Source organism: Mustela nivalis, assembly GCF_964662115.1.
Source record: "Mustela nivalis genome assembly, chromosome: 6".
Classification (NCBI taxonomy): domain Eukaryota; kingdom Metazoa; phylum Chordata; class Mammalia; order Carnivora; family Mustelidae; genus Mustela; species Mustela nivalis.
This window is the reverse complement of record NC_139025.1, coordinates 141,051,108-141,123,196: the sequence shown is the minus strand read 5'-3', so window position 1 is coordinate 141,123,196 and position 72,089 is coordinate 141,051,108. Positions and strand designations below refer to the sequence as shown.

At 41.1% G+C, this 72,089-nt stretch overlaps 1 protein-coding gene across 1 annotated transcript; it reads left to right on the top strand.

Annotated features, from left to right (window-relative positions):
- Positions 1-26,356: 26,356 nt before the first annotated feature.
- LOC309866674 (uncharacterized protein) lies at positions 26,357-65,965 on the top strand (the record flags this gene model as incomplete). The annotated part of the gene is made up of 2 exons (XM_082734456.1): positions 26,357-26,856; positions 65,236-65,965. The coding sequence occupies 2 exons, from the start codon at positions 26,357-26,359 to the stop codon at positions 65,465-65,467; spliced, it is 732 nt and encodes a 243-aa protein (XP_082590582.1). The 3' UTR covers positions 65,468-65,965.
- Between the last annotated feature and the right edge of the window lie 6,124 nt (positions 65,966-72,089).

The window sequence follows — 72,089 nt, the reverse complement described above, 5'->3', positions numbered from 1 at the left end:
TGGCAGAAATAAACACTAACAAGGTTATTTATGAGAAGTATAAATAGGATAAACTTATCAACTAAAGACAGAGACTAATAAATTGGCTAATAAAAAAAGGTCAAAATATTGTCTACAAGAGAGACACTAGAAGCAAAAAACACATAGGTTCAAAAATACAAGGTCTCAATTAATTCCAAAGAATAGATATCATACATACTATGTCACTGATCTTATTCAGTAAAATTAAAAATAAGCAACAAACCAAAAGATAAAAGATCCTATACATTTAGTAACATAGTCACAATAACAAAATAATTCAAAAAGTTAACTAAGAAATATTTAGAAAAGAGTGTGAATACAAATGCCCAAAGAGCTAAATTACAGAGGGATTTATAGTTATAGATATCAGAAATTCACCTCCATACCTAAATGAGTACTGGAAACACAGAAACCACCTGTTTCTGAAGACTCAATTTAAAAAATCAATCCTCTATAAATTAATTTATCTATTCAAGGCAATCTCAATCATAATTCTCCCAAGGATTATTATTATGTAACTTCAGAAAAATTATTTCAATTTTTACCAATATGCGAATATCTCCTCAACATTTTCAAGTGATGAAAAGGGCTTTCCTCCATCAAGGGCCAAAGAATACTGAAAAGCCCTGGTAATTGAAACAATGTTGGGTAGGTTTCAGAAAAGACAAACCTACTTACCGTTATAACTTGGATTATTACTATTACATAAACTAGACCAGACAGAGAGAAAGTGGTCTTTACAGTTATCTTTTCACCTTTATATTCTCTTATAGCACTTTATATTTCAAAGAAATGTATTTAGATTTCCTTCTAATATTAGAAAAAAGGGGCACATAGGTAGATCCGTCTGTTAAGCATCTCCCTTGGGTTCAGGTCATGATACAGGGGTCCTGGGACTGACCTTGCACTGGGCTCCCTGTTCATCAGGTACCCTGCTTCTTCCTCGCCCTCTGGCACTACCCCAGTTTGTGCTCTCTCTCTCTCTCTCTATCTCTATCTCACTCACTCAAATAAATAAATAAAATCTTAAACAAACAAACAAAAAAAGACAATTGTCCTGTGTTTGACTCCCTGCTCAGTGGGGAGCGTGTTTCTCCATCTCCATCTGTCCATCCCCCCCACTTGTGTGTGCTTTCTCATGCTCTGCTCTTTCACTCAAATAAATATTTAAAATCTTTTTTTTTATTTATTTTTTTTTTACAAAGATCACAAGTAGGCCGAGAGGCAGGCAGAGAGAAGAAGGAGGAAGCGGGCTCCCCGCTGAGCAGAGAGCCCAATGCGGGACTCAATGCCAGGACCCCGAGACCATAACCTGAGCCGAAAGCAGAGGCTTTAACCCACTGAGGCACCCAGGTGCCCGTAAAATCTTTTTTAAAAAATTAAATTAAATCAAATTAAAAAAAAAAAGAATTGTTACCAAAAGCTAATTAAAAACAATAAAAAGAAGATACTAAGAAGAGGCTATTCATATATTACTATAATTCATTCTTTTGAGTTGAACTTCTCCCAATGTGCTTGACAGAAATTTAGGGACTTTTAGTAATTGGAAAGATTGAAAGAATCTCTTATCCCAAAATAAAATAAGCAATAATCCTATTTCCCACCCAAACTTCTTAAGATGGGGGGATTTTAATAGATACCAGCTGACCAGCAGTGGGGAAGAAACATAACACACAGAATGGCTATTTCATCTATGTTGTTTCAGATAAGCAATGGGAATAATTATGAGCAGCATCTTCTTTGCTAAGCTGTCACTTTCAGAGCAGAAGTTAAAGACAGTGGGTTGACAATAATAGCCAATTGTCTTTGGAATCCCCCCCCCCAAAATGGCCCATGATGGACCTAATCGCTGACCATCACTGAAACTTTGTTTAGAAGAATTCTGAACATTACCAGAAGTCAGGAATTTTTGTTTTCAGTATTCATATCATTGTGAAACTGAACAAATTATGGCCCACAAGTTGCATAGTGCATGCAGTTATCTTAGAACTAAATCTTTCTTTGTATAGTCTCCCATTCAGTTATTCTTTGGCTTATCAATATTAATATCTCAAAGCCACCAGTCACCAACCCATCTGTTTAAAACCCAGCTAGACGGTCATTGTAATATAAGTGAACCAGCCACAATGCATGGATATGGAATTTTATGATGTGCAAATATTACTACAATGCATACAATACAATATATACAATCAACTGAAGGTAAATTCCATTGAGCAAAGAAATCCGATGTACCTGCTCGTGACCTGTTTAGGTAAAATAACAAAAATGCTAAAGAAGTCTAGCTCTTAGCACATACCATAAGAAGTGGAAGGAAGCTGGACATATCTAATCTAACTGGATCTAATCCAGTTAGATCCTGACTCAAGTATTTTGTGGGTTCTTCATTAGTACACAGATTTAGTGGTTATTCCTGTCATTGTACAGAAATCATCTGAACTCTCAGTCAGGAGAAATAGAAAACTAGGCTTGATATTTCCTAGGCACGATTCTCTGGAGATTCTCCAAACAAGACTGTGAGACCATACGCAGGACCCTTCCAGAAAATTCTGTTCCATCTATTTATTCATCTGAGTTGATTCTAAAGCCGACATCATTTCTCTTTGTTTGGTCACACTGGTTCCTTCACAGTTAATTAAGATAAGTTACCACGAAAGCCTGGAGAGCAGCAAAAGTGCTCATGGTAGAGACACAAAATAAGATTAGAAAAATGAACGTTCGAAATGGCCATTTAATCTTGAAGTTACACTACAGGGGAAATGTCTTTGATTCCCAAGTGATATTTCACAGATGTCTATGTGGGATAATGGATGGGGTAAAGAAGGCAGAAATGACTAAAATTAATGGAGTTGTTATCACAGAGAGCCAGCTCTTTGACTGCGGATCTGATTTTTCTTTCCCTGTGGCATATGAGGCGAAGGCAACCGCACAGAGGGGAAGGAATGGAATTCGCAGTCAGAAGTTTGAGTTGTTGAGACTCTGAGCAGGACAGTTGTGCACTGGTCCTCTCCTGTGAAGCACAGACAGTGACATGACCTCAAAGGCAGTTGCCTTGGTGGTGCAGTTGGGTAAGTATCTGACTCTTGGTTTTGGAGTAGGTCCGCCCTCAGGGTCCTGGGATGGAGCCCCACATTGGACTCTACACTCAGTGCAGGGTCTGCTGGAGATTGTTTCTCTCTCTCTCTCAAGTAAATAAATACTTTTTTTTTTTTTTTAAGCAGCTGTACAGATTGAACAAGGCAACAGGCAAAATCCTTCATCAATGGTGAAGTGTACCCCATTCACAACAAGGATCTGGTGAATCTAGGAAGAATTCTAATGCCACGAGCTGTTCCACGCTTGAGGCAATGATAAGTTAGACAGATGTTCATGCAGAAAGAACAGATGAGTGAGAAAAAGACCAACTTTGAGTCCCCTGCAAGCAGATGCAGTCTCTCTGGCAACACAAGAAACAAGCCAGGCAGTCTAGCACATTCTGCCTTTGGAAGTCAGAAGCAAGGCCAGCAGAGACCTGTCTTCCTTCAACACACCCGGCCTTGGCCGGCAGTGTTCAACCTCGCTGGTTCTTATTGATCCTTCCTTGGCCCAAATTCATTTCTCCCTTGTTTTCCCATTTCACATCTTACTGCTTTTCTGAATGATTTGATTGGTAGATTATTCAGTAAAGCAACCATCAATTATTCTATTTCATCAATTTCACAACCGCTGAAGGAAGCTGTTCAAAGCTTCTACATCTCGGTGGATGCTTGCTGTGTACCTCTACCAGAGCTCAACTTCACTCGGGGGTCAGCCATGCAGGAAGCCTCTGTTCGGCTCCAGCCAGTTATCAATATGATATGAACATCTAATCAGAAACCACATTTACTGTCTGCCTTGGCTAACAAACACGTCCTAGCTGTGTGACCTCGGCAAAGTTATGTAATCTTTCTTTGCCTCCATTTCCTTGTCTATAATACAAGGCTAATAATAGCACTTGTCTCCTAGAACTATTAAGGATTAAATCAATGTATACAATGAATAAAACACCGAAAATAGTGCCTGCACACGGTAAGCACTGTATATATACTTATAAAGTAAAGAAATACATTATTTGTGGGAAAAATTATATATGAATCCAGAATAGCCATTTCCAGGTGAACATATAGCCACTTCCAGGTGAAGATGAACATATAATAATTTTTATGGTGAAACAATATTCCCTAGAAAGAAGATACTATGCATTTGACAAAACACATAGAACTTTATAGCACAGGGAAACCTTAATGCATGTAAATTTTTAAAAAATCATTTAGGAGGTCAGGGGATCCCAAGATGGAAGGCAGACTGTGGCAAGTGACTCTAAGTATATGATGAATGTATGAGATGACCTCAGCAAAGGGGACGAAAGATAGAGGTGAGCCAAGTAACTTTGGAAATGAATGAAATCAGAAGACTAAAGGCTAAAGAAACTATACATGGCCCCACATCTAGTAGATAAAGCCATTTTCCAAGAGAGAAGGTCTTGATCATGCTCATACCGTTAGAAAGGGACAATTCAATAAGCACGCAGGAGGGTGGGAACCAGGTTTCTCACTATTGAGAGAGATGTTGTAGACAAGCACAGAGAAGAGGTTCCAATGACCCATGTGCTAACAGACTGTAGCTGGAGATACAAGTATGAATGCAAATGTAACTTAACATCAATACAGATGATTACGTGCTGCCCTGTGTTTATACACACAAGTATCTCCTTGCTCTGTCCATGGAGAGGGCAGCCCAGTAACAATAAGGACACCGAGTGCCAAGATCAATATTTTTAATAATATTCTCGATTAAAGAACCAGGGATCCTTGAGAAATGGCTGATTCTAGGCCTGAGGCAGAAAATGCTCAAGATGAACCTGGGCCATTTTGTAGTGCCAGAAAAGCAGGACATGGTTAAAGAGAAAAGAGCAAGAGAGGGCAAAACAAGTGGTAAAAGACAGAGGAAGAGAGAGAGAGAGAAGTTGCATATCAAAAGGACATCGAAACCAACTGAAAGCATTCTCAGAAACCAGTTAAAACAATTTGATTTGAGCAATAAAATAAAGTAGTATCAGGTGTGATCAGAGCAGGGGACATACCATGAGAGACTGTGGACTCTGAGAAACAAACTGAGGGCTTTTTTGGGGGGGTTGTGTGAACCCAATGGTGGGTATTAAGGAAGGCATGTATTGCATGGAGCACTGGGTGTGGTGCATAAACAAGGAATTTGGGATCACTGAAAAAAATTTAATTTAACTTAATTTAATTTAATTTATTTTAAAAATAATAATAAATAAAATAGCATTGGATTATAACCTGAAGTATAAAATAAATATTCATGAGCTAATATAAATAAATGATTAAATAAATAAACAGAGGTGAGGAGAAGAGATAAATCTCCTGAAATGAACTCCAAATAGTCTATGTAGATGCTGTATGTCAAAGGGGTAGAATAAGGCCTCCTAGTCCTTACTAGTGGGCCTAGTACATCAGGACATCTTTCCAAAGCAGACAGCATGGAAAGGGAGGAAAAACAATAATCTTACAGTGAGAAATCAGAAAAACAAGACCTAGGCCAGTTCATCAAAGCCAACATCAACAGTGACGAGCCATGTTGACAGTACATACCTTTGATATCATGGGATGAAAATGACTTTACCTCTGTGGTCTTCCTCCCTAAAACCCACCACCCAGCTCCATCCCAGGACCTCAACACTGTCAAAGTCATCAAACACAAGGAAAGTCTAAGAAACTACCACAGCCAGGAGGATCCCAAGGAGACATGATGACCAAATGTAGGTAGGATCCTGGAACAGAAGGGGAACATTAGGTTAAAACTAAGGAAAAGGGCAGGAAAGGGTAATGGGGGGAGGCAGGAGTGACCATTAGCCATGATCATGGTGTGCTGTGGGTTGAGAAGAATGTTAACTCATCCCCCTGCCCCCGAGGCAACAAATCCAACAAACCAACTAACAACTAATGCTTGTAAAACTGAAAGGAAGTAACTGAAGAAGTTAGTTATGCTGAGAAGAGAAGCAAGAAGAAGGGGCAGTTATATCTAAGGTGACTGGCCTCCCTTGAAGGCAGCTTCCCTGGGGTCACCATGGGGCCACCAAGCAAGGAGCAAAGGCCATGGGTGAGACCTCATTACATGCAGTCAGTCCTGGAGGGAGTGGCAGACGGGATTTACGTCATGGGTGGTGGGCCCACGCATCAGCATGTTTGAGGGGACCTCCAGGTGACAGTAAAATTCAGCCGTGGTTGAAAGCACACCATCGGACTGTTTCAAGACACTCAAGGGGGAATTTGTGAAGTTCTGTAGCTTTCAGCATTTGGAGTTTATGAGGTCTTGTGGCCACCAATCCCATCCATCTTGTCAGGCAAGAGGCCAACAACCCGGAAATAGATAAAAGAGAAGATGAAGAATAAAACACAAGGGCTGGGGGTTGAGGGGAGTAGAAAGAGAGAGAAGACGAACAGCCGGACTGTTTAATTATTTGTTATACTTGCAGCAAATCCCTCCAGAAGATGCCATGGATCCCAGTTTGGAAAATCATGTAACAGATCATACAGGTAACTGTTTACAGAAAAGCTGAGGAACCACCAAAGCCTCTCTGTTCTCTGGGTTAATTTCCTCCAAGAGTAGAGGAAAAAACAGCAGTAATGTTGGCCACCCTCCGGCGCCCACACTGAACAACTTAAAACCACTATCACAAAAGCAAGCCTTGGAAAATAATGAATTGTTCCTCGAACGGCTCAGACATCCAAAGTGGACCCTTGGTCCACGGGCTTCTCAAAAGGACCCCTTACTCTGGTTACAGTTGAAAACTACAAATTTGCTTTCAAGATGGCAGTCCAGATTAAAACTGGTCCCAGGCACGCACACCCTGGGACTAGGGACACTTTTATTTCAAGGGTGACCTGGTATGAGAAAATCTTTTACTAAGATTCTCCAAGGTTTTTTTTTTTCTTTTCAGAGAGAAGTACTATAAATAAATAAGGACATCTATTAATATAACACTTGACACAAGTAGATCAAAAAAGAAAAATATGATCTAAATATACATAATATCTGGCATAAGTGGATTAATGTTCCTAGTACAAGTAGGAAAAATGTTAAAAATTGGTGACATTTTTTGATAAAATACTAAAATACAGGAATAGAGGAAAACTACTTTACTATAATAAAGTCCATATTTCAATCTAAGAGCTATATCTATGGTAAAATAAACGTGTCCGGTTTCACTGTTATTAATATTATAGATATACTGTTCACTGAAAGCAAAAGTGAGATAGCCTGAAAGGTTAGATTATTGAAAAAGAAGTGATAAAACATGTGGGACAGTATGATTTTATTGTCAGACACCCCAAGAGAATAAGCTGAGAAACTGTTTTAATTAATAACATTTGATAGGTAACCTGGAAGAAGATACACACACACACACTACTTCCCATTGTGCAGCTGAAGTTGTAATGGGAAAGAAATCTCATTCACCTGAGAACTATGTGTGGTCTACATGAATAACTCTGCAATATTTTAATAAAAGATACAAAGACTTGACAGTGAAAAAGAGCAGGTGGGAGACAATATATTTTAAAAGGACCAATTTTCCCAAATCATTTACATCTCATACAAATTGAATCTGAATCCCAGCATGCCTTTTTTCTTGAAAAATTGCTTTAAATGTCACCAGGAAGGAAAGATTACAGAGTATATATAATTTTGAAAATGTATAATGAAGAAGGAACAATCTTTTCAGAAAGCAATGCATATTACAGAAAAACAGTACTAAAAATTGATACTGATACAAACTGGATGAAAGAGTCACTTTGTAGCAAAGAGAAATGGTTAACAATTCACACACACACATTTTGTCCATAAGAGGTTTTCAGACTGATAACAATGTGGAGAAATAGACTTTCAAGTCATGCTTAGACCAAATTAAATATAACACTATACTCAACACATAGTCAACACTCAATATTTAATAATTGTAAGACCTACAGACAAAATTGAAAATGGCATTAAATAAAAGGATTTTATATACAGTTATCTATCAGATCTCTGGAAAGGGATAATTCTCTACCCTAGAAGAAAAGAAGAGATGGACGGATCTCCTAGGAACAGAAGCAACATAGTGATAGGGTTTAGGTCATACCTATTTCTGGCTTTCTCTCTGTCCTCAGTAAATGTTTGTTAAACTGAATCAGCCTTGGATAGCATGACAGCAGTGAAAATAGCAAAGGGCCACAGAAGGTGAAGCAGGCATCATAGGGAAATCATGAACATGAACTTCTTCTAGGTTAAGCCTTATGCCAACTGCGGCTGGTCTGGCTAAGCAGGGCATGCCTGGGCCTTGAAGATGTGACTGCTAGGGCACAGGACCACTGCTGTGGAGTCTCAGCTTGGCTACTGGTTGCAAGAGAACTCGGGCCACCAGCTAGTCACATTCCTCTTGCCGATGACTGGCCAGAGGCCCTTCCTTAGCCATTTACTTCTGTTCACATTTACTTCTGTTCACAGCAAGGATTCCACCACTAATAATAAAAGTCATGATGCTAGTTCTTTAGAACAAGACAATATTTTGCAGTTTATAAAGTGCTTTGATATGAAACAGCTCATTTAATATTCACTCTAACCTTGCCAAGTATTGTCACTATCATTCATCCTTAATAAGCCTGAGGGGACTGACAACTGTCTCCCTGAAAACCATGCCCAGTCCTTGGTACAATCACACGTCATGGCCCAGGTCAGACTGCATGTCTTCCCCTCATTTATTGCTCCTTTTTTTTTTTTTTTAAAGATTTTATTTATTTATTTGTCAGAGAGAAAGAAAGAAAGAGCACACAAGCAGGGGGAGCAGCGGCAGGCAGGAGGAGAAGCAGGCTCCCTGCTGAGCAAGGAGACTGATGCAGGCAGGTCTTGATTACTGGACCCTGGGATCCTGACCAGAGTCAAAGGCAGACACTTAACCAAATGAGCCACCCAGGCATCCCTCATTCATTGCTTTCAAAAGAGTCATGGGAAACAGTGTAGTCAACTGAAACAAATGTGTCATTCAAAGAACTAGTGTATGGTGGCCCAAGAAAGAGCACAGGCAGATGCCCTAAGACATAGTTCTACCTCTCCTCATTCAAGAGAGTTAACATACATATTTAAAAATTATTATTATTTAAATATTATTTAAAAATTATTTAAAAATTGCAGTGCTGGCAATGCACAAAAAGCAGTCTCCACTGCTGTGAATGGGATCTACCTCTTAGATTTCAATTACCAGTGGATAAAACAGGCATTGCATCACAGAAAAGGGACATGTCTGTAAGAGCACATGAACATATGTGTTTCCTGAAATGAGGCTGCCCCACTGTCTCTGACAAATGAGCTTTCATTGATTCCCACTCTCATCCTTTGGCAAGTATCTATTGGGACAATGGCAGTGTGGCACACACTGGGCAGCCTCTCCATTGTGCCCATAGCTCCACAAAGTTCACAGACTCCAGTTTAAGAACCTTTACCTAGAAGGTGCAAGTATCTTGTCCTCACTGAAGTGATAGAAGAGAGGATTAACTAAGCCCTGACGTTAGGTAACAGCCTCAGACATTAACACATGGGCTTTTCGGTAGACAGTCTAAACATCTGGCATCAGTTGATTTACATAAGTGATTCTGAACTGAATTAGCTAAGGAGCCCCCTTGCAGGGTTATGATGGAACTGATTCCAGGTCAGGTACAGTATGTAGAAGGAAGGAATTAGTTCAATTGCTATTCCTATGACTCGGTGCTGATGCATAACCACCAAATTGGATCCTTAACATACCTGCCTCTCCCACAGGAGAACATCAGTTCTCTTTGGTTAAGGTATCCCAAGTACCACCATCTGAAATCACAACCTGACACTCTAGCGATCCGGGTTCAAAATTGCTTACTGACAAATGTTTGGTCTCCCATCGCTAATCATCAGCAGACGCAAAATAATGGCTCTTACCAAGTGGGATTGTCTGTCCTTGTATTTCACCTTCAGGACTTGTCATTGCTAACATTGAAAAGCAAACACTGCATTGCAGACTTCCTCCAAAAGTGTCCTTGAGACCATTGCCACCTGACCCCTGCCCTATGAACTTTTCCCAAAATTGATGGGCCTGGGGGGGCAAATTTGGAAGGAGTGAGCCTGGGGGGTTGCTGACTAGAAGTCAAGCAAGGAAGAAAAATAAACCCAAGGGAACCTAGGAGTCAGGATGCAGGTGGGAGCAGAGCAATTCCCAGGATTCACCTGAGTACAAAGGGACAGACCAGAGTCCCTACAAGGGTGGATTAGGGGAGCAACTGGTAGAGAAGCTCTAGTCCCATGAGCCTGATGGAGAAGTGGTAACGGAAGTCTGGGGCTCACCATTGGCGACCAACCTGTTCTGAGTGTGGCTCAGCCTGAACCAGGAAGAGGTGGGGGGAAGTGACAGAGAAATGAAGGTCAGTCCATCCCAAGATGAGGGCAGAATGTAGATAAAATTAAGACTGCCTTCCACTGAGATTAATTAGAGAGAGAGAAAGAGAGAGAGGAGATGTGTTGGAAAAGACTGGATTTAGAAGGTAAACCAGAGGCTCTGGCATGAAAGAATCACTTTTTAAGATCTAGCCGAGTGGACGCAATTGCCCTTTGAATCTAGTTGGTTACGATTTATGATCTGACAAATATTAAGCTGGAATGAACGAGCTTTGTTCATTCAAGACAAATGCACAGAGAGAATGGCTCCCGTTGCTTCATGCAAAGTCTCAGATTTGGTACAAAAATATACCAAGCGTTCATTAAATATTTATTAATTAATTTTTATATTTGTTAGAAAGGACCTGTCTGTCCAAATGATTTTTACCTTATGGTGATCTGACTCTCTCCTATTTAGATATCAGATAGGAAGGGAATAAAAATTAAATCTATGTCTCTTTTATATTTTGACCTATCTAGTTTATATTTCGTTTCGTCTTTCTTCTTCTAATTTTTTCATTGATAATGTGGCATGTCACCTCATTTCAGACATATCCAAATTATCCTTTTTTAGAAATTATAGATCAAAATATTCACATCCCCAACATCCCTTGCCGGACAGGGTGATCATGTCCCTCAGGTAAATGCAGGGGAAATTTCTGGGGGTGGTGAAAGGCTATACCATTCTTGAGCCCTGGACTGCCACCTAGTTCTGGCTTTCTGACAGCATGAGAAACATTGACCCATTTGCTAATGTGCCTCCTTGTCAGGGTGTCTGTACTTCTCAGCTCGGGGTATCCCCAACTGTTACAGATAGCGTCTTAATCAGCTCAGGCTGCCCTAGCAAAACATCACAAAGTAGGTGGCTTAAACAACAGAGATGTAGTGTCTTGCACTTTTGGAGGCCAGAAGGCCAAGATCAGAGAGTGCCAGCATGGTACAGCTCTGGTGAGGGGCCTCCTCCTGGTTTGCAGATGGCTACCTTCTCACTGTGTATTTATGTGTCCTATAGAGAGAAAGAGAGACTTGGTATCTTCTCTTATAAGTACAATAATTCCATCATGGCGGTCCTACCCTCATGACCCTATCTAAACCTAAAAACTTCCCAAAGACTCCATCCCCAATACCACCCCACTGGGGATTAAGACTTCAACAGGTAATTTTGAGGAAAACAAATATTCAGCCTATAACATTCACTTCTTATGGCTAATTATGTGTGTCAAACTGGACTGGGCCATGAGGTACCTAGACCTTTACAAAACATTATTCTGGGTGTGTCTGTAAGGGTGTTTCTGGATGAGAATAATACTATGGACTGAGTAAAGCATTTTAGCAGAGTCCCCTCATTAGTAACAAGCTAAATAGAATCTCTAATACTTGTTCATTTTATATCCACATAGTAGCCATGATGTTACCATTCTTTTAAAAAAATATCCTTTAATAAGGATATGTATGCTATTTCATTCATCTTTGCATTCCCTATGCCTATCCTAAAATAAGATGTGTAGTCAATGTTCATCAAATAGGGGTGCCCGGGTAGCTCAGTTGGTTAAACCTTGTACTCTTGATTTCAGCTCAGGTCATGATCTCAGGGTCCTGGGATCAAGCCCCCCCCATCGGGCTCTCTGCTCAGCGGTGAGCCTGCTTCCCCCTCTCCCTCTGCCTGCCTCTCTGCCTACTTGTGATGTCTCTCTCTGTCAAATAAGTAAATAAAATCTTTTAAAAAATATTCGTCAAGTAGAACTGACACTGGATTTAAAATATGTGGGGAGTTCGAGAGAAGGGATCTTGCAATCTGAGATGAAATTAGAACTTGATCTACCTATTGAAGATCTTAATAGAGCAATAAAGAAGCTAAGAGTCCCAGTGTAAAGTCAGCAGTATTTTGTCTGTGGGAGGCACCTGCGGCCTTATGCATTAATACCCAGACCCCAGCTGATTTTTGCTTAGGAGGAAATGCAACTACTTCGTGGCTACGAAGCCAGGAGCAATTTTCACCATTTACAGGATGCTCAGGAGGCTTTCATTTCAGGTGGTTTATTATTAGCGTTAGTAATCCTTAATGCACGTCTACTAGCTCCCCCAGATAGTCGGAGAGCTCATGTGCTCTCAAAAGGCCAATGTGAAATGCTTCAGACCACTTTTTAGATTCAGACCAATCTAGGTTGAAATTTCAGTATGTACTGGCCACATGACCTTGGGACTGGGGAGGGTTATTTGCATGGAAAGCTGGGACTAGTGCACAGCAGGACTCAAAAAAGAGTAACACTTCCATTGCAATCACTGGACAAATGAGACAAAGTTCTTTTTTTTTTAAAGGAATATTTTATTTATTTGACAGAGAGCGAGAGTGCACAAGCAGGTGGAATGGGAGAGGGAGAAGCAGGCTCCCTGCTGAGAAGGGAGCCCCATGTGGGGCTCAACCCCAGCACCCTGAGATCGTGGCCTGAGCCAAAGACAGATGCTTAACCGATGAGCACCCAATCTCCCCCAAAGTTCTCAATTTCTGATGACTCAGAAATCCCAAGGAAATTCGAAAGAGAAGACAAGATAGAGTGTAAATGGTTTATTTGAATGCATATTCTAAAACTGGTTTCATTCATTGCTGTAGTAGTTTAATGTTCATTCGGGCCCCTGCCTCCCATTCCCTACTGGAAAGCTGATGCCATGAGGGGTCAGGGAGGGGCTTTTCCAGCATGGCATGGTGAGTGAATGGCAGCGGAGACATCAGAACTTAGTCCCCCAGCCTCTGCTCTAGATCTCCTTCTGAAATATGGCATCGGCTTCCAAGTCCCAGATGGAGGGCAGCAGAGCAGCTCTCTGCTTTAAACACCCATCAGAACACACAACACTCCTCTTAAAAAATAAATAAATAAATAAAAATAAAAACACAATGCAAGCAGATAGGAAGATGTAGGTGTCACTATAGTGTACCTGAGACCAGCATTCTGGATCTGCAGTTCCTAAAATTCTGTACAAGGCCACTGTCTGTGATGGCCTCAAGAAGCTGACCTCTTGTCTCTTTGTCAATTACAGCAACTATTTTTTTTATAAATTTATTAATGGAACAATGATTCTACACCATCATGTTCAGTAAAATGAGGGAATCAAGCTCACCCAGTTCATTCCAGGATTCAGGCTGCACTTTTTTTTTTTAAGGTTTTTTTTTTTAAGTTTTTAATTTTTTAATTAAAATATAATGTATTATTAGCCCCAGGGGTACAGGTCTGTGAATTGCCAGGTTTACACACTTCATAGCACTCACCATAACACATACCTTCCCCAATGTCCATAACCCCACCACCATCTCCCTACCCCCCTGACCCCCGCAACCCTCAGTTTGTTTGGTGAGATTAAGAGTCTCTTATGGTTTGTCTCCCTCCTGATCCCATCTTGTTTTATTTATTCTTTTCCTACCCTCCAAACCCCCCACATCGCCTCTCAACTTCCTCATATCAGGGATCTCAAATGATAATTGTTTTTCTCTGATTGACTTATTTCACTAAGCATAATACCCTCCAGTTCCATCCACATAGTTGCAAATGGCAAGATTTCATTTCTTTTGAAGGCTGCATAGTATTCCATTGTATGTATATATATATATATATATCTTCCATCCATTCATCTGTTGACAGGCATCTAGGTTCTTTCCATAGTTTGGCTATTGTGGACATTTGCTGCTGGACATTTGGGTGCATGTGTCCCTTTGGATCACTGCATTTGTATCTTAGGGTAAATATCCATTAGTGTGATTGCTGGGTCATAGGGTAGCTCTATTTTCAACTTTTTGAGGAATCTCCATGCTGTTTCAGGCTTCACTTTTAATGCCATTTCTACTAGGGGTGTGTGTGTGTGTGTGTGTGTGTGTGTGTGTGTCTGCACACACATGTGCATTTCAAGCTGCTCTTTTCAACATTACAGTAGGTATTTGGGGAATAAAACAGAAGGGAAAGACTTCCAACCCCTATGAACTAAAGACCTAATAAAGAAACACCTTTGTCCACAAAAAGGTCTGTTCAAACAGGTTTATAGCAACTTTATTGATAACAGCCTCAAACTGGAAATTGTCAGGTGTCTGTCAACAGACTGGATAAACATATCAGTTTATATCAGTCATATAACAGAATATGACTCAGCAACAAAAGGACAAATGACTGACACAGAGGAGAATGGATGAAACCCAAAAGAACCCTTCACACAACAGAGTGTAAATATATTATCCAATTTATTTGGAGTTCTAGAATAAACAGAACTAATTTGTGATGGACAAACTGCTGGAACTGAGTAACCTGTGCGTGTGTGTGTGTGTGTGTGTGTGTGTGTCTAAGACAGGGAAGCATCAACTGGAGAGAGACAGGAATTATGGAGGGTGAAGATAATGTCTTATATTATGGTTGCCCAGATGTACTTATTTATCAAAACTCAGTGAATTTACACTTAAGATTTGTATACTTGAATATATATAAGATTTATATTGAAAGAAAAAATCTAGCTAAACTAAAAGAAACTCTAATTAGAAGTATGCATGGGGGGGAGTATAAGAATGTCTGCAGTTTACTTTGAAATGTGTCCCAACTTAGATTGGTGGAAGAGAGAGATACAGAGTTGTATAGATATGTAACAAAATGTCTGATGGAATCTAGCTGGTAGATATACAGGTTTTCATGGTTTTACAGGTTTGTTGTATGTTTGAAATTTATCATAATAAAAATATTGAAAAAAAAACCCCAGTGAATTTAAGGAACTTAGAGGGAATGAGCCTTATCACCATCATCACTATCATCACTACTATATCCAAATACTCAATTTGTTAGGAATCCACTTTGGTTCAGATACCTTCAAAATATTTATTAACCAAAAATGAATCTTGGGCTGTAGATAGTATTTCCAACTCACATAGAAGGGAAATTAATTTTCTTTAAGTCACCGACTACCAATGGCTGACCTTGAGCTTATAATCTATACCAGGTTTGTTTTATTTGCCTATTAGCTTATTGTTGCTTTTGCTCTCCTTAGGGCCATCCTACTTCCCAAGTGTGGGTCCAAAAACAACTCAAATATAAGCTTCTACAGACTCAAGTTTGAAGTTTCGTTGTTCAGATTATAGGATACATTGGATAAACAGAAAAAGGAATTATTAACTTGTATACTAATGGATAGTATACAAGTTAATAGATGGATAAATTAGCAAAGAGAGCTAATTTGAAGTGGAAGTTCACATGACTGATGTTATTTGTTCTGCAAATGGCTCTCGAAGTGTGAAGTCAACCAGAGGACAGGAGCTGCTAAGCTGGATTTGGGAGGCACGGGAAGACTGTTAGTCAAAGATAACTTCGATATATTGCAATTACCCACCGGAGTATAATATAGAGAGCCTGTCATTTTTAGAGAAAACTTTTGATAATACATTTGCAGCTTTGTCAGGCTGATAGATGAAAGATGCGTAAGGGTGTTTTGGATCGTGAGTCATATCTTTGCTAGCTTGCCAGTTACCTTGGAAGGCAAATTTGCTCAGTGACTTCATGCTTGATGACTTCACTTCCCAGTTGCTTTAGGTTCTATGAATCTAGAATGCAATGAGTTCTTGTCCAAGTGCCTTGAGGAAGAAATCAGCATGTACTTGGTATAGTTCAAAGAGAATGAGGAGCAGTGTCTTGACCTAGAAATTTTGCTAAGTGTCATTGATACCTGGGAATTTGCTGGGTTGATATTCAGAGTTGTAAGCACTGTGTGAAGTTTTTTTTTTAAGATTTTTTTTTTTTATATATTTGACACAGTGAGAGAGATCACAAGTAGGCAGTCAGAGAGAGAGGGGGAAGCTCAGCAGAGAGCCTCATGTGGGGCTCAATCCCAGGACCCTGACATCATGACCTAAGGTAAAGGCAGAGGCTTAACCCACTGAGCCACTCAGGTGCCCCGAGCACCTGTGTGAAGTTTTAAATATCATCTCTACTTATGCAAAGGTACTATTTAGTACTGAGGCAAAGACTGATTAAGATTCAAGCACTGGGCTCATAAAGGCTTATACTTAATGCAAGTAGACTGTTCCTCAGAATAAGATGTCACAGGTGGTCTAAGTCGCTGCCTCTTTGCAGTCACTAGAATTGATCAACTCAGAGAATCAATACTGATGATGTCATGGCTATGAGCCCTCTGACTGCATGCTAATGAAGTTTTTGTAAGAGGGCTGGACCAGCTTATCAGAGCTGCCAACAAGATATTTATTGTAAACAAATCAAAAACAGTAGTTATAAAGTGAACTTTTTGGGTGAAAATACTAAGAACCTTTGTTCTGGTTCAATCAGTCTTCAGAAAATTGACTGCCTGAAAAATGACACTATAATCTGATGAATGAAGAACTAAGTTATGAACTCAGATATCCTGAGTCCTTGTATAGTTTACTATAATTAAAATATAATAGTATGTTTCTTTTGTCATAGAGAATATATGCTATGCAAGTCACTGAGAGGCTATATGTTTGAGATCCAAATATTTACGGCATGTGAACTCAGCTTCTGGCCATGATGAAATAAAATAAACTAGTTTTACCCTCCCACAGCTAAAAGAGAAAAAATACAACCAATATATATGTGCCAATGGTTTTCAGGCATTAGAAAACCGATAGCACAGTACTGCAATCCCAGAGAAAAGGGACAAAAATGAGGTAAGGTCGGTGATTGCCCTAACTTACTCTCTGGAGAATTTCCAGTCCACAGCCTGGGGATGGGGAGACCAAGCAGAGCCCGGTGGCTTTTCTTAGTTGAGGAAAGAGTAGGGAGACCAAAGTAGCCATAATTTGTGTGCATTGAGGGAGCAGTATACAGAGGAAAGATCTACATACAGAGAGACAGGAAGAGAGGAGAGATACAGAAATCTACAAAGGATTCCCCTCAGGTGTTGAGCTGAATGCTAATTAGCTCACGTGTACAAGGAAACCACCAAGATCAGGAAAGAATCACTGGAAGATGCAGGTGAAACAGTCCCTCAAGTTCATGCCGGGCCATAAATAGTTCAAGTTTCCATAAGACAGTAAGGCAAGATTTCCTAATACAAGGGTTAAGATCCTTAGAGAGTTTAACCCCAGATGAGAGATTGTTCCATATCTACCCAACAAAGCTTAAAAACAACCCTCAAGAGAAGCAAACTATTTCCAAGCAAACTTAATCTGCATTTCAGAAAAAAAGATCCCAAAAGTTTAAAGGAATAATCATTTAAAAAATTCAGCACCCAGCAACATAAAGTTTATATTGCATAACAATTTATCAAGGTTGACAAGGCAGGCAGGGAAGCAGGAAAAATGACCCATGGCAAGTAGGGAATAATGAGTGAATAGAAAAAAAAAAAAAACCTAGAAGCAAAACAAATGACAAGAATTAGTAGACAAGGAAGATAAGCAGTATATCAATAAATTCCCTATATTTAACAAAGTGGAAGAGAGGATGAGCAGAAAGGAAAAATAAAAGATACACAAAGAACCAAAATCAAAATTTTCAAATTGGAAAATTAAATGTCTGTTGAAAAAAACCATTCAATAGGATTAATAGCAGGTAAGATATTGGAGGGAGAAATTAATTAACTTGACCACATAGAATGAAAAACACGGAAAATAGAAGCGTAAAGAAGGGGAAAAAATGAGCAGAGCATTTGTGAACTCTGGGGACAACTTTAAGTGGCCTCACATATATATGTGTGTGTAATACTATATATGTGTATTATACATGATTATATTAATTGTATATATATATATAGTTCTCAAACTGAAAAAAACAGGGTCATAAAATATATGAAGAAAGTATGTTTGAAAATTTTAATCAAATCTTAATCAAATTCAATGTAAACCACAAACTCACAGGTTCAAGAACCCTCAACATTTTCTTCATCACACACTTACTGTGTGTGGTAATTAGGCATGCTAGGAGGTCTCTAGATTTATAACCCTGGCCTCCTGGTGTTCATGTTCTTGTGTAATCCTCTCTCCCTGCATATGTGATGAATTTATTGGTTTGCATCTAATAAGTAGAATATGGCAGAAGTGGTAAGATCTCATTTCTAAGATGAAGTTACAAAAACAATGGTGGCTCTATCTGGGTCTCTTCCACTCTCTCTTTGATCACCGTGGCCATAACATGGGAGTGCATCGGCCACCTATGGAGGAGCTCATATGGTGAGGAATTATGGTCTCCCAACAACCATTTGAGTGAGTTTTGAAGCAGATTCTCCAGCCCCAGTGGAACCTTGAGATGACTGAGACCTCACGTGAGATGCTGAGCCAGATACATCCATCCTAGCCACACCAGGACTCCTGCTTTACAGAAATTCTGACATTAGGGCACCTGGGTGGCTCAGTGGGTTAAAGCCTCTGCCTTTGGCTCAGGTCATGATCCCAGGGTCCTGGGATGGAGCCCCTCATTGGGCTCTCTGCTCTTCAGGGAGCCTCCTTCCTCCTCTCTCTCTGCCTGCCTCTCTGCCTACTTGTGATCTCTGTCAAATAAATAAATAAAATCTTAAAAAAAAAAAAAGAAAAGAAACTCTGACAACATAAATGCTTGCTGCTTTGAGCCATTCAGTTTTTAACTAATTTGTTACGTATCAAGAGTAAGTAAATAACTCATTGGGTATATGCATGAATTTCAAACAAAAAATCTTATATTCTAGTTTATGCTTGAATCAAGGTTTTCCAGAAACATTTGCAAAACAAATGAATGCATGAAAGACAAGACAGGTACCCCAAAAATGGTTTCATAAAGGCGAAAGCAATTGTTCTTGATTAAATCTTTATAAGATTGGCAAGGATATTGATATGAGAGTTCTTGGGAGGAGGGACTTCTCCTGTTTGAGAAAAGAGGGGATTCTTTTAGGAGGAGACAGTATTTGGGACCTTGAGGGAATAGAATTTGACTACATTTTGCTGACAATGAATCTAGGCACTTGGAGTGAAAGAATCAGTCAGGACTGATGGGAAACCAAGAGGTACATAGAGGAAACCATGAGCAGGATGTAACATGAGAAAACAAGAGAAAAGATACCGAGGGAAAAAATGCTACTCTTACAGACAGATCTTTGTAACTTTTGTTTTGAACTCATGTTATGGAGATATTGCATATTAACATAAAGCATTGATTTTTGCAAATAACTTTCTTATCATTATAGTTTCCTTAGTCACATTGAACATATGGTATCTTCCTGAGTTGAAGTTCTAGGCAGGACCTAATGAGCTTTCTTATTTTAAGAGAATAATAGATAAGGCACAATATTAGGCTAGTAATCTCTTCATTAGAGTGTGTCTGCATTTCAAAAAGTTGTAGTGACAGGTACACCTCAAGATAAATGTGATCACAAGGAAGAAAAATCCATTTTCCCGTCTGACTAACATTACTCCTATACCTAGTATGAACTTTGATTTTACGGAGCACCTTTTACTTATTGTCTATATTATTTATCTTCACACTTTGATTTTCTTGCCCTGATGGTTCATAGTAGTTTTCCCTTGCCAATTTAAATTTTAGCTTGCTTCTCTATATTGTTCATTGATCACTCAATTTCTCATTTTTAATTTCTGCCCTTTAGAGTCCAGTCCCACTTCATATGGTGCTGCTAATGCTGTCCTTTATTCTCCAATCATGTTTCATCATTAAGTGACCATGGAAGTTTCCAGCTTGTTGGGGACACAAGTTTCCTCGAGCACACCTTGCTAAAATGTATACTTCAGAGCTGTATAAAACATGAGCAGGAAACAGCACAATGATCTTATATGCATTTTAAATATTTTATTTATTTATTTGAGAGAGAGAAAAAGAGAGAGAGCACATAAGCAGGGGGAGGGGCAGAGGGAGAGAGAGAATCTCAAGCAGATTGTGCTGAGCAGGGATCCTGACTTGGGGCTTGCTCTCTGAATCCTGAGATCATGACCTGAGCCAAAACCAAGAGTCAGATGCTTAACTACTCCACTCCCACATCCCCTACTCCCTGACACGCATTTGAAATACAAGGCACCTGGGTGGCTAAAGGTAGTGTCTGCCTTTAGCTCAGGTCATGATCCCAGGGACCTGGGATCCAGCCACAAGTCAGGCTCCCTACTTGGCGGGAAGCCTGCTTCTCCCTCTCCCACTTCCCCTGCTTGTGTCCCCTCTCTCACTGTGTCTCTCTCCATCAAATAAATAAATGAAATCTTAAAACAAACAAACAAACAAAACAACGCTGGTTCTCTGAGGCCACTCCTTCTGACTCGATTCGCAGCTCTCTTTAATTTAACAAAATTGACATTTATGGTATATACCAAAATACGGTTTGTTCAGGTGAAATAACATGTTAGGATTTGCTTAGAGAATCAGAAAAGTGATTAGTTCTTATTTCTGGGGAAGAAATATAGAGCCTGTAAGAAATGAAGCAAATGTAAGACTGTAAGAAATGACACAAAACTTAACAAAGGCCCATGGTGTTTTAATCACTTCTATGGTCATAGAGCTTGAACTCCTGCCTTAGGTTTAGGAATTCCTGATCATGTTTTACCACTGAGTGTGTGTGGTAAACCATACCCAGTTTGATATACAAGGCTTGGGTTTTTGAATGAGAGTTACTGAAGTGGAACTCCATTTTACAAATTCATCAAGTAGGGACTAGTTTCACAAAACCCATCAGGAAGGAGGAGAAAAGTCATAAACTCATTTCGAGGGTGGGTGCAAAGATCATTTAAAAGGTTCAAACTATAACCAAATTTGTCTGTCATTGAATCAGCTGAGAAATTCTCTTTTCTTTATAATCTAAAGTATATTTTGCATTTCACTGAAAAGATTTTTATCCCTCCCATTCTTCATTTTCAAATCAGCCTAGCAGGAAGTTCAAACTACCAAGCCAAGCTATTTTTTTTTTTAAGAATAATCTCTTAGCAGAATGTAAAAATTTTGAGAATATAGTTCAATATAAGGAGTTCCCTAATAAGAAAAAATGGTTGAGCACATATATACGGGGAATTAAGAAATTCATTTAGCATTAAGGTCGTACTTCTTACTATTTTATTCTCTATTTTGGGCCCAGATTTTTTCAGGAAGATACAATAGTCATTATAAATATAAACCTAAAAAAATCAGTAAAGCTGGTGTTTACCAAGTCAGCTTGAAAATATTACTATGCACTTAATAAAGCCCCATGTATTTCCTGACTACTTTTCAATCCATTAATTAGTGATTCTGTATTTTCTTTGTAGGGTATCATTACAGCCAGTAATTGGATGCTCAATGAGTGAAAACTTATTCAAATTATATGTCCCAGCACTCAGAAATATAGGCTGGAGACTACCAGTCCCAAATTTGTTAATGCCCTCAACTAAAAGTGTTATTATTTCTTTCCATGTATCTATATTTTAATTTTCTGATTACTCTAGTAATAATACTTGAGTAATAATAATCGAGTAACTGGAAATATTGCCAGATGGGTCTGGCTTCATTTCCTGACTTGATCTCTTGCTGGTTGAGCCCGTGTTCCTTGCAGTGACTCAGTCATGAGCATCTCTTCTCTCAGCCCTTGGGGCTGTGCAGAGTCACTGTGTTTGCTAATTCCCTTGTATATTTCCTGCCTGGGCTCCAGCACCTGACTCTGTACTTAACTTTCTGGACCCTGCAGGTGCTGCAACTAGTCTCATCCTTCTGACATGCTGTTGTGCTTATTTGTTTCCATGGTTTGCCCCTTCAACAAACTGTGAGCCCCTGGGGGGCAGAAGCAATCTTATTTATGTATACCCACCATGTTTACTCAGAGCTTGACACATTGTTGGTCAGGGAACGGGAACAGCCACCCGATGTCTAGCCACCTGCCTTGTCTGGCCAGAACAGAGTTAATAAATGAATTCGAATGCCTTTAGGTGGCCAGTGTGTGGGAGTCTCTATTTTTTTTTTTTTTTTTTGTGGACAGTCACACATACATTTCATCAGCCTGGCCCCTGATCATCCTAGTCTGTGGTCCTCCTTGAGCTACTCAATATATGTTATTGTTTTGTGAGCGAATGTGTCAACAAATGTACATCTAATTGCACAGAAAATTATTATTCCAATAGTTTGGTTCTGGAAATTCCTTTAGTTTCATCTCAGACTTAAAACAGTAAAGGTAGAAAACTAAAAATGTGTTAAACAATGTACCAAAAAGCACTGTTGAGGTGGGCCTCTCTGAGCATTCTAGTAATCAAATCAGAAAGGAAAACCAATTCAGTTGTGCTGTTTGCAGAATTCAGGGGATGCAAACAAACCCATTGTGTAAAAGAGCCTAGGTTTGCATTCTGGAGAGGACCAACAATTTCTACATCGGATCATCTTAAAACAAGCACCAGGATTTTAAGAACAATAACCCTGGCCAATATTCCAGGTGCAGATTCAACAATCCATTTCTCAAGACCAATTCCAAGATGCTTTAAACTAGGGCAACGACAGCACACAAGAGAACAACCCTACAAAGTGATTCTGTGTGGGGCCACAGTGATGCTGTACTGTTTGAAATGCTCTCTTGCTCTGGTTTAATCTGGGGGAAAAGCTTAAGCATGAGCTCACCAGATGGAATTCAAAACCAGACATAAAATATTGATGATGATGAAGTATTCTTGAGAAAGGTTAAGCTTTACCTGAAAAAGTAAGTTTGGGTCTGCTTTAATTATCTGATAAATGGGGGACCAAGGTTCTAAGATTTACCCTACCACATCTTCAATAATTTTAACTTTTTTTAAAAGGCAAAAGATTTATGCAATCTGAAGAGAAACCAGAGTATAATTTTAACTTTCTAAAAGCAACTATTACCAAATGTTCATCTTGGGCATAAAAATTTTCACCCTTGAAAACTATAATGTCTATGAAAATGTAACTTTGAGCAACTTACTACCTGTGAACACTTCCAATTAATTAGCTTGTGTTAAATACATGACTGGATATTTGAAATAATTTGTACATAGGCTTATTATTAATAACACAACTAACTGTTGGTGTTGGTTTCCAAAGAAAGATTTTATAACAACTCTTACTTCTGAGCAATTAGAAAGGAAGACTCCTTTTCTGTTAGGGCCATTCCCTTTGTTCAAGAAACTGAAACCCTAGCAACCACTGCTTTTTAAATTTTTTTTTTCTGACCAACTGCAGGAAAGCATGTAGTTAGTTAAATGACAGAATTAGGAGTGAGTCACTAAGTGTGGTCTCTCTACACCAACAAAAGGGGATATGATTTCTATAAACTCTCAGGACAATTATATGGCAGGAAGAAACCAAACTGAGCAAATATAATAACAAAGATGGATCGTGTGAACAATACAAAGAATACCGTTTTCTCAAGGCCACGTAGCAAAGTCCATATGCTTCCTTATGGCACACACTAAACATTGGCCACTTGGATAGTGGATTAAATTTCGCCTTAACCACGACATGGATTTCACCTCCTGAAAGGTCTAGATCTCTGTATTTATATCTCAATTGTTTTCCTACTTCAGCTTTTTTTGCCCCAGTAATAACAAGAAGCACCGATGAAGGCAAATGTGAGCGATGCTAGGTATCAAGCTTTTATGTCCCTGTTAGCAGAGCTCACAAACTTTTTTCTGGGGCACCCAAGGGGTTCGTCCTCCCAAGATGATCTCTGAGTCCTCTGATCGGAGCTGGACTGGATTGATTCTCTGCACTTATAGACAGGAAAACCTCCTTTAACTCCACAGGCAGAGAGCCTAGGTGACTACAGCCACCGAACTTGTCCTATTTAAATTACTCTTGCAACTCAGACAGGCATTGCGACATTGCTAACATACCTCCACGCGGCACTTCTGATACATGTCAGGCAACATCAGCTGCGGTGGCAAAGGAGCACGTGGGATCTGTAGAAGACACATCCGCCATTCCAAATGGAAAAGAACAGGTGAAATTATTATGTCACCATGCAACCCAGCATATGTTGTCTAGCATCGAAGAGCAATTGTATCTGGCAAGAGTCTAATCTAAATGTGGACAGTGAGAAATCCCTGCCTCAAAGGTCATATTCTCAATAGAGTTCTTTCTTCAAAGGCTACATATCTTGATGTTCATGTGAATTACGAAGGCAAGACTGAGTAGAAAAGAGATTCTATTTTATTTTTTCAGAAAAGTCACCATTACGGCATCATGGACAGTGCCTATAAAACTTGGTTCAGACTTGCTTATGTCAAGAAATTCAATGTCACAACAGTGTATTTTGAATTTATCTGCCACATATGTGAGTCTAGCAGCTGTTCTAAGTGCTTCTTGTTGTTACAGAATGAAGTCAAGTTGGTTAAAGCAATGATATAATTTCCTGGATGGAACATACTAGAAAGAGGCAGGCAATATATTTGAACAAGTGAAAAAAAAAAAAAAGAAAGAAAAAGCAACAACAACAAAAAAAACTTCAAGGAAGCTTGACAGAAGAGTATATTGTGGTGAGAGATGAGGAGGTATGACCTTAGATTTCTGTCTCTTCAGATGTTTCACTTTCTGCAGCATTTAATGATTGAAAAATGCTGTTAGTCATTTTCAGCCTGTGGTTGAGCTACAGGAACCACAGAACAGGAACCCCATTGTGGCAGGGGTTGGAAGCAAAAAGCTTTTTGTGTGGGTTCACTTACTATTTTAATTCTGTTGTATTATTAGTGGCCTTCAAGGCTATGGTTACTTTCCCTATTTACTGTTCTTTCCCTTCTTCCCGTGTCCTTTATGTCCCCCTTTTCCCCCATTACCTTCCCTCCCTTCCCAGCCTGCAGGGCCACCATGGGAAAAGCCAGATTCCCCTAGGCTCAGGTGACTCTGCTCTGCCTGCTACAAACATGTTTCATACCTTCAAGGCCGATGATTTCATGGCTCTGAGGCTAATTTTCCTCATCTTCAACCAGGGAAATTATGAACGGTTTCAAAGGTTTGTGAAAATTAAATAGGATCGGGTATTGTAGGCAGAGCCCCCAAATCGGAGAGTGGTGAGCCCTTCTGTTCATTCACTGGGAGCCACTACTGAATGCCTTCTTTTCGTGAAGACTACACCTCTGCTTCCAAGTTCTCTTGTGTTCTAAATGTTCTCCCTCCTGGTCCACAACAGTTCTCACCATGCTGTTATTCTAATTAGCCAATGCTTCATAAGCGTGGATCCGTGGGCCAGGACACTGCGGTTAACTACTTTACCTAAAACACTTAAGTAATTCTCAGAATCTATACAATAGCTGTTATTTGAATCCCCATTTATTAAAGACAAAGTGGGAATTCAGAGGCATTAAGTGAACTCTTGGGTTTATACCATCAGTTGCCAAGGCAGGACTTGGTGAGGTCTTTCTGACTCGGAGCCCAGGCTCTTAACCACCAATTATAACAATTAAATTCTCCAGTTGACAGGCCACCCACTCCCATCACCTATAGAACGCCAGGTCTGTCCCACACTCTTTTATATCTAATTCCTGCTCTTCCAAAGGGGTGGCCGGGTGTGAAGTTCTGACCTCCTGGAGGCAGGGATCTGGCCCGTTTCCTCCCTAACCACCGAGTGTCTTGCAAGGTCGACTCAGAACACAGAAGACACGGGCTTCTTGGTGGAGGGGAAAAGAAACCGCCAGGCGGAGATCAAGAGGAAATAAAAGTGCAAGAAGAGCACAGCAGGAAAAGGAGAGGAAGGAGGAAGAAAGTTCATGGGAAAGGAACCAAGGGCAAATATTTGCTGAACGCTTTAGGGCCAGTCATGGGACCCAAGGATCTCTAAGGGTCTCTGAGTAGGAGTACTCAGCGCGCTGGGCACGGAAATCGGCCTAATCTCTCCAGACCAGGAGCCAAGGCTCAGCAAATAAAGAGCTTAGCGCATCTGGGTGGCCGAACTTGGAGCCGCCGTCTTGCAAACATGGCGGGGCTTAATGGGGTGCCTGGTTCTGGTACCTCCTGCCCGGGTCAGGGTGGTAAAAACGCAGCTTGCTCTCCCCACTGATCCCTTCGGGAGCGACGGCCCCAAGCACTCCTCTGAGTATCCGCGGAGACACGTTACTCAGCCATTACAAGTTTGCAAGTCACACTTGTTCTCTTTCCTCTTTCCTCACTTTGAACACAGACTGCTGGGGCGCATTTCCTTTTTTGGCGAGCGAAGCCGGACCAGTGCATTAAGAGCGATCTCTTCCTCTTCGCTCCGCCAGCGGCCTGCCGGGGCCCAGGGGCAGCCGCCGGCGGAGCCCCCGGCCGCCGCGCGACCGCGCTTGGGGGGGCGGTCCCTCCAAGGTGACGCGCGGCCGCCTCCGCCCCCTGGAGGCGGGGCTGGCGGGCGGGGGTCTAGGAAGTCGGACGGCGCGAGACGTGCCCCCGCCCCCGGCGCGTCCCGGCCGTTTCTGCGCGTGCGAGCGGCGGCGGCGGCGGGTCCCGGCAGGTGAGGGGACGCGGGGGCAGCCGCCGGCTCTCTTCCGGGGCGGGCTCGCCACCGAGGTGAGGCGTTGGGGACCCTGAGGGTTCGGGCTGGGAATTCAGCGGAGCTCCTTCCCGGGAGCCGCGGCTTCCGGAATAAGGTGTGCGAAGGAGGGAGGCAGAAATCCGAGGGGGGCAGTCCCGGAGAGCGCAGGAAGGGCAGGCGGCTTGCCCCAGGAATTCGTGGCTTTTTAAAGGACACACCGTTGGTCCCCTCGGGGCGCAGTGGAGTTAGTCACCGCCACCGCCTGGGCTCTTTCTGCGGAGGTTAGCCCCTCGTTTGTGTGGGATTTCCTGCGCTCCCTTCGTGGAGACCCGGAGGTTCAACTCTGGTTGCCAGCGCAGGCATTGGCGCAGCTGCCCAGGAGAAGAAAGCCTTAGGATAATTGTGTGGGGGTTCGAGTCTTGCGCATTAAAAACAAGAATACCAGAAAACCAAAAAACCCAATACGGTGATGGTGGTGGTGAACTTGAGAGGCGATTGCTTCCGCAGTGAGTTCCTCAGCGCGCGGTCCATCTGTCAAGCAAATGGGGCGCCGAAGGCTTTTAGTCGTGGTTGGGTTTCCATAAACGGGTTCTAACGTCTGAAGGAAATTCTGTGCGGTGTCTGAAGGTTTCAGCGGCGTGTAGGTAGGTACTTACCAAGTGCGGACTGGAAGTGACATTGACAGGAGTGACTTAAGAGTTACCAAGCAGCTTCCAGGTGAACCTTGGAACTTTACAAAAACTTGCTTCCCAACGCACTGAGTGGCAAACACGTCTACGGGTTATGATTCCTATTAGCATCCATTTTCGCTTGGGTCAGCAGCATTTAATTCAGCACGTATTTGTTGTATGTCTTTTAAGGAGGAACCTTTGTGAGAGCCAGGTTGGCGTGCCCTTTGGTAGCACAGGTGTTGATACACAGGGGCCATTTAGGGCCCTCATTCTGCGCAGCTGGGTGCTCAGAAAGAGCAGGGGCTTGGGCCCGCATTTCTTTAATCTCTGGTACTAAGCGTTTAAATGCAGGGAGAATGCAAATCTTTGAAGAAGTCTGACATCCCAGCTGACAAGGATTATGAAAAACCATCCTCAAAATAAGGTTATTGGGCACTTTATCTTGTTGTGTAAAATACACAAGGTAGATATTATTCCCCCTTTTCAGGTGAGAAACCCAGGCAAGGAGGAATCTAGCAGTTTGTTGAAAGTAATTAGTGGACCTGAGAGCCAAGGGGGTTATTTCTGAATGCAAAACCCATGCTTTTTCACTATTCCATGATTCTCGGATATTTAGTGTAAATCTGACAGATTTAATGGAAAATAATTCAAATTTATTTTCCTAAAACAATCCGTCAGTTGCAGTGACCGTTATGAATAAATGAGTATTGCTTTCAGTCTCTTTGTGTGGTTAAACTATAACCAGTCTGGGCCAAGAAGATGAACGGCAGTTTTTAAAATACAAAGTTTATTATGCGTCTTTGTTAACATATTTTTAAGGACCAAATATGTCCAAGAGGGACAAATATGGTAAAACTTTGTAGGTATTCCTTGTGGATTACACATTGAAGTAACAGTTAATTTTCTTATTATTCATATCCTTTAACACAGGTCAGCTTGATTCCATATCTTTCAGAAGAATAGAAATCACTGTTTTCACCTAGAAAGGACTTTGTGTGTGTGTGTGTGTGTTTAAATCTATAATCATATATGAATATATGTAACATTTATTTTAAAAGGTGTATCTGTTTTTCCTTAAATTTATCTCTAGAAGTGTAGAGAGTACTGCCGTGCACTTATGTGGGAAGGAATCCTAATATTCCCAGTTTAGCCTTTGAGTGAATGATCCATTACAACTTGTAATTTCTTCAAATTCCTGTCAACCACGAAAGTGATTTTCAAACTGCAATTATTAGGCTGTAGATGAGAATGAAAATAATGTAATAATTTTAATACGTTATAATAAATAAAATTTAATACATTTACATTTAATAATGTAACTGTAAACCATGAAAGTGATTTTCAAACTGCAGTTACTAGGCTGTAGATGAGAATGAAAATAGTCCTTAGACTTTTAAAAAAAATTTTTAGAAGTTTTTATTTATTTGTTTGTCAGAGAGAGAGAGAGCACAGCAGGCAGAATGGCAGGCAGAGAGAGAAGCAGGTGCCCTGCCGAGCAAGGAGCCTGATGCCAGACTCGATCTCATGACCCTGGGATCACGATCTGAGCTGAAGGCAGCCGCTTAACCGACTGAGCCACCCAGTTATCCCTAGTCCTTAGAATTTTAAATAATATTCCCGACACGGAGAGCACTTGCTTTCTTAAACTCTTCCTTATCATTGTTAGTAATTATACAGAGATATTGAGGGGTTTTGTAATTAAATTATCTTAAGGTGTTGAAAATAAGTGTCTTTTTGGGGGGTGAGGTGGGGAAGAGAGTCTTTGCCTGTGTTGGGAGGATCACGTAGGTTATATTCTGCCCAAGTTGTGCTTGGCACAATTTTTATTTTTGTTTTCATTTGACAGTGAAATCAACAACGCACCTTGAACTCCTCTCTAGGAATATTTGAAATCCTGACTAGAATGTGTTTGTAGATGTGTGCTTGGCTTGGTTAAGATTCTCTAATGGAGGGGCCAAGAGTGATGAATTAGAGAACTTTCCAGAAGACCAAAAGGGCCAAGGAGCAGAGTATGCATTAGATGTGAAGTGGGCAGATCTAGATTTTGTGACACCTGAAAGGCAAATGACTTGGGGATCTTTAAAAAAATAATGTAAAATTAGTTATGAAAGTGAATGCTTATTTAGAATGGAAAAAGATATGATCACCATTTGCTGGAAGTTTCTTTCTCTTTCAGCTGAGAACTTTGGGCAATTTACCAGAAATGCTTACATAAAAATGCTTCCTGATGGCAGCCCTGTCTCCCTGAGAACACTGAGCATCTCCTAGCAGCCTGTAGCCCTCATAGGGACCTCTGCCAGCGAGAGGCCGGAAGCTGAAGCGCCATTACCATCAAAAAGTAAGAGGGCTGGGACGCCTGGGTGGCTCAGTTGGTTAAGCAGCTGCCTTCGGCTCAGGTCATGATCCCAGCGTCCTGGGATCGAGTCCCACATCGGGCTCCTTGCTCCGCAGGGAGCCTGCTTCTCCCTCTCCCTCTGACTCTGCCTTCCACTCTGTCTGTCTGTGCTCGCTCTCTCTCTGACAAATAAATAAATAAAATCTTAAAAAAAAATAAGAGGGCCAACTGTGGTTGTAGGCAAAGGACTCATGGTTCACTGAGCAGGATGAAGGCTGGTCGCTGGGGTGGGAGGGATACTCAGCTTATTGGGGACTCAGGGCATTTCATATCTAGTAAACAGCCCGGAGGTAAGGCTCAGAGCTGACTTTTAGGACCTACTTTGCTTGGCTCTCCAGGGAGGCCTTTGGCTATTGGCTCTCTCAGTGCTCATTCTACCACTCATTGTTAATGGAGGCTTCTCTATGTCCCAGGCACGGACTATGGCAAGGTCCTATTTACCAGGGAGCTCCTACCCTCATGGAGCTGATTTCACTCTGACAGCACAGGGTCCTAGGGGCTGGCCTGGAGCCTGGGGGGCTCCTGATGGCTTGAGCTGAATTTGGAATTGTTGGTGGAGTTACCAAGATGGAAGAGTCCAGGGAGGGCATTCTAGGTGGGTGGAGGGCTGGAGACAGCCAGAGGTTCGGACCCCCGTACTCTCCTCCATGGATGCAGTGAGGCCCCTTTGGTCAGGGGTTCTCCGCATGTCCTTTCAGACCAGCTGCACCCACACAACTGGTTTTAACTTACTAGAGATGCATGTTCTCAGCCCCCATCCCAGACCCTCTGCATTGGAAACTCTGTGTCTGGGGCATAGCGATCTGCATTTTGAGAAGCCCTCCTGATGACTGCGGTGCGTGCTAAAGTTTGAGACCCGGTGCTCTTGGTATTTCACGGAACTGGTTGGGCATAGACTCCCCTGTGGAGATGGTAAGAGGGGAGTGGGATTCATGCCAATGCTAATAGCTGTGACTGTGATATGAGTATCATTTATGTTACGGTCACTGGCATTTTTGGAGTACCTGGACTGTACTCAGGCGTTGTGCTAAGAAATAGGAACTCTTTTAATCATGAACATAACCCCACAAAGCAGGGCTGTTGTCACTTACATTGAATGTGAGAAAACTGCAGCCCAAGGAGACAAGGGGATTGTCCCCCGGCACACAGCTGGAAAGCATTTCAGCCAGGATTCCGGCACTTTCCCTCTCTTCTGCCTGGGATAGTTTTCATCTGTGTCTTTGTTGCGTGTGGGTCTTGTAGGGGAGGCTGGAAGGGAGACTTGAGACTACGTGGACTGGCCCTTTTTAACAATCATTGTCATTTGCTGACCATGTGGGTTTAACAGCTTTTTCTTTAGAGACAAATCGCCAGATGAGATAGGTACCATTTTGTCATTCCGTCCTTGGGGGGAATTTCTAAAGTTTCGAAAGCAAATGGACACAAGTGCATATACGTAATTGAGCAACATGGATGTTTCCTCCTTCCCTGGTATGGTGATGGGCTCATGTGCATTCCCTCCATGGGTAGAAGGTAGCCTTGTTTTGTAATGTGGGTTTCTTCTGGGTATGGGCATGGGGACTTTCTTCTAAAGCCCAGCTCCCTGTCCAGGACACAGATATCTTGAAGATGATGGTGTGTTTGTCTATGAGGTCCTGGAAGGTACAGAGCTATGCTTTGCATTTTCACATTTTTTTTCTTTCTGAAAACTATTGTTCTCCACAACTCTCTATATTTTGTCATGGAATACCTCCATCATTTCAGGAGGCATGAAATAGAACACAGGTGGGGTACCTGGGTAGCTCAGTGGGTTTAAGCCCTGCCTTCAGCTCAGGTCACCATCCCAGGGTCCTGGGATCGAGCCCCACATCGGGCTTTCTGCTCAACTGGGAGCCTGCTTCCTCCTCTCTCTGTCTGCTTCTCTGCCTACTTGTGATCTTTGTCTGTCAAATAAATAAATAAGATCTTTAAAAAAAAAAAAGAACACAGGTATAGATGTGAGGACATGTGTGAGTGTGCCAAATGGTGGTTTGCCTTTGGATGTGGACCTCAGGTTACTGAGCCTTTGCTTCTCCGCACGCCCATGTTGAGACAAACGTTAATTTGAGTGCAGGGCAGGCAGCAGAACTTAATTCTGGGAGTGCTGGCTATCTCAGCCATGCCTTCATGCATTCACATAGTCATTTGTCGCCTGCCTGGTTGTGCTGAGTCTTAATGTCAGGCACCGGAAGAAGATACAGTGGTGGCTGGACAGATGTGATCCGTACAGAGTCCTGAGGACAAACTTACCCGCTGTGCTATGGCTGAATGGAGCCAGATGCCCTACTTCCTGCAGTGAGTCATCTGGAAAGGAGTTAAGAACTTATCTTAGTTCAGGAGAGAGGCTGTAGGGCTTGGCTTAAGGCAACTGGGAAGCAGAGGTGTGTGAGGGTTTAAGAGATGATCTGGGAGATTGCGTAGGTGATAGGGGGTTGTAGGAGGTTGTGGGTCAGCGTTTGTGCCTTGGGCCCCTGGGTTGGTGCTAGGACCACAAGTCAGGATGGAGTTGTTTTGAACAAATAAAAATGAGTTTTGTGGACATTGTGAGTTTGAAATGTCCGCATGACTCCAAGGTAGAGGTTTGGGTACATTGAATAATGCAGCAGAGAACCCAACTGAATAATTCAGCAGGTTGAGTAATATCAACAAATGAATGATGCCATCTCCCAAGGAGAGGGTGGAAGCGAGAAGCAGTTCACAAAGGAAACGCGGGCATTTCCCCTGGCATTGGCAGGGTAGGCACAGATTCCAAGTCCTTTGATGGAAAAGGTGAAAAGAGTCTACTTCCACTTGTTCTTGAGAGGGTGGAGATAAATTCTCTGGCCCTTTTGCATGGTTGATAGCCTGCGATCTGGCCCGTGGGAGGAGGGTGGCAATGTGGAACAGCAAACAAGGGCTGGCCGGAGCAGAGGGGCAAGGGGCTCATTGAAAGCTCATTTGCAGCGTTTCAGCTCATATAATTGTCATAAGGTAAAATGCTTGCCATCTGTCCTCTTTTTTTTTTTTTTTAAAGATTTTATTTATTTATTTGACAGAGAGAGATCACAAGTAGATGGAGAGGCAGGCAGAGAGAGAGGGAAGCAGGCTGCCTGCTGAGCAGAGAGCCCGATGCAGGACTCGATCCCAGGACCCTGAGATCATGACCTGAGCTGAAGGCAGCGGTTTAACCCACTGAGTCACTCAGGCGCCCGCCATCTGTCCTCTTAATGGGTTATTTTCTCTTGTTAAAAGTACAGGTGCCTGGCTCAGTGGCTTGAGGCTTCTGCCTTCGGCTCTTGTCATGATCCCAGGGTCCTGGGATCGAGCCCCGTATTGGGCTCTCTGCTCGGCAGGGGGCCTGCTTCCACAACCACCCTCCCCCCTGCCTGCCTCTCTGCCTCCTTGTGATCTGTGTCTGTCAAATAAATAAATAAAAATCTTTAAAAAAATACTATATATATCTATCATAAATATTTGTATTTATGATAGATATTTATATATCATATCTGATATATCATATTTATTGTATATCATATTTATTATAAATTAACTATCTGGATCATTTTGTAGCTCATACAGATCAGCCAGTGCTGTTTTGTAGGCACTGCTGATATGAATACTACAAAATTAATTTTTGTGTAGAATGTTAGGTTTCCATAGGTGCTCAGAGTTGAGTCGAAGGCTTGTTTAAAAATTGTGTTAGAAAGTGGCTGAATAAATGAAACAAGATGGGATTGGGAGGGAGACAAACCATAAGGGACACTTAATCTTACAAAACAAACTGAGGGTTGCTGGGGGGAGGGGGATTGGGAGAGGGGGGTGGGGTTATGGACATAGGGGAGGGTATGTGCTATGGTGAGTGCTGTGAAGTGTGTAAACCTGGCAATTCACAGACCTGTACCCCTGGGGATAAAAATATATTATATTTTTATTTAAAAAAAAACTGGAAAAAAAAAAGAAAGTGGCTGAAATAAATAAATACACGTTCCTTTGTCCAAAAAACTATTAATTGAGCATGCATTATACGGAGTTTTAGCTGTGAATCATCTCCCTGTCCCCTGAGAGCTTACAGCCAAGATGGGAAGTCAGACAGTTTACAGATACCTGCAAGAAAGTGTGCTGTTTGCTAAGGATAAGGGGCAAGGTGCCATGGGAGCCAAGCGGTGAGGGGCTGGGCTGCTTGCACTTAGTAGGACTGGGCAGCTGGAGTGAGCCAGCGGTGGGCAGGGATCCCTCTGTAGCATGAAGCAACATTTGGAAAGAACAAACAGGTTTTCAGAATTTGCTGGACGGATGCTTTTGAGGAACTGAAAGTTTATGATCAACTTTGTCCATTAAAAGTCAGACATAGGGGGGCGCCTGCGTGGTTCAGTGGGTTAAGCCACTGCCTTCAGCTCAGGTCATGATCTCAGGGTCTGGAATTGAGTCTTGCATCCAGCTCCTTGCTCAGCAGGGGGCCTACTTCTTTCTCTGCACCTGCCTACCATTCTGCCTCCTTGTGCTCTGTCTCTCCCCGACAAATAAATAAATACATACATACATACATACATACATACAAAAGACATTCACGAGAGGTTGTGATCTGGTCAGGAAACCTAGAAAAGAAAGTACTAAACTTATCTGCATGACTGTCCCCACGTTCAGAGCCAAGAGGTGACTGAGGGGATGGTACAAAAATGAAGCAAACCCCACTCAGACCAGAAACAAGTAAAAATAATGATTGTGATGATTGTATGATAATTTGTGTTTTGGGTGGTAGTGGGGAGGGGGCTATTGGGAAAGATGTTGGTGTTTAGTTTGAGAACTTCTTAGAAAAGGATACTATATTATTATGTAATGTCATATAATATATATACATTATAATGTATATATATAATATATATAATGTGTATAATGTATATAGTGTAATTGTATATAACCAATATCATTATGATAACAGTCTTACCAAGTGTAAAACATCACATAATTATTACATATATAGGTTTCTAGTCTGAAAATGGCCTTGGGGGTCAGTGCTTCCACCTCCTGTTGCTCTTTCCTGAAGGTGGGGTCCAGTGGTGCTGCAGGCTTGCTTACCTTCCCCTGGTCAGTCTGTCTGGTGAATGAGTCTGTCGCCGTTTGTCCTCTGGCAATGTGTCTCACTTGAGTGAGAATTCTTGTCTGTTAACGAACTGTCTCCATCTTCTCCCAGTCTTTGTGTCACCCTCTTTTAAAGATTTTATTTATTGATTTGACAGTGTGAGAGACAGAGAAGGAACCCAGGCATGAGCAGGGGAAAGAGCAGAGAGAAAGGGAGAAGCAGATGCCTTGCTGAGCAGGGAGCCTGACACGGGGCTCGATCCTGGGACCCTGGGATCATGACCTGAGACGAAGGCAGACGCTGAACCGACTGAGCCACCCAGGCGCCCCTGGTGTCACCCTTCTAACTTAACTTCCTCTCTGCTGTGGTTGTCACGCACTTTGTTACATAGTCGAGTGTTTTGGATATTATAAAAATCTTTGGCGGAAGTCGCTTTCAGTGTTTTAGACCTGCCTAAACAGGCAGAATTTCTCTGATGTTTCTTTCTTTCTCTTAAATCTATTTGATTTGCGCTGGCACAGAAACGTTTGGCTTCAGCAAGGGATGAGAAAGAAGGTTCTCAGGAAGTTTCAAACTCTGTTAATATTTGAACCAGAAGACATGGCAGACCTGAGAAGGTACATGATACATTGTTTCTAAACATCATAAACTCTTTATGTGATTAAAAAGAAAAAGTTTGAACAGGTTGGTGCCGCCCTGCTCATTAATAACCAATTGGCATTTACTTGCTTTGTTAACAACTTCCTTTCCAACTTCCGGCTTTGTGTCCACTTCTGCCTTTGTCACCGTGAGCTCAAGATTATAAATCAATAATTGAGTGCTTAGTTTTTGTGTTCCTTGCCAATATGTGCCTTTTCATGGATGTTTTTCTCTTTTGGTGGAAGAAGCTTTTTGTTTTCCTTGGTTTATAGGGCATGTGGATTCAGCTGGCATATATTTCATGTCACGTGCCCACTCCTGGGATTATGGAGGTTCTGCTAGGTAGCAGCATCCTCTTATTCTCAGGAACCGTGCTGGATAGGAGTCATACCCATTTTATAGAAGAGAGCACTGAGACCCAGAGAAGCCATGTGAGTTGTACAGGGTCAGCCCATTGGATGGAATTTTACTTCCAACCCCCACCCCCCACTATTCCATCCTAAGCCTGGGCTATTTTAACAATTCCGTTCTGACTTATTTTCTGGTGATGTGGTTTAGCCCCCAAACTAGGGAGTCTCCAAGACTCATGACAGCTAAAATGCCGGGTATTTCTTTGGCTCATGGATTTGGAAGCAGCTGTTCTGTGCATTCCCAGGCTGAATGCAGAGTTGAAACCCTTCACCGCAGAGGCTACTTTAAAAGCTTTACGATAAAGCTTTGGATTCCTGCTAACCCCTATTCTGGAGATGGATTTGGCAGGATCTTGATAAACACATCACGTTAGAACAATTTTCTGCCAGAAGCTTGTGAATACATGAAACTAGATGCTCTGAGAAGGTCTCTCTTTCCTATATGACCCAAGCGAGGATTTAAAACACGAAATTGTTATAATAAATTTGTGTAGCAAAGCAAGCAGTCAGTAATTGTAAAACTCATGGCTCGTTCCACATGAGAACAACCCCAAGAGAACAACTTAACTGTGTGTTTTTTTTTGTTTTTTAAACTGATGTCAGCTTTTAAAGAGATACAGATGTTGACATTTTAAAATCCAGATGAAATTCTTGTGGTGCTGTTGATTGTATCTGAGTGCTCTTTTGCTGTTCATTCATTTACAAATATCAAGACCAAATGAGATCTTTTAAGGGTCCACAGTGTACAGATGGGGTTGGTATTCTGGTTGATGTGATCTTGGAGAAGCTAAGAGTTAACTTCTGCTGAATGTTCTGCATATCCCCATGGGGACTTCTGAGGTACCTCTTGGGAACCTTTCTTTAATGTAGATAGTCTGTTCACTGAGAACACAGAAGGAAATTGAGAATACATATTTCAAGCTCTATTCATTACACTTCCTTTAGGACTGCATTTTACCTTTCTGTTGAGGCTGATGTGGTGTCTATGGGAAGCAGCAGGATATGACCAAAATGGCCCAGCATCTGTCCTCATGTCCTACCCATCATAACTTCATGTGCCTTTGAATAAAGCCCTCATCAGTGTTGTCTCTATCCATTCCAATTAGAAGTCAGTTTCTTTCAGGGGCGCCTGGATAGCTCAGTCAGTTAAGTGTCTGACTTGTGGTTTCAGCTCAGGTCATGATCTTAGCGTCATGAGATCGAGCCCCATGTTGGGGCTCCCCACTCAGAGGGAAGTTGGTTTGAGATTCTCCCCTTTTGCCCCATACCCCATTCACACCCCCCCCCCAAATAAATACATCTTTAAAAAAAAAAAAGGAATTCGGTTCTTTCATGATATGCAATGAATGATGAGTTTGTTGTTGTTAAACTATTTTTAATGGAAATTTTGCTGAGCAGTTCTGGCTGTCTTGTTGGTATAATTTTGGTAGTGTCTCTGGTTTGTAGTAATAGCCTCGGTCTAGCCGGATTGAAAACCAGCCCTTGCTATGAGATTTTTTTTGTTGTTTTATTATTTTTTCTCTAGTGGCTCTGGTTGAGAGCTGTCTTAGTGCTTAAAAATCATTGATTTTACAGCTGCTTTTTTTTTTTTTTTTAAGATTTTATTTATTTATTTGACAGAGAGAGAGATTGAGCAAGCACAGACAGGCAGAGACAGAGGGAGAAGCAGGCTCCCCCCTAAGCAAGGAGCCTGATGGGACTCGATCCTAGGACACTGGGATCATGACCTGAGCCGAAGGCAGCTGCTTAACTGACTGAGCCACTCACCCTTACAGCTGCTTTTAAGATTACATAGAAAGCACGAATGGAATAGTGTAGAGCAGGACCTCTTTACACACACGCATATATTCACACTATGTGCTGCTGCATCAGTACATTTGTTTTCTGTTAATAAGCACTAGAAATATACTAGTGGTTCCCTTATGGAGACCTCTAGTCTGGGCTGAGTCACTTCTCACTACGTGCCTCTCTGGACAATTACAATTTCCTAAAGGCATACCTTGACAAAACATTGCCAGGGCCAATTTGATGCTGGGATAACAGGCCTTTTTCTGTAGTCTTTAAATGTCACTTAAACAAACTCCTCCTCAGACATGAGACTCTTTTTTTTTTTTTTTTTTTTTAAAGATTTTATTTATTTATTTGAAAGAGAGACAGTGAGAGAGAACATGAGCGAGGAGAAGGTCAGAGGGAGAAGCAGACTCCCCATGGAGCTGGGAGCCCGATGTGGGACTCGATCCCGGGACTCCAGGATCATGACCTGAGCTGAAGGCAGTCGTCCAACCAACTGAGCCACCCAGGCGCCCCAGACATGAGACTCTTAAAAAGAAACTCTGCATTTGTTTAACTTGTTAAAGCTCCTAAAAAAGTTTTGGTATTTATTTCCAGATTTTATCAGCCAAACATCTCCATTTGCAATCAGGAGAACCAGTCCTCCAGTGCGTGCTGCTTGAAATGATTACAGGGAGGAAAGTGTCCTGAGTATTTCTGTCTACTCAGTAAGCATTTCTGGAGGTCACTGCAGATGGGGTGGGCAGGGAGTGGGACCAGAGAAGACACTTCTTCTCCAGTAGGGCATTGATGGAGCCTCACACTGTGGCTTCCTTGTCTCACCATGACTGAGTTACTGGGAAGAGCCCCAAGTCTTGACAAACCTTGGGCTCAAATATCAGTTCTGCCCTTGTTAAGACTTCAGTGGCTCCAAAATTCTGGTTTCTTGTTTGTAAAACAGAGCTTGCGACTATTTACCTGGGCGTGCTGTGAATATTAGTGGTAATCCCTGCAGAGTGCTTTGTGTGTAACACGTACTTTATAAATGCCTGTTATTCCAGGAAAAGAGGGAGTCTGGCTCCTTCGCCGTATCCACACTTTGGAGAACTGAGTGCCAACCATGTTAAGGCAGCTTTTCTCCAGGGATCAGACGCCTCTTCACTGTTGGTGTTTGGCTCTATGTTGCCTTTTAACCAGAAGAATGAGAAGAGAGAGGGCAGAAAGCAGGAGTAGGACCTGGTACTAAATTGCATAATTTCAGTTCAAAAATTAACTGGAGACAGATTTTTTTCTTTTTTGAGACACATTTGAGGGAGCAATAAAAATTATCTAAATTCAGTCCATTTTACCCCAGTGGAGGTTCTTATCTTTTGAGTTGAGACACTATCTCTTCCTTTTTTTCCTTTAGTTTTTTTCCTTTCACGTTTAAGGTATTTTTTCCCTTTTGCATTTTTAAGTAAGTCTTGACATTAGAAAGCTGATACTGGACATGCACACATTGATCGTGTGCTGAATTTAGCATTTTCTTGGTGATTATAGTATAATTTGATGAAAGCCCAGCCACTCCTCAGGGAAACCAGACAGTGTTTCCTAAATATATGTGGACGAATTAATACCTTGGAAGTTTGACTTTGGAAGGTGACACCAAATGGTTTCATTGGGTTCACAGCCTACATTTCTGATGGCTGAAAAAGAGAAGGGGAAAAAAAGTATTGATTAGCTAAGGATTTCATGTTTAAATGGAACAACAGGGAAAACAGAAGCAGTTTCTGATTTCAAAATGCACATCTCCTTGGAGAGTCAAGATAGATCTTCCTAAAAAGATGATTAGAGGAACCCTCTTGGGAGCAGAGAGGATTGTAAAGATAGGCGAGTTCTGTTTGGACCGAGAAGTGGAGGGAAAATGTGACTTGAATCTGGAAGGCTGGTGAGTAAGTGACCCTCAATGTCTTGTAGAGGTCGCCGGGAGTCATCGGGATTTTTTTTTTTTCCCAAAGTTTTAATTTTTTAGAGAAAGCTTGCAAACTAGAGTAGTGGAAGGAGCTCAGCAGACTCTGCCCTCAGTGCAGAGCCCCATGGGGGATTCCATCCCATGACCCGGGACCATGACCTGAGCTGAAACAGAGTTGGACGCTTAACCCACTGAGCCACCCAGGTGCCCAAGATTGGCGCTCTATGTTCCTCTCCTACTGCATGACCTTGTGCAGTTTTTATGATAGTTTCTTCACAGTACTGGCCCTTTCAGGAATGTTGTCGCTGAGCAGGAGTTAGGTGAAAAAGACAGAGGGACAAAGTGTCACAAAGAACAAGGACATACAGCTGGGCCGCTAGGCTCACAGGTGGCTCTGCAGCATTTTCAGTGTGTGACGTTGGGCAAGTAACTTAAGCCTTCTGTGCCTCTGTTTTTCCATCAGTAAAATAAGGCTTTGATGGTGAGAGGCTCGTATTAGCTTTGAAGAACTACCATGTGTCACGTTCACTGGTCCTAACAGAACCTAACGATTCCATCCTATTTAAAACCTCATTTGCAGCATTTTAGCTCAGTGGGGAGATTTGTTTTGGAGGTTTTGGGATCGCTCCCAGCCTTTTTGTAGCTGACAGTCTATGACATGAGTTGCAGAGTGCATGCCCTGCGAGACTGTAGAACATTGGGGAAGTTCATTTGGGAATTACCAACTGAAGCTGTCATAGGATCGTGTCCACTTCACCGAGCTGGCACTGGCATTGATGGAATCTGAGAAGCAGGGGGGGGGGATCGATATAACCTTTTTAAAAGATAGATGGTTTTAATATTGATAATAGTGTTCTTTACCTTTCCATTTGATTTCATTTGTAACGGAACGCCACATAAATGCTAGGGCGTGCTGACTGCCTTGCGATAGTGAGTCACCCCTTCAGGTATAGACACAGAAAGTTCAATGATCTGGACAGATGTCACTCTAATGCATCACTAACAGGCTGAGAGGTACAGTCTTCAAATAAACCGTCCTTCACATGACTGTAGGAAATACCCTTTCATCTGCATTTTAAAAATCTTCCTTCAATCATAGACGAGGAAAGTCTTGGCTGTGCATGTCTCTGACTCGTTTTGGTTCACCTGTGGCAGTTCTCCACGTTTGCTTCAGATGTTTGGATTCTTTTGGAGGTGACTGAGCACGTGTCCTTCCGTTCCTCAGGTGTGTGCCTTGGAGACCTCACCTGTTGCCTTTTCTCCTGTTGGGACACCTGCTGTCTCAAGACTGGAAAAGGATCTCAGCTTATTGAAATCCAAATGTTGATGGGAGGAGGGAAGCGTGGCTGGCCTCATAGGCTTGCAGTCATGCCCGGGTCGAGGACCCCTCGGCCCTTGGTGGATAGTTTCAGAGACCCCCCAGTTCGGTGGCCTTCTTCTATGCTGGAGTGCAAGGACTTCTCTGGCAACTTGTTGACCGTGATTTTATAAAGGTGATAAGAAAAGTAGATCATTCTACTGATGAAATGTTTTGGGGAAATCCAGATGGGAGGCGTGGGCAGAGAAATGAGTTCTGTCCACAGCAGGTTACACCCAGACCTCTAGGAAGGCTGTGTCATCATTATTGATGTGATGTGCTGGACCCAGTGCACGAAGCTGCTCCCACACCTTAAAAGAGAGCAATCCGTAGATTGCCCATCAATAGTTATTCAATGATGAAGCATTTATGGGAAAGCTCACCAATTGTGAAACTTTTTAGGTTGTTGGGAGGTGCTGGTCTCTATGCAGGCTCAGAGTTCTGATGAGTATTCAGTCAGGATTGTAGTAGACTGAATTGCCCTCTGAATGAGTTCATTCATTCATTCAATCCAAACTCAACCGCTGTGTGCCAGGTACTGTTCTGGGTGCTGAAGTGCAGGGGTGAACTGGGCAAATACCATCTCCTCTCCTTAGAGGACTTAATTATTGTGGGGGGATGGGAGTGGATAGGAGAGTCCAAATAAACCAACTCATGGGACAGTTTTGATCATGAAGGCCATGCTGAATGTCAGGTGTGAGAGATTATGGTGCAAACATGTGCTTTCATACTAAAGGGTCAAGGTCAGGGTGAGGGTTAAGGTTAAGGCTCTTGGGGTGCCTGGGTGGCTCAGTCAGTTAAGCATCCAACTCTTGATTTTGGCTCAGGTCATGATCACAGGGTCTTGAGATCAAGCCCCATGTTGGGCTCTGTGCTGGGTGTGGAGCCTTCTTAAGATTCTCCATCTCCCTTTAATTCTGTGCCTGCCCAGCCCCGCATTCAGGCTCTCCTCTCCCTCAAGAAGAAAAGAAAAGAAAAGAAAAGAAAAGAAAAGAAAAGAAAAGAAAAGAAAAGAAAAGAAAAGAAAAGGTAAGGCTCCCTAAGGAGGTGATGCTTGGTCTAAACCTGAGGTGAGAGAGCTAGGTGTTTGATCTGTATGGAGAACAGATTCTATTGTTAACAGCCTGAACCAACAAAACAAAATCCCTAGGTCTTCCCTCCAAAAGTTTGCTGCACCCACTTTTCCCCTCAGTGGGGGAGGGGGTGCTCCTTTCTCCTTCATGCAGAATTTACTGTCAGACCTGGTAGCACTGAACATCAAGGAAAGGAGGGCCGCTTCAGGCTGAGGTCTTCGCTGTGGGTTCAGTGAGCCTTCCCCCTTGTACACAACCCAAGTTGACCGAACTTTGCATCTGGCAATAGCTTCTGTTTTCACTTGTTGATGATACTGGCTGGTCAGATGAGCCCAGAGTTGTGGCTAGGCTTGCTTTAACTTCCCTTTCATGGTTAAAACATATGTAAACCTGTGTGATGCTTTTAGCTTTCTGCAAAGGACACACTGTCCTCTTCTCACTTTGTCAAGATTCTGTTCATTTGTGTCAAGACACCTGCTGGAACTAAGAGCTTCCTCTTCCTTTAAGTCTGACTCTTTTCAACTATGGATTATTTTTAGCCTTTTTCTGTCAATTATGAAGCTTGAATATTGAGTATTTATAGAAAATGAATTAAAGCAGCCAGTGAGGCTTTGCAAAGGTGCAAGTTTCTGACTCAAAACCACTTTATGCTCCGTCACTGGAAACTCACTCTGCAGTGTAGACTGGGTCATCATGGGTTGACTTGGTTTTTTGGATTTGTTGCCTAAGTATAGAATAGTATAATTTGGTCCTTAGAATAGAAAATAATTGTATTACATCACTACTACTTTATAGGAAAGCAGAAATTTACTAAATGACATTATTAAACCCAAACCTAGATGCTCTTTGAACATTTGTGTAGATATTTATACAGGTTGTTTTCCCTCCGGAAGTTTCTGTTCTGTATGGAGACAGTAAGTGTGAAAACTTTTCACTGCAAATATATAACAATTCTACCAACCGAATAACAGATCCGATTAAATAAATGGCTGTTGTAATCCTCTGACACTTTTGCTCCAGGCGAATGAAGTGACTGCATTGAGTTTTAAGAATTTATTTCTGGAATATTAATTAATTAATAAAAAACCCCATACCTGGACTTTTCCCCTTTGGCTGTCAGATCAGAACGAAATTAGTTATGTCGTGTTTTTTGAATTGTAGAGGCCTCTTGAGTTGATTATTCTATGGAAAATCATAGAATACATTAGGTCCTCAGACAGGATATGTGTTTCTGATATTAGGAGCTGAACAGAGATAGCCTCTGACTGGTTTGGAGCCACTGCTCCCTTTTGTGAAGCCTGGGGCAGATTTTCAGGCTGATAACATCAGGTTTCCCACTGAGCCTCAGAATCATTTGCAGTAATCTCTCTCCAGGCATCTACCTTCCCTTTATCACACTGGATCCTCAGAAATGTACTTGTCATCCAAGATGATTTTGGATTGAACTTTTCCTTTCTGTTGGAGGAAAGCACACAAAGACATACATATATAAAATACCAATGCACAGGGACACCTGGGTGGCTCAGTTGGTTAAGCAGCTGCCTTTGGCTCAGGTCGTGATCTCAGCTTCCTGGGATCCAGTCCCACATCGGGCCCCTTGCTCAGCAGGGAGCCTGCTTCTTCCTCTGCCTCTGCCTGCCACTCTCTCTACCTGTGTTTGCTCTCTCTCCCTCTCTCTCTCTCTCTAACAAACAAACAAATAAATAAATAAATACCAACACACACATCAACTTTTGTTTTCATATGTATTCTTTGGACAAAGTGCCATGTCAATACTAAAGGGCATAACATTTTTAGAATTAGAAAGAAAGCCAATAGTCTCTGCTTTGAAAAAACCAGTCGTTCCCATCAGTTCATACTTATACATCATTATGCAGTGCCGTAAGCATAGTTTAGGTACCATTTTTATAATTTGCGTGTCTTGCACTTAAAATTATAAATCATTTTCCAGGCAGGTACTGGCATCAGAGAAACAAATTTTCATGGCTGAGTTAATGAAGATTTGTGGTTCATTCTGTCCACAATGTGTGTATCTCTACAAATATATCTCTGGGATAGTATGCATTCTGTGCTAGATATTCTGGGCTTGTAGTATGTTTACATTTTACATTAACCCAACTGTCATCTTGTACAACTGTGCAGAAACTGCCTGTTCTTCAGCTATGATCATGGACTAATTTAAAATTTCACATGATGGCGTTGTACTGGGAGTTAGTATAAAAGCCTATGAATCATGTGTTTTGGTGTGGATTTTCTTTAATATATTCAAAGTCTAAAAACACATTAAGGTAAATCACTGGGCTCTCCAAGGAACTAACACCATAGAATAACCTTGAAAACAAGTTTATCTAAGCACCTAAGTGAATTTATACCTCACAATGGGGGAGCGGGGAGTTGTATATTTTTCCTTTTATTAACTCAGTAAGGGTCTTTGTATCTCGGTTGTTTAATTGCCGTGACATCCACAGGGGGAAATCACTCAGAGAACAGCCCTAAAGTTAAGGGAAAAATGGCCTCAAATAATACATTTTGACTTTTATGCTTATTTATTGAATTCAGTGCAGAGGGACGAAGAGAGCACAACCGACAGCAGAGCCCGACAACAACGCTGGTACAAAAATGATCCATTCTGGGGAAAAAAGCTGTCTCTGTTGTGTTATTAAATGTGAATTGCTCTTGAGTGTTTATAGAGTGAGAAGCAGCAGAAAAATGTTCTCATAGTCAAGTTTTAGCAAACATTTTATCCAAATGAAAAGCCATATGTTGATATTTATGTAATGACATGAAAGGATGCCTATGGAAAATGATTTGAAAGTAGTGATACTCCGACTGCCAGGGTATAAAACGGTGGAAATTTCACATACGTGTTTAGGCTGGATGTATCTCTTGAAAAACCAGCACAGCTTCAGCCCTGTGCCTTCTCCCTCGTGCCTCAGCCCCCACCACAGCTCAGCCTGCCTAGGTCTTCTTGTTCCTTTCCTGGCACATGTGATCACCTGAGGTTTTGACCGAGCTATAGTAACATATATCTTATTATTTTACCTAATAAATAAATTTAAAAAGAGGTTGTATTAGGTAAAATTGTTTAAAAACAGGCTTTTTTTTAAACAATTTTACCTAATACAACCTCTTTTTTTTTTTTTTGAAGAGTTATTTATTTTATTGGGGGAGGGGTTCGTGACAGAGGGAGAGAGAATCTTAAGCAGGCTCCACACTGAGCACGGAGCCTGATGTGGGGCTCGATCTCATGACCTTGAGATCATGACCTGAGCCAGAACCAAAAGCCGGACTGTTAACTGCCTGAGTCACCCAGGTACCAGGTACTTCTCATATGACCTCTTCAAGGTACCACTTTATAAATCTATCTATTCACTCCAGCTTGGCTTAAAAATTGGTTTTCTAACTTATGTACATTTTATTTTAAACATTGGTAAAATACACCTAGAATTTACCATCTTAACCGTTTTCTGAGAGTGAAGTTCAATGGTGGTGAAGTCCATTCACGTTGTTGTGCAAGTATCACCGCCAACCATCTCCAGAGCTGTTCTCATCTTGCAGAACTGAAACTCTGTACCCAAAACAACCATTTCTCCTCTTTCCCTACCCCCAGCCCCTGGAGACCACCATTCTATTCTCTGTCCCCATGAATTTGACTACTCTCATGTAGTAGAGTCCTATAGCGTTGGTCCTTTTGTGACAGCCTTATTTCACTTACCGTGATATTATCAAGGTCCATCCATGCTCTAGCATGTGTCAGTTTCCTTATAAGGTAGAGTAATATTTTTTTATGTGTATGTACCACATTTGGCTTATCCATTCATCCGGCGATGGACACCAGTATGGCTTTCATCTTTGGCTGAATGTGAATAATGCTACTATGAATATGGGTGTATAAATAGCTCTTCAAGTCTCTTCTTTCACTTCTTTTGGGTATATACCCAGAAGAAGAATTACTGCAATATAGCATGATCCTATGTTTAATTTTTTGAGGTGCTGTTATCCTGTTTTCCCAGAGGCTGCACCTTACATTCCCACTAACAGTGCATAAGAATTCCAGTTTCTCTAGATCCTCACCAACACTTTCTATTTTCTGATTTTCTTAAGATTTTATTTATTATTTGAGAAAGAATGCATGGGGGGAGCGGCAGAGGGAGAGAGAGAATCTCAAAGAGACTCTTCACTGAGCATGGAGCCCAACGTGGGGCTAGATTTCATGATGCTGAGTTCATGACCTGAGTCGAAATCAAGAGTTGGATGATTAACCCAACTGAGCCACCCAGGACCCCCCTGTTTTTCTTAATGTTAGCCACCCCAATGGGTATGAGGTGGTATTTTATTGTGGTTTTGATCTGCATTTCCCTAATGATTAATGATATTGCATATGCCTTCTTTTTAAAAAGTTTACTGGAAGTGTAAGGACATAACATTTTGCCTTGTCATTGAAAGAAAATTACCTGGCAAGTCAACAGATCTGGGTTTTAGCCATAGCTCTACCCTAATTAGACATTTGAACTTCAGTTCTATTTAACAAATGTTATTTAGACTTCTGCCATCCAAATAAGACATGAAAATTGTAACTTAGAGGGAAAAGCCAATTGTGAATTTTTTGAAGGGGCTATCTATGATTAAAACCTGAGTTTTGCCTATTTATAGTGTGTACTCAGTTTGCTTTTACATGTCTTCCTTTAGGACTTTAATTTTTAAAACTTAGCCTATCTTAATGAAGTGACACTGTTCATTTATTGTATCTTCACTGGTGTACGCTTAGAGAGTATCTCTTTCCTCCTCACAGCAGAGCCTCCTGAAAGGGTGTCTCTTGTCATATCTTTGCTTCTTGCCTTCCCAATTTTCTGCCTTCCAGATCCTGTATCTCCAAAGTCTCTGCAGCCCTCCCAGTAGCCTAAAGTTGTGGATGCACCTCTGCCTTCCTCAGCCCACTTCTTTGAAGTGTTGAGATGGTTGCTTACTCCCTCATTGAAACTTCTGCTTTCAGCTTCCTTGATCGTCGTTTCTTTTCCTCCCTGAGGAAACGGAGGTCCCCCTGGCGAGTCCTTAGTTTTCATGAAGACTTCCCTTTTGGGGCTCCTGGATGGCTCAGTGGGTTAAAGCTTCTGCCTTCGGTTCAGATCATGATCCCAGGGTCCTGGGATCGAGCCCCACATCAGGCTCTCTGCTCAGCAGGGAGCCTGCTTCTCCTCTCTCTCTCTCTCCCTCCCTCTCTGCCTGCCTCTCTGCCTACTTGTGATCTCTCTTCCTGTCAAATAAATAAATAAAATCTTCAAAAAAAGAAAAAAGACTTTCCTTTTCTCTGTGCTTCCACTAAGTCTGTGATCCCTATCGTTCTGTCCTTATCTTATTTTCTTTTCACTTTACCCCCTTGCTTGGGGAGGGGGTGGTGGTTCTGTCTTTTTTAGTTCTATCCCACACCTTGTTCCTAAACTTTAAACCTGAATATCCAGTTGGGCTACAGTTAGCCTTGACTTTGTTAATTTATCAGTTTTTGAGCTGAACACATTCAACACGGAGCTTATCTTGCCTTTTGTAAATAACTCTTGCTCTTATTTCCCTGTGTTAATTGCTAGTTCCATTAGATTCCTTGCTGCCCAAGAAGCCTTAGACATTTGCCTTGGCCTCATCCCTACCCTCCCAACACATATGATAATGGATTACATAATTCACCTTCTCCATCAGTCCCCTAAACTTCATCGTAATTACTCTTTCCTTGGTCCAAGTTCTTGCTGTGCTAGGTGGATGCATCTCCCGTGTGTTCCATTAGCTTCTCATTCTTAACACCTCATAGGTCATACCAGCTTGTATTGGGGTTGTTTTGTTATCTGCCTCTCCTACTGAACTCCGAGTGCCTTGGGAGAATGAATAGTGTGCATTTTGCTCCTTGAGCCTAGGAGGAGAAAACACATCCCTTCATTCCCATTGCACTCCATCTTTTTTTTTTTTTTTAACTCATAAAAAATAGGAGCAGTTTATAGTCCCTTGCCTTTTCATGTTACAGTTCTTATTCTATTGTACTATTCATGTAATTATAACCAGTAAAGTCCAAAGATGGAAAAAGAACGTTTTCTCACCAGCTTAAAAAAATTTGGTAGTATTCTAATTCAGTGGTGGACTGAAACCAACATCTGCTTTTAACTTTTTTTTTTTTTATGCTCTGGAGCAAACCATTTACTTTCCCCTTCAGTGACTTGGATTTTAAACTGTATGAATCAAGGTTGCACGTGCGTGGACAGGAGGTTGGAGCTGGGTGACATGTAGAAAACTTTGAATACCTCGATGATGGATTAGTGTCTTCTTCTTCTTTTTTCTTGGATTAGTGTTTTCTTCATAGGGTTTGGGTCTTCTTTTAATGCTTTTTTTAAATTGCTTCCATTTATTATAGCTACTTATTTCATAGGATAGTTAAATCCTATCCTTTTTTAACTAGCCTTTGTAATTTTCTGTACTGTTTCCCACTGTAATGCACCAATAATTATAATATCCGTGGTATCTCTTTGGGTTTTTTAATTCTTAATTTAGAATTATGACTGACTTACCCAGAGAAGAGATTTGATGAGCCCCATTTAGGGATGACAATGCAATCTATAGGACTAAGCACAGATTTTGTGATTTTAGAGAGAAACTGTTCAAATCTTCACACTGCCACATATTAGCAGACAAGATGCTTAATATTTATAATCTTTGATTTCTTCTCATGTTCATTTGGTTTTTTGGGGGGGCAATGGGAGGGATGGGAAGACAGAAAATTCATAGACAAAGAGTTCAATGCAGTGCTTACCCATAGTCACTACACAACAAAGGGTCACAAGCCAAATTACCAAATTACCCACTTGATTTGGGAAATGTAACAAATGTGTCCTGTGTGATTTCCTTCTCTCTCTCTCTCTTTAAAGATTTTATTTATTTATTTGACAGAGAGAGTGAGAGAGCACAAGCAGGGTGCAGAATGAGGAGAGAGAGAGAGAAGTGGACTGCCTGCTGAGCAGGGTACCTGATGCGGGGCTTGATCTCAGGACCCTGGGATCATAGCCTGATCGGAAGGCAGATGCCCAACCATCTAAGCCACCCAGGCACTCCCCATGTGTGATTTCTTTTTTTTTTTTTTTTAAGATTTTATTTATTTATTTGACAGAGAGAGATCACAAGTAGGCAGAGAGGCAGGCAGAGAGAGAGGAGGAAGCAGGCTCCCTGCTGAGCAGAGAGCCCAATGTGGGACTCGATCCCAGGACCCCGAGGTCATGACCTGAGCCGAAGCCAGTGGCTTAACCCACTGAGCCACCCAGGGGCCCCATGTGTGATTTCTTAATGATTTTGTATGTGGGTAAAATTGAGGTTAACACAACTCAACTATATACATTTTTTTTAAAATTTATTAATTTAACAGAAAGACACAGTGAGAGAGAGAACACAAGCAGGGGGAGTGGGAGAGGGAAAAGCAGGCTTCCCGCTGAGCAGGGAGCCCAGTGTGGGGCTAAATCCCAGGACCCTGGGATCATGACCTGAGCCGAAGGCAGATGCTGAATGACTGAGCCACCCAGGTGCCCCTCAACTATATAAACATTAAGAAAACACAGATTTTATATTCTGATAAATACTAAGTTACAGATATATTTATTGGGTGAACAAATGAATTTAAACTGTCTTGCTTGCCCTTATGAGAGTAAGCTTTATTTTGCCATTAATCACAGCCTTAAATGATTAATGATTCTTTATTTAGAAATGAATGACTCTGCCGGAGAGAATTTCCAACTCTGTTGCATTGCTTGTAACTTCAATAATGTCACTGAATTATTTCTCTAAGGCTTGTAGTTTTCAGAAGAGCTTAATTTGACATTTTTATTAAAAAAATGTGTTATGGGGGCACCTGGGTGGCTCAGTGGGTTAAAGCCTCTGCCTTCAGCTCAGGTCATGGTCCCGGGGTCCTGGGATCGAGCACTGCATTGGGCTCTCTGCTCAGCAGGGAGCCTGCTTCTTTCTCTCTCTCTCTGCCTGCCTCTCTGCCTACTTGTGGTCTCTCTCTGTCAAATAAAAAATAAAAAATCTTTAAAAAATTCCCAACCATCTGGGAATGGCCAGTGAATATGGTTCCAGGCTTGGCCAAACAGGGATTTATGGACATACAACTTTTTAGAAGTCTCTCTTTGGGACATCAGACACATGGTTCCTTTTTTTCCCTAAAGACAATATTCAGTAGATTATATTGATCAGTACTTTCACAACTAGTTCCTAACGCTTTGATCTTGCAGCTACGCACTCATTTTCTTGGTGAGATAATCTAGTCAGGACTGTTGACAGAAATTAATCAAATATATGTTTAGGGAAGATGGCTAAGTATGAAGTTTGGTCAGGCCTGTGCTTTGGAGACCTAGGAGTAAAAAAAGGAAGATCTCTTTAGAATTGTTACTGTATTTAGTAGAGAGCTGGCATTCATCTCTACAACAGAGATCTTTGGTATCAGCATCCTTTTAATTTAGTTTAGTTTAGGTGAAGAGGGCTAAAAAGTTAAATTTTTTTTAGCAATTTTGTTTTTGCCAAGGCACATCTCATCATCTGAGACAATAAATATTTTAATAATTGATTATTTTATTTGTACCTGTTTTTGCCAAATAGTGAGAAATCCCATTTGGACAAACACCCTTAAGAATGGAAAGTGCTCCCCATGGGGAATCCTGGAGTACATTGGGAGGAAGGAGTGGAGAAGGGCTCTGGGCTAATGGAGGATAGTATTTTTTTTTTTTTATGATTTTATATATTTGAGAGAGAGAGAGACAGACAGACTGAGCAAGCACGAACAGGGAGGAGGGGCAGAGGGGGAGGGAGAAGCAGACTCCTTGCTGAGCAAGGAGCTTAATGGAGGGCTCAATCCCAGGACTCTGTAATCACGATCTGAGCTGAAGGCAAATGCTTAACCCACTGAGCCACCCAGGCGCTCCTTGCACGATAGGTTTAAGTAAGGACCAGGCAAAGCTGGGACCACCTCTGTACTGGGTGCTGTTCTGAAGCACCTCTTGTGTATCCCAGTCATCTGTGTTCAGGAGGCAGGAAGAATACAGTGGTTTTGGGAAGAACTGGTCTGAAAGAAATCATTGCTCAAAAGTAGTTGTTGGGAAGCCCCAACGTGATTTCGGGAGAAAATGCTTTCTGCTGACGTGCAACTGGGCTTCACTGTGTATGTTAGTGGTCCCACTATTTTTGGTCAGGATGACTTTTATTTTCTCAGATGTCCCGAGAAGTCTTTACTTTCTTTCTCCCGAGCTACACTGCTGTGTCCAAAACATTTACGGACATATGGTAGGAATAAAATAAACACTGTCCTCCCCTACCACCCCATGTCTGTGGAATGAGTAACAGCTCCTACTGACGACACACAGGACTGCCCTGAAGCTGTTCCTCTACACAATATGGGGTTCCTTTGAGGCAGAAATGGAAATCCCAGTAAATACATGCAGAAGTTTGCATGGCGTTGTTTAGGTTGGGAGGCTGTGATGATGTCACTGGTGAGTGTTAGGAAGGCAGCCTGTCTCAGGGATGAGTGACTTTTCTGAGAGTGTGATTCACAGCGAAGTAAATGCCCTCTTTGAAAGGAAGCATAACCTTCAGTTTTCTTCTTTCCTGAATGAATGCAACAGGCAGTGTGACGTAAAATGTGGTATAGAACTGGCCTTTCCAGCAGTGTTGCGGATCCACTATTATTGACATCTGGATAGCCAGAAAGCTAAAAAGAGAAAAAGCAAATAGCAAATGAAAGAACCTTTGATCCTTTACTTCTACGTGGTCTCCTTCAGCTATTGTTCTGATTGGGACAGGTTCTCCACAGCAGCTGTTGTGATCCCTTAGAAGCATACAACAAGTCAGATCCTTCTTGTGACCAAGCCTCACCTCTCCAAGACCTCCCTACCCTAGGTCTTGGGGTGCCTGGGTGGCTCAGGTGGTTAAACACCTGACTCTTGATTGCGGCTCAAGTCCTGGGATGGAGTCCTGCATCAGGTTCTGTGCTCAGTGGGGAATATGCTTCTTTCCCTCTCTGTCTGCCCCTCCCCACCTCCCTTTCAAAATAAACAGATCTTAAATAAAAAAAAAATCTAAAGTCTTTGCTGGTCCCAGGTCCCTCTCTGATGTCATCTCTTCCTACTGCCTGCTAGATCATGTAGTCTGGGTATACAGACCCTTGCTATTCCTAGGACACAGGGATCATGCTCCTGGCTGTGGGGCTTTGCATGGACTCTTCCCTCTGTCTAGAATCCTCTTCCCTAAGTAGCCAGGTTTTTCCTTGTCACTTAGGCATCCACTCCTGTGTTACCGCTTCCTCTGTGAAATGACTTTATTTGCCTTTCCAGACATACATACCCCAACAGGAACATGAGCTTCAAGGGAGCGAGCGGGTGTTCTGTCCGATCTGGCCACTGAACTGAGCTGTAAATAAGTGGTCAAGTCACACATGGAAAGCTGAGCCTGGGCGTTAATTCAAAAGAGGAACTTTCAGAATTTGTGATTTATCAGACCAAATTCAACCTCATCTCCCATACACTTTGCTTCTGTAACAGCGGTGTATATTAACTACAATGACCTGGAAGCATTCCAAACGAAGGTGATTTTGTTTTTGAGAACAGCACCATGGAAAGGATACTTACAGTCTTCTCTGCATATTGGCCTTTCCTTGTGCTCCAGGGCCATGAGGGTTTCCCTGTGTGTAAATCACAGTTAAAGCAAGGCTTCCAGTGACCGGATTTCTCTAAGCTTACACTATGGTTAATGGATTTATTTTAATGTTGTGACTTTAATTTTCTGCTCTAATTATGAGTGACTTCTCTCTCAGAGGAGATGCAAATCTTTTTTTCCTACCTCTGCCCCATCACCTGGGTCCACAGAAAGGCACCTGTGTCTACTTCTGAAATTGCAAATGATATGAATGCTTTGGAGGAAGCAAAAGGAAACAGTGCATAATGTAGTTTGTAATGTTAGAGTAAACTTGAGACAAATGAGATCATTTGTTGAAATTAGTGCTCGGTGGATTTCCCTAGAGAAACTCCGTTAACAGAGGTGACAGCAGCATTTACCTATTTTCTGAAAACCCTATTTGTATCACACTTACTTTTTTTTTTTTTTTTTAAACAAGCATCTTGTGTATTTAACCTTGTCTGGTTTGTTTTATGTTGGTTACCTGATCTTTTTTTCACAAAGAAGAAACACAGTTCCAAAAATAGTTTTTGCCTGAAGGGGAAAAGCAAATTCTTTTCTTAGTATTGTATGGTTTTGTTTTTGTTTTTGTTTTTTGTTTTTCAGCAGATTAAAGGATTTAATTGTTCAGGTGCTCTAAAAATGTTGTGTTCTTTTGATCATAAGCCTATGAGGAGATATTTTTTGAGTAGCCACACCCAATCTAAGTTTATATATTTGCTTATAAATTATGTACATGTACATAATTTATTAGATGTATTATTAGATGTTTTATTAGATGTATATTAGATGTATTATTAGATGTATTACATGTTTATTAGATGTATTATTAAACACTCAGCAAAATAGAAATTAAATGGACACATTAGACCCGTCTGAATGACAGTTCCAGTATTTTCTTTGCCTGTGCCGGGGTTGTCCTGGACACTCCCTACGGCATGCTTCTGGCAGCCTGCCCTCCCCACCACCACAGCCTAGAGCACTTCACGGGGTTTGCCGGATCTCGGTAGAAATGCAGCATGAAAAGATGTCCAAAATCTGCATAGAGAGCCTGGAAGGAGCATCATTTGCTGAAGGTTCTGAAATAAGCTCACTGAACTCTTAATTCTCCATCTTCAGAGAGAACTCAGGAGGGCAGTGGGGTTGGGAAGCAGAAGCTGATGTAGAAACACTTCGGAAGCTATTTTGTCTATCCCCTTCCGAGCGAGCCTTGGTATGTTTCGTTATGGGGGTGTGACGCCAGCACTGGTTAGGTGGTTATGTAACATACAATGCGTGCTCTCCAAAATCTCCAATTCAGAATTCCAACAAAGAAACCTGGCCCAAGATTTTCACAGAAGGGATGGCATCATTGTGCTCTAACTTTTCCTTCGAAGCCTGGATTGCTCTGTGGTTGAAACTCTTGCTGGAAGATGATTTTGTAAAGGGTGTGGCTTCTGGAAGGTCGTGATGATTTATAAGGGCTTACTTGGGTCTCTGCTCTACAAAAGTCTATCTGGCCTGATTTGGTCCCTTGTACCAGTATTTCCATTTTATACTTTGTGATTGGGTGGAACCATGGATGATTCTAGTCTAACCCTCATGCACCATAATGCCCTCCTCACTGCTACATAATTGCTCTTTCCACATTCCGTGTATTTGATGAGTTGCTGTCTAATCTCCCTGTTCTTTATCTTACTAAAACCCCTGCTCTTCCCCCTTTGGCCAGTCACCAGCTAGGTCATTTGCTTTAAACCCAAGACTATTATGAAAAGATTCTACCTCCACTTCCAACTCTGTTCTTCTGAGAGTCCAGCTTCCATACCAATCATCTCTGTTTGTTCTACTCACAGAACATTGACATCTACCTCCTGGGGATTCTGGCCCCTGAGCATCTCCATGGAGAGATTAAATCTGTGCAAAATTCCTCTCCAGCCCCGAATCGAACAAGACCTCCTCCAGTGTGGTGTATTCAATTCCAGAATGCTCTCCTGTTTCTTTTCCATATCTCCCTTGTCCACCCCCTGAGACCAGGCCCACGCAGCATGCCTGCTGTTCAGCAGTGGGCACCATCTCTTGGTCAGAGGGCACCTCCTTTAAGGACAAGCTGGCTTGCTGTCCAGAGTGACAGCTCCAAGCCTTTTTCCTCCTGACCTTCCACCTCTCATCACAGATGGAATGGCGGGACCTGTAGGTGGTGGCTAGATAGTCAGTGGGGTTTCAAATGCATAAAGGACTTTCAGTCCTTTCCTGCAGACAATACAGGAACCATTCAAGGGGATCGCATCCCTGCCTTGTCAATGCCCTTGCTCTGGTGGTGTGGAAGGGAGATTGCCAGGGGAGAAGGTTGAGAGGAGATTCAAGAGGCTTCAAGGAGTCAGCTCTCAGCTGCCCTTGGAATTAATATCTCATTCCAGTTTCTAAATGGTAATTTGATTGACGATGTTACCATTTGAATAGTGGAGCAGAGAGTCTGGCAGAGTGGAAAGCTCAAAGGTCCTGAGCTAGACAACTGTGACTTTTCATGACAGCTCTGCTACCAAAACCAAGCTGGTGACCTAAGGCTAAGTTCACTTAGTTCCTTCATCTGTAGAGATTTTTTTTTTTTTTAATGTCATCATCCCTGCAGGACTTTAAGAGTATTATATAAATCAAATTTCTGACCTGTAACTCAGTATGAGGGACATAGTACATGCTCAGTGAATTTTATTCACTGTTTTCTATCACCCCTGCCATGAGATATTTGTGCTGAGGTCCGGCTTTGTGACACCCAAGGTGTATGAAGGCGATTCTGACAGTATTGCAAATAGTGCCTCTGTTAAGGGAGGTAGATCATTTTGGGTGGATTGTGTTAATAAAAGAAAAAGTTTTCCTAACGGTATTCGAGGCTAAAATCCCTGCGTGACTAGTGTTTCTGTCCTTCCAGAATGAATTCGTGCCATGGTGTAAAACTAGTGTTAAGTTTGTTTCCCATTATATGCAACTTTGGATGGAACATTCTAGTTAAATCAGTGTGGTCAATGTGAGATTGTGTTTATTAGAGACTATTTTTATTTCAGGACTTTCAAAAAACATTATAATGATATGTTATATACATTTCCTGTATATAGCAGTGAATCTAATAAGGCAGCAACTTAATTACTTTTGGGAAACTTCTAAGTCAATGCTTTGTTTCCTTCCCCTCTAATTATTGTCATTATGCATTTTATTCCAATAATACAATCCACTTTATTCTTTTATTCAGGTAATGTTGCTTATTTTAAAAGTTAAAAAATAAACTATGCTTAAAAGGTTTTTAGTTGCCATCACCTAAATAAGGTAAGGAAATGAAATTGTAATATTTGTATTGTACAATTATCATTAAATATGTTACTGCAGTGTACCTTTTCATATATATATATTAAGTGAGGCTCATTTGAAAAGAATTGTTGGAATGACGTAGTTTTAATTAGCGTGACTTTTGTGTGTGTGTGCATGTGTGTGCGTTTCCTAATCTGTCTTTCCACTCCTAGTAACATGAACTGTTCTTTTGCGTGATCCCTAGGAAACTGATGGAAACATATTGGCCTAGCGTCACTTATTAAGATCAATGGCCTCTAAACTTACTCTTTATTTGGACTTTACTTGTGAATGCGAATGACTGCAAGATTTATGGGAGTCATAGCTGCAGTGTTTATGTACTCAGTTTAGCATGCATTTAAAATGTTTATTGTTCCTCAAAGCACATTATTATTTTATTTATTTTTAAAGATTTTATTTATTTATTTGAGAGAGAGTGTGCATACTCACAAGCGGGAGGTGGAGAGGGAGAGGGATTCTCAAGCAGACTCCCTATCGAGCGTGGAGTCCAGTGGGGAGCTGGATCTGAGCACCCTGAGATCTTGACCTGAGCCAAAATCCGGAGTCAGATGCTTAACCAACTGAACCACCCAGGTGTTCCACATATTATTATTTTAGTTGTAAAATGAATTGGGCATAAATTTACATTATGAAAAAAAATTTCTAGGTTGTTATTTCATCTTTATAGTGCAAAATAGACTCTTGACATAAATCTTTGTGACCACTGGTTTTTTTAAATCATTTTATTACTTTTTTAATTTTTAAAAAATTTTTATAAACATATAATGTATTATTAGCCCCAGGGGTACAGATTTGTGAATTGCCAGGTTTACACACTTCACAGCACTCACCGTAGCACATACCCTCCCCAATGTCCATAACCCCACCACCCTCTTCCTCCCCCCCCCCCCAGCAACCCTCAGTTTGTTCTGTGAGATTAAGAGTCTGTTATGGTTTGTCTCCCTCCCGATCCCATCTTATTCCATTTATTCTTTTCCTACCCCCAAAATCCCCCACATTGCATCTCCACTTCTTCATATCAGGGAGATCATATGATAGTTGTCTTTTCTTCGACTGACTTATCTCGCTAAGCATAATACCCTCTATTTCCATCCACGTCATTGCAAATGGCAAGATTTCATTTCTTTTTATGGCTGCATAGTATTCCATTGTATGTATATGTGTGTGTGTGTGTATATATATATACACACACACCACATCTTTATCCATTCATCTGTTGATAGACAGCTAGGTTCTTTTCCATAATTTGGCTATTGTGGATATCGTTGCTGTAAACATTCGGGTGTACGTGCCCCTTCGGATCACTATATTTGTATCTTTAGGGTAAAAACCCAGTAGTGCAATTACTGGGTCATCGGGTAGCTCTATTTTCAACTTTCTGAGCAACCTCCATGCTGTTTTCCAGAGTGGCTGCACCAGCTTGCATTCCCACTGACAGTGTAGGAGGGTTCCCCTTTCTCCGCATCCTGGCCAGCATCTGTCATTTCCTGACTTGTTAATTTTAGCCATTCTGATTGGTGTGAGGTCATAAACCTGTTTCTTAAACAGGAAAGGACCTATGATGCCCTTGGATTTCTGGCTGAATTCTGACCAGACAAAATGTCTATCCAAAGAAATACAGAATTGCCTGTTGTTATTCACAGTAGTTATGATTCCCAAAGTCACCAGGAACTTTGAATGAGTACTTCTAAAGGAAATACAGAGTTAGGTTCTTGTGAAACTCTGGTCATCTTTTTGTCACCCTATTAATAAATAACCTTGTTTTATGTGCATTTCTGTTTAAAGTCACCTTTATTTCATGTATATAGCTGGTTCATTAACATGGAACTCACAACCAACAGCACCGTAACTCACACCTGAGCAAAGTTGATTGAACATGCGTATTTTCTTCATAACACACGTCACAGCCTTCTTGTATCTAGAACACCAGATAGCACTTTAGCGCTGTGTGTGTGGGCCATTATAAACAGCAAAATTCATGAGAAATAGCAAAGAAACTGCAAGCAAGTGGCATTAGATCTCCAGAAGGACGCTTGGTTACAGTGTAAGCGCTGAAACAAGGAAGCTGAGCCTTGCTCTCCTCAGCCGACGTTAGGACGGTATCTGCAGGGCCACTCAGATTTGTTGCCACTTCGCACGTGTTTGTGAATGACTGGGAAAGTGCTGCTGGGGTTGCATACATACATACACTTTTGTATGTACATACATATGTACAAATGTACATCATACATATGTACAAATGTACATCATACATTTTTGAATAGGCAGATTCACACACGTGGGTTATGTGAACAAGGAGGATTGGCTACACTTAGAAGAAAGTGATTCTGAGGCCATGTATGCCTCGCGTTACCAGCGGACCAGTTACACTATTCCTTTCCAAGAGCTGAAGCCGGGAGAAGTGACTGGTAGGTCCCAGATCTCCTACCTAGAAAGGTGCAGTCCTCTTCCCTCGTGCTAACACTTGAGACCTCTTTTAGGTCACTGTCCCTCCTTCTGCTTGCATAAGGATGTCACTTAGGCCACCTCTCTGTGACCCTCCAGTTAGCTTTGCTAGCCTGTCCCATACTCTGAGTCGGGAGACATTACAAGAAAGCAGCCTGTGGGTTCAGTTGGCCTGGGTTCAAATCTTGCCTCTGCTGCTTAGTAGCTGCCTGCCCTTGGGCATGCTGTTCAAACGCCTGTACATTGCTTTCTCATCTATCCAAAGGCTGTCACAACATTGCCTGTTGTGTCGTGTTAGTGACTGATGAGAAAATACGCATTTCAGGTATGGCAGACGTTTAAGACAGGTAGCACGTTAGCCCTCAAATATGAGCTCTTAATCTACTCAGTTATCCATCTCAATGTTCCTTTCTGTTTTTCTTAAGGATTTGATTATGCATCACCAACAAAACCAAAACCAAAAATAAAATTGAGGAAAAGAAGGGCATCTTGGTGGCTCAGTAGGTTAAATGTTGGACTCCGGATTTTGGCTGGCGTCATGATCTCATGACATCATGGTTGTGGGATTGAGCCCCACATAGGGCTCCACAGTCAGTGTGCTTGGGATTCCCTGTCCTTCTCCCTCTGCCTCTCTCCTTGCTCACACATGCTCTCTTTCTCTCTCAACCTAAGTAAATAAAATAAAAATTAAGGAAAAGAATTAAGGTGAAAGATACTCAAGTATGAAAAGATGAAGCAGAGATGATTTAGAAAAAGCTATTAGGGAGAGAGAAACTCTCACATTGGCCTTGTGTTCTGACCAGTTTCAAAAAAGAAAGACAAGTCTAACCGGGTTTTGGATAAGAGCAATTGTTTAGGAAATACACAGCTAATTTTAGAAGGGAGCAGTTTTTCTCTTGGTTCTTCTTGGAGCACCTTGCTATTCAGATGTCTGTTATACTGATTTGTCACTTATGTGTGTGTGTATGTGTATGTGTGTGTGTGTACGTGTCTCTCTTTCACCCTGGAGTCTTGGAGTTTGAATGTTAACTCATCGAACTTGAGGCCTTCAGGCCTAGGGTCCAGACACTGATTCTGCTAAGGATTACCCCCTTGTAAAATGATGGCCAGAACACTTGTTTGTTCTTCTTCCAATGTTATCATGGATCCCAGAGACACAACTAAGTGTGGAGAAAGGTACTGAGTGTTGTGTCAACATAGCAAAGGCATTGGAGAGTCTGATAAAGGAACCAAGTGCAGTGTGGCTTGTGCAAAGGGGTTTAATGGTTATATGGACTTGGGGGACATTGTGATGGGGACCCTAAAGCCATAGTCTCCATGCTTTTGGACCATGCCTGTCTTTTAGCAAATAGTCTGAGATACATAGGTCACGTGTATGCATTTATTTACCTAGTTTGGAACTACTTAGTTTGGAACTACTGTAACACGTACATTGTAATTTGCATTTAAGGAGATATTGAAAAGGAAGGATGATTGTCCTAAAAGTAGATGGTGGTGATAGCTGCCTAACTCAGGAGGGTGACTAAATATTACTGAGTAACACAGATAAAACAGGTAAATTTTATTGTATATAAATTATGCCTTTGAAGTAGCTTAAAAGAAAGGATGACACCAAGTTGAAATTAGAAGGGTGTAAACATGTAGAACCTTTCATAAGTATGAAAAAGCTATTGCTCTCACCCAATGTATTAACAGATCCGCATTTTAGGGTCAGACATGCCAAGCTTAACACTTTTAATCACTTAATTTGATTTTTACGAAAAGCTCATTCTCGGAGTATAGTTACTGCTCTTTAATACTTTTGCCTGTGCTATGTTTTATCTTTAAGATTTTATTTATTTATTTGATAGAGGGAGAGATCCCAAGTAGGCAGAGAGGCAGGCAGAGGGGGAGGGGGAAGCAGGCTCCCCGCTGAGCAGAGAGCCCAATGGTGGGGCTCGATCCCAGGACCCTGAGATCATGACCTGAACCGAAGGCAGAGGCTTAACCCACTGATACAACCAGGTGCCCCTTGCCTGTGCTATGTTATTAGCATTTTCTTCAGCTCACTGTTTCTCAGCAAGAAGCTTTCTCAGTGACTAGGTAGCCTCTGTCAATCTCTTTGGTCAGGTGTGCAGGTGGTCATTGTTGCGCGCGCGCGCGCGCACCCCCACACACACACACACACACGAGTCTATCCAGATGCTTCACACAGGAGGATCCTGGCAGCTTCTCTGTACCGTGAAACCTGCATTTTTCCCCCAGAGCAGCTCCCAGTGGGCCCAGAGCATTGACTGATTCTTGGCACAAATTCTTGGCTTGATAAATACTGTCCAACAAGCAAATCAATCTGTGTCCTAAATTTTAGCGACACTGATTTTTACTCAGTTTTGAGGTGAAGGTCAATATATGTAGAAGTTCTATTATTAAGTTCCTGCCTACACAGAGGTATTCACTCTGGAGACCACTGCCTGTCAGTGAGCAGAATGTGAACGGTGTAGAGGGAGTTGGAGAGTATGGAGGCAAGGTGACAGAGCATGTGTTTCATGGAGAGACCAGATTCCCTCTTTGAGCATCTGATCTGTGGGACAGACCCACCTTACCACGCTCCCCTTACAAACGGAAAGGACAGAAAGACTCTAATCAGAAAACAGAACAGGTAAATGTAATACCTTTCCAAAACAGTGTAAGGGATTTTGGAAATACTGTGCAAAAGGCAGCTGCTGGTGATGTTTGAGGGATTTGTAAAATTTGAAGGGTGACATTGTGACACAGGACTTTTCCACATTGGCAGGACTGGCAAGAACCAGGAAGTACTCGGGTGAATTGTATCTTTTCAGTTTGTTTTGTGGAACTGCTTTGTAACTTGATTGAAATCCAGTTTTGTTTTTTTTTTTTTCCCCAAGATCTGATTTCCTGAGATATAATTTACATACTAGAGTTTCCTTGTTTAGGAAATAGTTGTCCAAACTTGAGACAGAGATATGGGACCATTATCATGATATAAAAGGTTTCTGTCACTCCTCTGAAGTTCTCCTGTCCTTTCTGTATCCCATTGGCTGTCCCTAACAACCATTGATCTTATTTCTGTCCTTCTAGTTTTCCCTTCTCCAAAATGTTATTACAGTATTTAGCTTTCTGCTTTTGACTTCTTGCAGGAACATACTGTTTATATTCTTCCATGAAATTTCATATATTATTTCATTCCTTTTTATTTCCGAGCGGTATGCCATTGTATGCACATGTGCCATGTCTTTCAAATCCATTCCTTAATAGTTAGTGGGAAGTGGGATGATTTACGTTTTTGATGATTTTGAACAAAGTTTCCATAAACATATATGTGCAGGTCTTCATATGCAAATCCGTTTGAATTTCTCTTGAGTAAATACTGCTAAGTGGGATTTCTGAGCTGTGTGGTCATTGCAATTGTAATTGTATGAAAGCCATCGAATGGTTTTCCCGAGTGTCTGTGCCACTTTGCATTCCTGCCAGCAATTTATGAGAGGAGAGGTAGGGGCAGAGGGAGAGGGAAGCAGACTGCTGAGCAGGGAGCCCGACACAGCGCTGGATCCCAGGACCCTGAGATCATCACCTGAACTGAAGGCAGACACTTAGCTGACAGAGCCACCCAGGCACTCCTCATGAAGCCCTTCTATATTGATTTTCTGGGGGTAAGAAAACATAGAATCAACCCAGAAAATACAACTATTTTTTTTAAGATTATTTATTTATTTATTTGACAAAGAGAGAGAACAAGTAGGCAGAGAGGCAGGCAGAGACAGAGGGAGAAGTAGGCTCCCCGTCGAGCAGAGATGTGAGGCTCGATCCCAGGACCCCAGGATCATGACCTGAGCTGAAGACAGAGGCTTTAACACACTGAGCTACTCAGGCACCCCTGAAAAAACCATTATTAAAAACAAAAACAAAAACCAAACCTCTTATTTTTATACCTTTTAAGATGTTATTGGTAGATTTTTTAGGACTTAAGAAAAGCATGTTTGCCAGGTTTCCAGTCCTGAATTGAGGATCAAATGGTGGAACACTGTCATTAACATTATTGCTTAAGCTAATAATATAAGGACTTTTTAATTATTCTAGCTACATTACTCTGTCTTCTTCACGTAGAATCAAGTGCTATTTCTAAAGCACCCATTGAAATGTCTTTTATTGCAGCAATTAGGCTTGGTTGGGCTTGGGTTCAAATTCTGCCAATTTTGAAGCTCTGTTTTTCAGCTGTAAGCATAATTAATGTTTTAGACACATAATAATATAGATTTGTCCCTGCAACTTTGGTTATCTTGAGTCACATCTTTTCACAGATTGCATTATGAGGATTTAGGCTTGGTTTCAAATTCTGCTAATTTTCAAGCTCTGATCAAATTCATTTGCAGGCATAATTGATATCTTAGGCAGATAATAATACAGATTGATGCTTACAACACTGAGAATATTGAGTCATATCTTTGTCAATGACTGCCTTATAAAGGCGTATTAAAAACTGATGTCTCAGTATTAATTTTCAGTGTTTATATAAGCAGTCTCATGGGATATAATAGTTTGGAAGGACAGAATGGATCAGACTCACATGCATATGATTATACATCACTGTGGACAGCTTTTTCCTAGTAGTTCTTGTCAGTTTTTCCTCAAGCACATTTTAATAGACCTAGCATTCCGAAGAAAATCTTCTCACCTGAGTATTTTGCTCAGAGCCCATTATATCCTCAGGTCTACAAGCCATTGTTTTATTACTCCAAGGTCTCTCAAGGCTCAACTCTGAACCTGAAGAATATTATGTTGTTCTCTGGCCTGGCTGTGTTCCAACGGTGATATTTGACAGTGATACTGTTTTAGAACTTGAAACAAGGGAGGAGGTCTACAACAAATGGTTTCTGTGGAGAAAATAGTCAACTTTAAAGAGTGTTTCAGTCATCCATCCATCCATCCATCCATCCATCCATCTGTCTTTCTTTTTTAAAAAAATGTTAATGCACCCACCCATCTTATGAAATTTTGTTTCAATCGCCCATTTTCAGCTAGCAGGATAAAACACAGGAGAGAGAGCAGGGTGGTGGAGTGGGCAGGGATGGCACAGCGGGTCTAGCTAGTGGAAGTAGTGTCCCTCTGGGGTTACCTTTGAAAATGTGTATGTTTTTGAGGGTGGCGGTGACAAGGGGCATTGCTAGTGTATGGGAGATTGAGGTTGGGGTTGGTGACTCTCATCCTATAGTGTGTAGGACAGTCCCATACAACAAAAAATGATCCTATTCTAAATGCCAGTAGTGGTTCCTGTTGAGCAATTCTGAGATAAGCCTGGGTTTCAATTTCCAGCTATAAACCTGAAAAAGTTGCATTTTCCTCATCGGTGAAATTCACTCAAAATTTGAGTGAAATATGTACTTAAAAGATCATTCTGAGCATTGCTGACAGTGAACACAGGACCAGATATGTAGTAGGATCTAGTAAAGAATCATTGGCATCATTTTTCACCCTCCAGTGGCTTCTCAACCCAGTCGAGTAAAACACAGCGTCCTCACACTGGCACACAAGGACCTGCCTGATCTGATCCCTGCTCCCCTCTGAACACACTTTCTCCCAGTTCCTCCCCTGGCTCTGCTCCAGGCCTGGCCTCCTTCCTGTTTGTCAGTCTTCCAGATAGCTCTGCCCTGCTCTGGACCTGCGCACTTCCTTGTCTGTTTTCTGTGTGGGAGGTGCTTCCCTTTCAAGCATCCACTTGGCTGTCTCCCTCACTGCTTTCGTTCTCTGCTCATCTTATCTGAGGGGGCTTTCCTGACTCATGATGTAAAGATGGCTGCCTGGCTGTCTGCCTGCAGCCACCCCTTCCCCTCAGCTCTCACTCCTTTTGCCATCACGTGACCACCATAGTCAATGTATGTTTGCTTGTTGTCTATCTCTTCCAAGTAGAACACAAGTTGGATGAAAGGAAGGACTCTGTGTTGTTCACTGATGTATCCCCAGTGGCTGTAATGCCATAGAGCCTAGATACCAGCAAATATTTATTGAATCAATGAATGACTAAAAACAGCAAAGGAAAAGGTTGTGTTGTGGTTGACAATGTTCGGTGTAAACAGAGGCTGTTTGTGTATATCATAAAGTTATACTTTCTGCTAGTTCTGTCATTTTTACACCAGATGATGGAATTGTTTACTAGAATCTCCCTATCTAAACAATTTTGACAGATGTTCCAAGAGAGAGTGCCTGCCTGGTTGTCTAAGAATTGGATTTCTCTGTTCTCCTCCATCACTTTTTTTTTTTTCTGTGTTCCAAAATTCATTCTTTATGCACCACACCTAGTGCTTTATGTAATACATTCCTCCATAATACCCATCACCAGACTTACCCAACCCTCAACGCTTCTATCCTCCAAAACCCCCAGTTTGTTTCTCAGAGTCCACAGTCTCTCATGTTCATCTCCCCCTTGATTTCCCCCAACTCAACTTGTCCTCTCCAGCTCCCAATGTCCTCCGTGTTACTCCTTGTGCTCCACAAGTAAATGAAACCATGTGATAATCAACTCTCTCTGCTTGACTTATTTCACTCAGCATAATCTCCAGCAACTTCTTTCAAGACATGTCGCCAAAAACAAAGGAAACAAAAGTGAAAATGAATTTTTGGGACTTCATCAAGATCAAAAGCTTCTGTACAGAGAAGGAAACAGCAAAACAAAGAGGCAACACATGGAATGGGAGAAGATATTCGCAAATGACACTACAAAGGGCTGATACCCAAGATCTACAAGGAACTTCTCAAACTCAACATACACAAAACAGATAATCACGTCAAAAAATGGGCAGAAGACATGAACAGACTTCTCCAAAGAAGACATACAAATGGCTAACAGACACATGAAAAAATGTTCTTCATCACTAGCCATCAGGGAGATTCAAATCAAAACCACACTGGGATATCTATCACCTTACACCAGTTAGAATGGCCAAAATTAAAGAGACAGGAAACAACAAGTGTTGGAGAGGATGTGGAGAAGGGGACCCTCTTAGACTGTTGGTGGGAATGCAAGTTGGTGCAGCCATTTTGGAAAACAGTGTGGAGATTCCTTAAGAAATTAAAAATAGAACTTCCCTATGACCCTGCCATTGCACTACTGGGTATTTACCCCAAAGATACAGATGTAGTGAAAAAAAGGGCCATCTGTACCCCAGTGTTCATAGCAGCAATGGCCACAGTCACCAAACTGTGGGAAGAGCCAAGATGCCCTTCAACAGATGAATGGATAAAGAAGATATGGTCCATATATGCAATGAATATTATGCCACCATCAGAAAAGGAGGAATACCCAACTTTTATATCAACATGAATGGGGCTGGAGGAGATTATGCTGAGTGAAATGACTCCTCCATCACTTTTAATTGAGGAAAGCATGAAAATATTATTTTTATATCAGATGGCCTTATGGGTAGGAAGATGTGATTTTCTTTGAGTATATGTTTTTAAATTGGTTGCAAATGTGGAGAAGTCATCAATAAAATTGTCCATAGCATATTAGAATTATTGAGTTGTCCTGTCTTCTTTGAGGAAGCATAATCATTCTTCAGAGAGACAATTAGTGTTTGCTGCTTTCGTTGACATAGGCTTCACTTGGGCTTGGGGAGTGCTTTGGAAGTTTCTGTTGTAAAAGAAACCACTGGCTTGGGGTTTTGAAAGTAGGGCAATGATAAACTATGTGTGATGTTTATTTGAAAGGTAGGTATTTGTGTGTAAAAGTTTCTTTTTGTTTTTGATAGGCAGAGCCATATTTCTGAAAGATTTTGCTTTGTATTCTGAAATACTTATATTGATTTGGTAACTGATGGGTATGCACAGTTTGATTAACTCGTTCTGTTTTACACCAGAAAGGGCGTAGGAAGATGTGTCTAAGGATTCTTTTGTTCTAAATTAATGTCTGTCTTTGGGCTTACCTTTTAGTCACACTTTTATATCCTAAGATGGCTTCTATAACATGCCATTTACTCAAGAGGGATACGATTTTTAGTGGAATTTATCATCTTTCCCTAATTCCATACCTCTGCCAGTAAGGTTCTAAAGATACTTCAAGTGTTCTGCTTCTGCAGGTAGTTTCCTAGAAGAAGTGTCTTTAAATGTGATAATCATGTTCAGCAGGACATTTGAGGTTTGGCAGTTGTTCTGCAATGTAGACACTGGTTTAGAGGTCAGTGTGTGTGGTTTAATAGGAGGCCATTAAACTCAAGTGTGCGAAGAAGTAAATTACTTTCTATTACACTTGATATGTATTGTTAGGGGTGTGCATTTGTTTATTGGACAGTGCTTGATTTTCAAAATTTAGGTCTGTAGTTCCATGACAGATAAGAAATATTCCAATAAGGAATCAAGAAAATTGAGTGTCTGTGTTTATGGGTGTGTGTGTGTGTGTGTGTTTGTGTGTGTACATGCATATATGCACTGGCAAGTGGTGGGGAGCAATTTTGTCAAGAGATAATCATTCATTGAACACTGTAGCCAGAAAAACATATACCTTTAGCAAGATATTACGTCTGTCTACCTCTTACCATGATCAAGTGTTCTCAGCTTGACCTACATCCTTCCCATTCAGCCTAATTTTATCTTTTGTCTTCAGTTTTTCCTTTCCCACACCCTTCAAAATTTACCCCAGTCAGGTTTTTTTTTTTCCCGTTTCTGCCCCCACAACAAGTCATACGCAGATGACCAAGAAGCTCCATTGCACCAGTGGGAGCTCTCAGGACTGGTGTTATCTACAAGCAGGTCTTGAAGCTCTTGACCACTTCCTCTATACAGTGCCCTTCCCTTGTTATCTCTGTTTTGGTTTCTAGTTGTCATAAGGTGACACCACACTTTTTTTCATCCTCTGGCTATATCATCTTAATGTCTTTCGCAAATTTATCCTGCTCTAACAGACTGCTCAGTGCTGGAGGTCCTTGAGGCTCATGCCATCTTTCCATTTCATACTCTTCTTGGCAAGGTCATCCATTATTATGCCTACAGTGACCATAATCTGAACGCCAATCTCTCCAAACTCTTTTTTCTAGACCTGATCTGTCAGCTCTATAGTCATGTACTCAGCTACCCAAATGGCTTCTCCAGCTGAACTTCTGAAATACAGAGAAACCAAGACTGATCCCACAATCAATGAGTGAATAGCTCTAGTATTTTTTAATTGGGCTCAGCTCAATCCTGACATCCTCCTCCCTCTCATTCCTTTTATTGAGTCCTGTTAACTCAATATCATTACTGTTGTTCAGTACCTCCCTTCTTTACTGATAAAACAATAAAAGAGCAGAATCAGAAGAACATAGGTCTAAGCAACACAATTGGCTTCAAATAGTTGACATACATAGAACCCAAGAATTGCAGATAGGCCATAAGGTGGATCATAAAGAAAGCCTCCATTTGCAGAGGAATGGAAAACATATGGATTTTCCCTTCTGACTCAATTCTTAGGAATTAAGCTAGAAGTCAATAACATGAAGATAACTGGGTAATCCCATTTATGTTTTAGAATTAAGCACTATACCTCTAAAAAAATAAAACAAACAAAACCACTACCAACAAAAACTCTCCTATAGAAGAACTTAAAATGGAAATTAGGACATATTTTGAGTTATGTGGTAATGAAAACATGACACACCAAAACTTGTTTGATGCAGCTCATTTAGTGCTTAGACGGAAATTTGTAGCATTAAATGGATAAATAAGAGACTAGTAGAGTCCAAAAATCAGTATCTAATTTTCTATTTCAAGAATTTAAAAAAAAGGCAACAAAAAATGGCAAATCAAACACAAAGGGTACAGAAAGAATGAATGAGTTTTTTTTTTTTTCTGTCCAATCCCTTTATTACCATGAATGTAGATTTGTAAACTTACACTCACAGTGGCAGCTTGTCTTCAGAAAGCTGTTTGGAATAAAAATTAATGTACTTTCAAGCCACAAAAAGGTATGAAGGAAATGTAAATAAATATTACCAAGTGCAAGAAGCCAGTTTGAAAAGTCTGTGTAATATATGTTTCCCCTCATCTCGATCAGTTTCTATTACCCAGAACCACACCAAATAAATATACAATCTACACACCAGTAGTTTTCTAGGCAAGTACAACTTTAAGATTCTTCCCCTAAGATACCACTTCCAGGTGAATTACAGCCTTCAGTCCTTCCCCATGTAGAAATTCTAGAGTCCACATTCACACACACTCATGGCTTGTGTCTACCAAAACTAATTTTAAAACATATTAAAAATTGGTATGATGGGGACACCTGTGTGGTGTAGTCATTTGAGTGTCCAACTCTTTGTTTTGGCTTAGGTCATGGGATCAAACCCCACATCAGGAATCAATACATAAAATCAACAAAGGAAAGTTAGCTTTAGAAAAGTTAATAAACTAATAAAGCCTTTGAGAGCCTGATCAGGAAAAACAATATAGAAAATATTACCAATATTCTGTTACTTATTGAATTGGAAGCCCCATTCAGTGCAGAAAGGAAAAAGCATAGGTATTTTAGAAAAGATGAAACAAAATTGTTATCATTTGAAAATAATTTAGTGGTCTACATTGAAAACTAAAGTTATAATTTACAGAGAAATTATTAGAATTAATAAATGACCTCAACAAGATGTTAGGAATTAGAATCCATGTATAAAAGTCAATTGTTTTCCTCTGTAGTAGCTACTGAAAATGAAAATATAATACAAATATCAATTACTGTAAAACCATGAAGTACCTAGAAATTAATTTGACAAAATATGTGCAAGTTGCCTATTATGAAAATGTATACAATGTAACTGATGATCAGTTAAAGACTGTTAAGAGTTATATACCATATAATTTAGTGTTCTTGCTACTTGATCTTTACCCAAATCAGCTGAAAACTTATGTTTCCACAAAAATTTGTGCACAAAAATTTATAACAACTTTATTCATAATTACCATTCAAATTTATTGAAGCAACCAAAATATCCTTCAACAGCTGAATGGATAAACAAACTGTGGCAATCCATACAATGGAATATTATTCAGCAACAAAAATACGTGAGCTATCTATCAGGCCACAAAAAAGTATGAAGGAAATGTAAATAAATATTATTAAGTGCAAGAAGCCAGTTTGAAAAGTCTGTGTAATGTGTGTTTCCAACTATATGACATTCTGGAAAAAGCAAAAACTATAGAGATAGTAAAAAGATCAGTGGTTGCCAGGGGTTGGGGGAGGGGAGGAGGAATGTATAGGTCAAGCAGAGGAAATTTTTAAGGGAGTAGAAACTATTCTGTATGATACTGTAATGGTGGATTCATGACATTATACACATGTCCAAACTCAGAAACGTATACTACAAAGAGCGAACCCTCAGGTACATTATGAACTTCAGTTAATTATAATATATCAGTAATACTTCATCAGTTCTAACAAATATATCCCATTAATGACAGATGGCAATCATTGGAGAAATGTTTTTGGGCAGAAGAAGAGATATATGGGAACATAGTTACTTTTGTGTAATTATTGTATATATCTAATATTGCTCTAAAAATAAAAAAGTCTATTACCAAAAAAAGACATAGAAAATAACCATATTCATGGCTAGGAAGATAACAGTATCTTGAAGCTGTCCTCAGATTAATTTGTAAAGCAACTGCCAACTAAAATATTCACTACTTTTATTTGGGGTGGCAGTATTAGACAAATATACGCAGATCTGAAATTTATATGGAAGAGCAGAGAAAAAGGAAACCAATCAGAAGAACCACAAGAAGATGGGACCTTATGCAGCTGGATATCAAACCTGTAGTGACTATGTGATATTGGCACAAGTATCAATAACTAGGTATGGACCTTATATATGGAAATTATATATCTAGTTAAGATGGCCTAATATATCACTGGGAGGTAGGGTAGGTTTTATTTGAAATTCAATTATGTACACAGATGGAAAACCAAAATCTCACCCCGCCCCCACAAAACCACACATAAACAATTTAGGATAGAACAAATAACTGTGAAATGCAAAACTTCAGAGCTTTACCAAGAAAATAAATGAAAATATATTAGTGATCCTAAGGATTTTTAAATTGTACCCACCATATACATGCCACACACACGAACATAACATGCAAAGAAAAAAAATATTGGTAAATTGAAGTCATCAAATTTTTTCAGATGTGGATCTCGACACCTAATTTTTTTAAAAAGCTATACATAGGGTGGAGAGTTTTTCAGCTGAAAGTACCAAGGAAGCATTATCAAAATTTTGAAAGTACTATTTCAGATAAGAGAAAACAAAGTGATCAACCAATAGAATAATGGGTCCACTTTCACAATTTCAGATTGGCAAATATTAAAAAAAAAAAATCTTGCAATAGTAGTTACAGGCAAAGAGATTGCACAACAGAACTTATTGGCTGATGTTAAATATATTAATTAATATATCTATTTTGGAAAACAGTTTGGTAATACCTAGCTAGTCAAGTTTAGGACACACATAACTTACAAGTCAACAATTCAACTCCGAGATAGGGTGTTTCTCAATGAGGTCTTATTGTTAATTTGGGCAGGACACTTGTCTCTTGTAAGATACCTTTCGTAACTCTGATTTGCTCCCACTGTGTATAAGTTATGCCCCCAGCTTTGGTCATTAAAACAACCATTCCTTGCATGTTTCTAACCACTTTTAGTGGGACAGTCCAGAGATGATGGAAAAAACTCTAGGGAAAAACTAACTTTAGCACCAGAAGAAAGTCGAAGAATAGTTTTTATAAAGTCTGCTTACCTCTGTTTTTAGTAGTGAAATGGAGTACCTTCAGAATCCAGCTGCAGGAAAATTAATAATTAAATTATAGCATCTTCTCACAACAGAATATTATACCATGAACTATGAAACCCTGCCTTTAAGTTACGAGGTATTAAGAGACAGCTTTGTGTAGCTCTAAAGAAAGCATAAGAGGCAAGAAGATATTGGAACTGTCTGTGCAAAACATCTAAGCCTTGCCTCTTGGCAGCCTGGTGGTTGGAGGATATCAGTGTGTTGGGACAGACAGGCATTGTGACAGGACATGAGGGCTTGCGCAAGTTGGCGTAGATTTGATAGGTGAGGAAATATGGTGGACACAACCTGAAGTGTGAGTGGGGTGGTAAGGAGGTGGTGAGCATTTTGCTGCCCCTGACATAGGTGTTTGAGGAACTTTCTGGTGTGATATGTGCTAGGAAGGGTGGTCTTTGTTGAGGGGCTGTTTATGGATGGTAAATGGATGGTTGGTAGTGGTTACTTTCTCTTTTCTGGGCTAAATGCAAAACTCTTGGAATAATTTAAAAAAATATTTTAAATAATTTTCCTTTTTAACTCACCCATGAAGAGAAAGCAAACTTTTTTTAATATTTTATTTTGAAGTCATCTGTGCCCTGAATCTGAGGTTC